Genomic DNA, 72,089 nt, shown 5'->3' with positions numbered 1-72,089 from the left:
GCAAGCTTCACTGCTACAGCAAGCACTAGTCATCTATTTGAATGTTGATCAGTGAGCTCATTGGCTAACAATACAGAAGAGAACCAATCAGCTGTGCCGTGTGATGATGTCAGACCTATCAGACTGAATTTCATGCCAGAGCTCTGTATTTGTCCAAAACATCCAGATTGTAAAATGTTCAAAGAAACTATTACTTTATTAAAACTCACTGAAAGAAATGATACGATATTTTTTTTTTTAAATAAAGGACATTTAAACACAAAGACTGACCATGCATTAAGAGCATGAACACTTACGAAAAGCCTTGGATTTTGAGAAATGAGAACAGTGTTTCATCAGAATTTCCTGTTGGTTTCATCTAATGTAAGCACCAGTTCGCACTTTCATTTTCACACCCGTTCCTACCCTAATATTTTGCTCAAAATGTTGTAAATATCTGAAGTGTAACATTAAATATATTTTGAGTGTTATACCTTACACAAGGCTGTGTCCAACTTTGATAGCAAACTTGCCTTGCTTTTTCAATAACACTGTTTAAGACCAAAAACTACTCAACTGTTCAAAGGTTTGGGGTATATGTAATAATTAACATTGTTACACGATACGAGTGTGCATGTGTGTGAATAGATATATTTACAGGTGATATCACAGTTACATAACTCCATGTTGCATGGGCATAGTAGTGGCACAAAAATACTGGTAACAAGTGGAAGGAAATGGGTAAAATTCATGAAATAAGAGTTTTCGATGTAATTTGAAGCTAAACGCAGATGTGCTTTCTTATACACATCTAAGTCGCTAAAGTCTAATCTGATTGTAATCAGCACAAACTGGGCTATAATAATATGTGAGCAGCATGTATGTACATGATTGTGTTTTTGAGAAAGACAAAAAATATGCGTGGTTAGTGAAAAACGAAAATTTTTAAAACACTTGAATAAGGCAATAAAACACATACAGAACATTGATTTCAGGGATTTTTGAAACTGGAGCTTGTAGCCTAGAATTTTTCTTTGTAAATTATGTGAAAATCATCTTGTTTATTCACTTACAGAAAACAATATATTGATTTACATTTTCTAAGACATTTTTTGTTGGTAAAAGTCATATGCGAGTAGGCGTCAACTATCATGAATATCATTGTGATTTACACCTGAGAAGACAAAGACCTGCATAATGAGCTGCATAATGAGCTGCATAATGAGCCTCTCAGTCAGCTGTGTCACTGAGAGGGAGGAGTTACAAGAAAGAATGTGAAGACAAAATAAATGTATATAATTTTATGTTTGTAGTTTATTTAGAATATATTTAATTATCCCACAAAATAATTTAATATCCACTTGCAGTTAAACAGTTTATTAGGAACAATCAAAGCTGACATTCAAACTAATTTTTTTGCATTATTACTCCATTCACACAATCCTTCAGAAATCCTTTTAACAATCTTATTTTATACAAAAAAAAAACATGTATTGTTATTATTATCATTATTATTATTATTAATGTTGAAAAGAGCTGAGAATATTTTTCAGGTTTTTTAGGGGGGATAAATTGAAAGAACAGCATTGTTTGTTACATTTGTCACAGTTACATTTATTTGTTACATTTATATTATTTACATCAAGCTTTTGAATGGTATAGTATTGTATACTGTTATTGAAACTTCATAATGTTTTACTTGATTATACATTTAGTCAGGAATTATAGTTTGGAAAAAGTCTTTGGAAAAAGTCTAACTAGTAAAATGTTTACACGTTATGTGAAAACTAGTACAAGTATATAAATAAATAAAAAGAGACCTACTCATGTTTATGATCTCTGCTGAATAAAGTGCTTCATTCTTTTTTTCGGAGGAAATCCATTTCTCAAATCCTCAACCACATCACATCTTTTGGGGGGTGAATTATGTCTTATTCCTCTCATCGCGAAGCAAACAGTAAAATAAAAGAACTTGAAGAACAGTCTCGCTGCGTTGTCTTCTGTTGTGAGAGCGTATTCAAGCCGCGTTTCAGTGAAACATTAGAATCTGAAGAGAGCGTTCAGCGCGGGGGCGTTGTCACATTAGAAGTGTCGGGTCTCGGGGCTAATCACCTGTCTTTCTGGTGTGCCTTTCTCCTGACAAGAAGATAATGAAGAGAGACATGAAAAAAAGACATCGCGTTGTTTTCATATGGATTACTTTATCACAGAATATTTGTTTTCGGCAGCACTTGTTTAGTTTAAAAGTAGACATGTCAGGCTTTCTATAGATATCTCTCTCATGTCTCTTCGTTGAGTATTCACGGAGTTACAGTTCATATTAATGACGTGTTTGTAAATGAAGATCAGCGCAGACAAAGGCTGCAGACAGCACACCTTGTTTGTTATCTTTATTTTATAAGTGCACAAAGTTTTGTTGTTATTATGTCTGTATCCACAAAAGTAGACCCTTTACAGATTCGATTGATGTATTGCTCTTATCTGTACGATCAAAACTGAAAGTGTAATTTAAGTTCTTTTCGGGGTTATCAGGAGAAAATGATTCATAACGCGTATACGCGTCAATCGACTCCAGAGGGTTAAATGAGCCCAGTCTCATGAAAAATAATTAAAGTCTACTGTGTATCACAGTCACCATATATAGTTTTTCACTAGGTTTAAAGCAAGGCAGAAGAGCTGACTGTTTCTCTCAGTTGTAAGTTTTAATTAACTACTTTCTAGCATAAGAAAAGCAGACTATATGTCTTAAATGTTTAAATGTTTTTCCGCTTACTTAAACAAGTTTATATTATATTATATTATATTATATTATATTATATTATATTATATTATATTATATTATATTATATTATATTATATTATATTATATTATATTATATTATATTATATTATTATAGAAAACCTAGAAGTAAAACGCATTGAATAATATGTTGCTGTTTTTACAGGATCTATGCAATGGTATTATTACGTCCCCTTGGACCTAGTCAACATTCATAAATCTTCTGCTTTCAAGCCAGTGTTCTTTGGTCATATCATCTCAATAGTCTTGTTAAACCTAATGTTTTCATCATCAGCATCTACTGGCATTGAAACCTCCACCCACACCCTTCACCTTATTCCCGACAACATTGATCAACCCCATGATGGGAAACATGATCTAACTGGATGGTCTTTGCTCGCTTAACCTAAACACATCTGCGAGTTCATGAGCGGTGCTTTTATTGATTGACTTAAATCCAATTCCTAGTTCTTCTTGGCTCATTCTGTAGGATACCTTCATACCCTTGAAGTGCACTTGAAGTGAGACATAACTTGGTTACAGAAGCTTCAGCGCATCAATATCATCCATCATTCATCATTCTGTCAGGTTAGTACACACAATATTGCAAAACATAGTGCAATCTAATTGACATTAGAATTATTTTTTATCAAACTGCTCCAGAATTATCCAAATAGCCTTGTTACAAAGAAATGGCTACACTGAATTAAGCATTACATTTTGAAGTAGAGAGACCAAAATTGTCTTACGGTTATTTCAAGGTATTTTTTTTTTTTTTAAATACTTCAATCCTCTTTTTTTTGCAGTGCACAAATAATATTATCAAAAAAGCAATGCTATCTGACCCAAATATCTCATAAGCAATCAAAACAGATGTCTGATACAAACCGTACACAAGTACCATCAGATAAGCACAGCTATAAATGGTAGTAAAAGCACCAGATGCTCTCTTTCTGTTTCTGTTCTTAGCCAAAATAAGCTTTCATATAATTATTAATACAATGTATGTATAGTTTAAAAAGGAACTGTTTGTGAGGGAGCGAGAGACAGAGACAGAGTGCGAGAGAGAGAGAGAGAGAGAGAGAGAGAGAGAGAGAGAGAGAGAGAGAGAGAGAGAGAGAGAGAGAGAGAGAGAGAGAGAGTGAGTTACTGTTAGTGTAATGTTTCACATTTAAAAGCGTTTTAGTTTTGTTGGTGTGTTTTTTCATTGCACCATTACACTTAGTTGAAGTGTAACTCTACATATAAACTAACTTATTATGGAAGAGTCTGGTCAGGAGTAATGGTTTGAGTAAAATAGCAGACTGAATTACATCAATATGCTCTTCTTTTACCTGAAAACTTTCAATCCTTTAGACATATATGATGCTGCTGACATTTACTCTCACGTACACATAAAAGAGGTCATACGATGCAATTTAAATTGTTCCTTTCTCTTTGGAGTGTTACAAGCACTTGGTGCATAAAGAAGATCTGTAAAGTTGCAATGACTAAAGTCTCAAACCCAAAGACATATTCTTTAATTACACCCTGCTATAATGCCTTGTTTAAACACACCCCCACATCTACGTCACGTTGTGGGAAGATCTTAAGAGTTAAGTTGTATTTCACCACTGTTCCAGAACAGTTCAACTGAAATATTCAGATGTGTGCAATGCATTTTATGGAGGATGAAGACTGTTTTCTCAAAGAGTGGCCTACAATGCCGTTGTCTGTTTTTATAAAGTGGGGCAGTTCCAACTTTGCAAGGACAGTCTGGTGCTTCTGACTCACAGCCTGTAAGTAAGTTTTCATATTTAAAGAATTTGCCACGGATGATGGAAACGTGAGTTTTGAGCAGTGTAGACTAGCACTTGTTGTTTGTCGTTTCACCAAACACAACTGCAGTCATGGTTTTATGTTTATGCAGCACGATACGCAACACAATGTGTAAAAAGACAGAATAATTAATTATAATCAGTAATTATGTCCCTAATGGATGCAACACATGCCTAGTTCACGCTGGGACAAACAGCACCAAAGTATGGGAAGGGCATAACATTTCCAACACACACACTTGAGGTATTCGGCCAATCACAACGCACTGGATAGCTGGCCAATCAGAGCACACCTCACTTTTCAGAATGATGAGATTTGTAAAAATCAATGTGTTTCAGAAAGGCGGGGCATAGAGGAGAAACAATCATTTTTATTATGTGGAAAATAATGTTTTTTGAACCTTAAACTGCATAAATGCATTGCATTACACCAAATACACAAAATAATTTTATTTTTAGCAACGTCATGTGATCCCTTTAATGCCATAAAAAAGCTTCCTTAAAATAAACAAATTAAAAATGCACTAAAAAAAAAAAAAAATTTTTTTTATTTCCTTTCAGTTTTAGTTTCAGTTTTATGTATGAGAAACAAAAACAACTAAAAATGGCAAAACACAACAAAATTACTAAAACTTAAAAATGTTCATATTAATTTCATTTTAAAATTCAACAAAGACACAAAAACTATAATAGTATGTAATTGATGCTACAAAAACACATTTTTACTGAAATAAATCAAATGAATTGCTTCCAGGGCCACAAATAAATTAGTTGGAAGTTTCCTTTTCTTCTTTGAATAATCAGCTTAAAAATTGGTGTTTTTGGTACAAATTATTACGTTCCTCTAACTCAATAGTTTGTTGGTTGAACATAATTTCATTTGTGGTTGTCTTAAATCAAAAAGATTGATGCAAACTGTAATTTTTTTCTTTGAGCCATGACATTTTTTAGACTGCATTAAAAAACACTGAACATTTGAATGAACACGAATAGCAAAAATTACCCATTGACTAACTTCCCTTTTGTTTTTCAGTTTCGCCCTTAAAATATTGTGTTCTTTTCTTAATATAGACATGAATCTTCCATGACAGGTGTAATAAAAAAGTCTAATTTTCATTCAGTGTCTGACAACAAAACAATATTACATTGTTTCCATAAACAACACAATCAAATATAATTTATTTTCACATTTTTTAATAACGGTAAATACAATAAATAACACACATGTGCATATGGGAAAATAATATGATGTAGTGACTTAAACCAGAAACAAAAATCTTTCCATATTTATCATTTTCATTTCATTTCAACTTATTGTTTTTTAATTTTAGATTAATATTTATTTCCATTTTAGTTTTAATTACTTTAGTACATCAAGTTAAACTATACATAAGAAATGTTGCTTTGGCATAGATAAAACAAAAATGATTTTGTTACATTGTATTTCAAGTAACATCTTTTTTATAATAATGTTTAAGTTTTAGTAAACTGTAATAATCAAGGTGACAACTTTGTTCTACCCCAAATATGTGTCCATTAAAGTCTAGTGTGAGAAATTGTTCAAAAACAAAGATGCAAAAATGAAAGAGAGGAGGAAGATAATCCAAATTTGACTGTTTGGCCAAAGTTTTGCAAGTGTGGTGGTGTTACTGTACATGTTTATCAAATGGGGAAATTATGACATGGTGAAAAGCTTAAGAAAAGTGGGGTGGAATATACAAATTATTTAGCAAATTTAACTAAAGTAGCCAAGCAGACACGGAATCCGTTCAACCTTTGATATCAGTGCCCATTTGTAACAAGGAGTCGGAGGCGTTCGGATCCATATGCAGCATTTATTAAACAGAATGGTCATACAGGCAGAGATCAGGAATGGCGTCAGGTGTGTCAGGGATAACCAGAATCGTAACCAGAAACAAGCAGAGATCGGGACAGGCAGCGGAGAATCAGAGTCGGAATAAACAGTCCAAAGGTCAAAACGCTCGGAAATGTCAGACTGGCTAAACAAGACATCGCAGTGAGTGAGAGTGAGTGTGCTGCTTTTATGTGTGTGTGTAAATGAGGTGCAGGTGTGGCAAGGAAATTGGCTGATGAATGAGGTGCAGGTGTGGCAGGGTGATTGTGATGCAGTGACTCATGGGTAATGTAGTTCGGGTGTGGTGCAACAGTTTGAGAGGTGCTAGTGTCCAAGTGACAACTGGTGGTGAATGGGTGGAATGGTCCTGACTGGAGTGCCCTCTACTGAAGCTCATGGGCACTCCATCTAATGATCGTGACACCATTTCAGCAACTTTGTATATCATAACGGGGAAAAACCAGTGGTCTAATAACGTTAATATCTTCAGTAGATTTAAAAAGCATCATGAAAGGACCAATACAACTTGTGAAGTCATTCAATATGAATTCCTTCATGACCAGTTGTTGCTTTGTATAAAAGTATGAATAAAATAAATGTAAAGGCTTCGTTTACATTATTTGTTTAAAGCTGTCAACAGATCCACTGTTTCTCAGAAGCACAGCGTGCAGTGCAGGCCTAAAATAAACGACAGTTTCCAGAGAAACCGCTCTACACAAACACTAACTTACATGTCTTTCATGTTTAACAAAGATAACAGAGTCTTATATGTAATCCTTCAAACAAAACTCACCATTAGTCAAATTTCGATTAAATATATCAACAGCGAACAACTAATTACTCTCCTGCAAAATCGGTGCGTTTCACGACCGTGCGCAAACGAACACAAACGGTCGCACTGAGAAAAGTGCCCAAAACTATTACCATTGTAAAACAGCAAACAACTCAATTTCATGCCACCATGAACATAAGTTAACATAAAGCATGCACCTACATGTGGATTAAATGTCTTAAATGTAGATTTGGCAAAGACTTCACAAATTGATTCACTTTCGAAGCACTAGAACGAAAATGTTGTAGTGATGCCTGCAGGTCAAAACTTTGTGAATGCAACAAAGCAGGCCAAGCGTGTGTAAAAAACAGCTTTTACAAGCCAACTGCAAACGTTTTATTGAAAGTATAATATAGTATTAAAACGTATAAAGCTCTGTGTGTTCTTTTGGTCACTGCTGGTTATATATAATTGTGTATTTGACGAATATAATTCTTGAATATTATTCATTTGGGCTGTTTTGTTGATTCTACGAATGTCTTGTCTAAAAAACTCAATAAGAGAGTTATTAACTACTACTCTTTCTCTTAATTATGCAAATTTCTTGTTAAAAATGTGTGGAAATGTATTAAACTGATCTGAAATCAGGTAAAAATCATTGACTGGTTCCTTTATTGAACTCTTTTCACAAGACTGTGATGAGGTGTTTGAACGGACATCAGCATCGTAAATGCTCGAAAGTAGTTTTATACAGTACAGACCAAAAGTTTGGAAACATTACTATTTTTAATGTTTTTGAAAGAAGTTTCTTCTGCTCATCAAGTCTGCATTTATTTGATCAAAAGTACAGACAAAAAAATGTAATATTGTGATATATTATTACAATTTAAAATAATTGATTTTAAATTTATTATACTTTAAATGATCATTTATTTCTGTGATGCAAAGCTGAATTTTTAGGATCATTATCACATGATCCTTTAGAAATCATTCTAATATGATGATTCATTATCAAAGTTGGAAACAGTTCTGCTGCTTAATATTTTTTCAGAACATGTGATACTTTTTAGGATACTTTGATGAATAAAAAAAAAAATAAAAAAGAAGCTATGTTTTTAAAATATAAATATTTTGTAATAACAATATACACTACTGGTCAGTAATTTGGGGTCAGTAATTTTTTTTTCTTTCTTTTTTTTAATAAAATCAATACTTTTATTCAGCAAGGATGTGTTAAATTGATAAAAAGTGATAGTAAAGAAAATATATTATTAGAATTTTTTTTTTTATTGTGAATAAATGCAGTTCTTTCTAACCTTTTATTTATCAAATATATTAGCCAGCAGAACTGTTTCCAACACTCATAATAAATCAGAATATTAGAATGATTTCTAAAGGATCATGTGATCGACTGATGTTACATGTGACACTGAAGGCTGGAGGAATGATGCTGAAAATTCAGCTTTGCATCACAGGAAAAAAATATTTTTTTTAAGTATATTCAAATAGAAAACTATTATTTTAAGTTGTAATAATATTTCACCACATTACTGTTTTTTCTGTGTTTTTGATCAAATAAATGCAGGCTTGATGAGCAGAAGAAACTTCTTTCAAAAACATTAAAAATAGTAATGTTTCCAAACTTTTGGTCTGTACTATATATATATAATATATTGATTATATATAAATTATATCGACTTTTTTAATGTATGTACATTTACTTCCTGTTTGATTCTCACAAACTGTTGTTCGGCCATGATAGAAAACTGTAAAAGACAGTTTTCATACTGATGTCTGTTGTAGGCAATGCTGAAAATGCAATGCATATTTGCATGAAATATGTGTTTTTGATTTAAAAAAAAAATATTTAATGCGAAGAGTTGTAAAATTGAGTTTGTGTAGCTGGAAACATTAGCATTCATGTTCTTGCACAGAATACATCAGGATTTCGTGTCAGTTTGATCTACCAACGATATCCAGCAAATGATGAAGATAAAAAGCGACTTGGTCTACCTTCTTTATGTACAATTTGACCTCTCAATGCTCCAAACGTGAGCATTATTATATATTACCACCAAATGAGCCCAAAGCTGTACTGTATATGACACCACATTAAAGGTGATGCGGTGACAGAGAGACACTAGTGAACCATCCATCACTACATAAGGCCACTCCACTCCTAGATAAGTGGAGATTACTTCTAACCTGGGACACATTTACCTTCTGCTTTCATTACACAGTTGATGACTGTTACCTGATATTGCTGACATGATTCATGTTTCCAGTAAAGCATAAGAAAACCGCACATGCATGACCTCAAGTAAGCAAGACTTTACTAAAATGCAGAGAAGCAAACATCATATATCACCATCTCTGTTGGTGCAGAAATGCATCTCACCTGATGATCACAGATGATTAGTGCTCCCTAAAAAGACTCATTTCCTGCCTCTCTCACCTTTTTTCTCACTTGAGGCTGGTTTCACAGTTTTGAGGCTTCATGTTTGCCACACTGCATTAATTTGATCGATAAGTGCTGTGAAAATGTTCCAGCAGTGCAGGTTGTTAGTGGAACAAACTTAATATTCTTTGAAATTTTCCATCTTTAGCTTCTCTGACAATAATCTCAGTGCTAATGTTAATGTGGTTGCATGAGTGTTGCTGATTAGCTGCAAAGTTGCTCTGAGAGCTTATTACTATGCAGTTGCATTGTGGACCAAATTAAGAACCGCACTAATAATACATCCATGTCATGTTTAGATCTACATTTAAGGTGTAGGATTTTTAATTGCACAAATTAAACAGAAATTAATAAGCTACTCTTATAATGTCAAAAGCGCTATACAAATAAACGTGAATTGAATTGTATTGAACTCAATGTGATGCTTATTTGTCATTCATGCATAAATGAAACAGATTTCAGTAACAGTGCTAATAAACTGAATATGTTTTAAATACACAATAACCTGGTTTGTATCTATTTATCAACAAATCCAATTAGTTTCAGTCTCATAAACCTGAACTAACTCAATATTGCTGTTCCACAGCTAGTCATTTTAAGCATGTTTCATCATTTTAAACTCTTTCACAATAAACAGATTCATACCAACTCTAAGCAACTGGGGAAAAAAATCATTTTTTAAATGTATTCATTTACATCAAATGAAATAGATGCAAACAGGTAATAAACTATTAAATCTTTTGACAAATATGCATTTTATTAAGTTAATAAGTTCATGTTAAAACAGTGTAATCCAAATAGATGAAGGTTTTATATGCAATTCGAATACATTTAAAATTTATTATGCATACTTTTTTTTTTTAATTATTATTCTAGAGTACTATTTATGTTATTGAACCTTACTTCACCAGTTCTCTCATATTTGCATGAACCCTATGTGATAATTTTAATGAACCCTTGGTTAGGAAACTCAACTACAAGCTGTGAAAACTTTCTAAAATAAAAAGATTTTGTGCTCTCGGAGTGTGACGGAGCACATGCTGTCAGGTGTAGATCCAATGTGCTGCTGGAAACAATGACTAATGTGGCAATCTGAGCAAATCAGACCTCTTATGAGAGGTTAAAGCCTGGAAACATACTCTACATAAGCACATAAATACAACGTATGTTATGTAATGTAGGGACTGTGATTCACTGATGTGTTTTAATTGCATTTTTGGACACCTTTCCAGGTTTTCTGCCTGACTTTCCAACTTTAAAAGTAAGTGCAAGAAAGCCAAAGCCACATTTCATGATTTATTTTCCCAAAGGCACTCATTACATTCGATGTAATGCTTGCACAACTGTTAATGTGATCACCATGACAACACAGAGCATGACTACGATATTTTGGAGTTACAGTGGATGACTTTGTTCTGTGGGCATAAAAATGGTTCGAATATGAACCGAAATCAAGTGAAACTTAACAAATCAGACTGTTTTATGGCAATAATGAAATAACTGTGGATATACAGCAACCCCAAAAAGTATTTTAAAATATCTGTCTCTAAAAAAAAGTAAAAACAGCATTTGCATCTAATTTTAAAGCCAATGTAACTAATTTTAATCAAATAATGCTAGAATAAAAAAATAAAAAAACATTTAAAGTCAACGTAAAACATGATTTGCATCTATTTTTACCACTTAAAGACAAATTAAAAATTATTATGCCACTAATTTTACCAGTTAAAGTCAATGTAAAACAATAATTTGTATTTATACTCAAAGTAAGCCACAACTGCTACACATTTGACCATTTTATTAGCTATTTTTCATGTGATGTGTTTCACGTCGTTTTTAATTCAAAAATGTCACTTTGATTAATTAATTTAAATAAATATTTGTATAAATCAGTACTGACTGTTTTCATTTTCAACACTAGATGCACTGTTTAATCACTTAAAATGGTACAAAGTTTTTGGGATATGTTTTGTAAAGGTTGCATCTTCCTTTATAGAAAATATATCTTGCTGCAAAATTATATATTTCTTAATGCAATGACATTTGCACATTCTTATGTGTAATGTAAGAGACCTGATACTTTTTTGGGTTCACTGTATACCACATAAAGATGCCATTTCTTCATCATTCGAATACGTCTAGTCACTCTTCTTGAATATCATCGCTATTGAGTTAATTCCTGTCATTTTCAGGGGTTGAAATGCTTATAGAGTTCACTGTGAATGCAGCATTTCACCAACAGCTATAAACTCATTGTTGTTTAAACTCAAGCATCAAAAGGTTATTGAGAATGTGTCAATTTTTCAACAAAACTTAAGAAATTAGTGTTTCATAGACGTTTGTGATTTGCCATCATAGATGACGGAGTCACCTGAGCAGCAGTTGATATTCATGCAGGTTTGCTTTCCAAAAGACACCACGATTTACAGCAAAAAAGGTTTCCTGCGATCCACAGCACACCTTTGAACGAAGCAAAAGTCCTTCAGAAAGTCTCTGTTCACTGTTCTATGGTGAATAATCATCAGTCTTGAGGTTGTTAAGAACATAAATAATACATTTTAAATGTATAGTTCATCTAAAAAGAACAAAATTGTACGTGATCTCATGTCACTTCAAACCCGTTGCTTTTTGTGTGAAACTGACTAAAGCAGATATATTGCAGAAGGTCTTTCACATTATAATAATAATAATTATGATGAATTCAATGAAATCTTCACATCCATTAAAGCTGTCAATCTCATCCACACGAAAAACAGCATATAGCTCCAGCAGTGATTGTTCAATGATTGAGTGTTTTTTAAATTTGATACGTTTTTAGTAAATAACTTCAATTTTAGCTCCTCAAACAATGCATCATGAGTCATACAGTCTATTACTTTTATTTTGGATATTTTTGAGAGATTTCCACTGAGGAAAGAAATTCATTCAGGTTTGGAGCAATATGAGGGTTTGTAAGCAATGACAGAATTTCCGGGTTTTTGGTGAACTGTCTCTTTAAGCTGATGTCAGTCTGTATTCCTTGAGTTCTCAATGTCTTTTCTCATTTTTGGCAACGTATCATTTGTCACAGTGAAAATCAACTGCGGTTGATCGTATTGAGTCAAGCAGCAGCTTACGAAACACAAAGGCACATGTTCACCCTGTCATCGTCTGCCTACGGTTGATGTTCTTTCTGCTCCAGTCTTTTATTTCGCTCTTGTTCTTTGGCCTGAGCCGGAGCGAAACTGTTCTTCTGTTTGGGTTCCTCAGGGAAGTTAGGCAGACACGTGAAGCCAGTGTTGGCCTCCATTGCTGTTTTCTCTTCCTCCATCTCCTCCTCGTCCTCGCTTCTCTCTTCTCCCAGAGTGACGTTGCTGCTGTTGCTGCTGAGGACATCGCCCAGCCTGCTGGCGTCTTCTGGGATGTTCCTGTGGAGATCTTTGCTCCTGTTGCGCTTGGCCAGTTTGGTGAGCGAGCCGAAGCGGTTGAAGATGTTCTCCTCGGAGGACGCCTGCTGTTCACTGTGCTCAGCCTTCAGGCGCAGGTTGTTCAGTTTAGTGTCGATGCTCTCCTGTGAGGAGGTCTTAAATCTCCTGGAGTCCAACCTAGCAAAGACTGCACGCTTTTCAGGTGACAGCATGTCCAGTGAATGCGCCCTCTGCTCCAGACCGAGACGTCTGCGCTCCATGCTGCGGATGGTGGCCGCACGCTGAAGTTTGTCGTGAATCTCTCCACTGAAGCGTCTCCGTGTCTCACGTAACTCTGCCCGAACATTTGCCTTCCATTCTGCCGCATGGGCCTTAAACCCTCCAACCTGTTTTAGATGGTACAATTATTGCTTTATGTTGACTTTGGGAAAATCAGTTGCAAATTATATTTTACTTTATTTATTTAACATCTGCATTTGCATCTAATTTCAGTATTTTAAGCTAAAGTAAAAATGAGTTTGCAACTAATTTCACTATTTATTTAAAGTCAATGTAAAACTGCATTTGTAACAATTTTAACCATTTAAAATCTAAGTAAACAGAGCTGCTACAAATGTTTCAATTTAAAGCCAGCACAAAACTGCATTTGCAACTAATTTTACCACTTAAAGCCAGTGTAAAAAATAATTTGCAACTAATTGAATCATTTAAAATCAAAGTAAAACAGCAATTGAAGCTAATTAAGCCATATAAAAACAAGGTAAAAAAAAAAATATTCTTTGCAACTGATTTTACCATTAAAAAAAGAACTGGGTTTGGAACAGATTTTACCATTTAAAGCCAAGGTAAAAAATCTTTTTCAACTAATTTAATCATTTAAAATCAATGTAAAAAAAAAAAAAACCCCATTGCAGCTAATTTTGCAATTTAAAATCAAGGTAAAAAAAAGATTTAGCAATTCATTTTACCATTTAAAATCAACATAATACTGAGTTTGCATTGGATTTAACCATTCAATATCCACTTAAAAAATAATTTGCAACTAATTTAATAATTAAAAAAAATAAATGTAAAACAGCAACAGTAGCTAATTTTGCCATTTAAAATACATGTACAAAATATATTGCAACTGATTTTACCATTTAAAATCAACTTAGCTGAGTTTGCAATGGATTCTACCGTTTAAAGTCAACATGAAACTGCATTTGCAACAGATTTTACTATTTAAAGTCAAGAATAAAATGGCACATGCAACTAATTGTACCATTTACAGTCAACATACTGTCTATCTATGTATTAACTATTTTTCATAATATGATGTATTTCACAGTGAAATTGTTTTTCTTTTTAACAGCAACTGGGCTTGATATTATCATGATAAAGATTGTTTCATATCAGAATGGAGCCAAATCTGAATGGAAGTTGAAGGACAAGTTCTCCCTCCACAGAATCTTTAAGTATCCCAGTGGTGACACTTCTTTAGCAGATATAGTGTAATTTGATATTATTTTGTGACCAGCAGCTATTATATTAACTTTACCTATCATAAAATGACTTTGTAACTTTTGGCAAAAAAGGCTACATTACCAACTGCAGCCAAATCAATGACTACTTGCCTACTGATTAGCATTAATCAATAGTCTACACACCCTGATTATCATCAGCTGAAAAGGAAGAGCCAGGAATGACTATGCAAAGAAAATAGGGCTCTGATGCAGTAAAATAACGCTGTGTTGTATATTGGAGATCATGTTTGACATATCATACCTCTTCTTTTGTTTTCTTGGACAGAACCCTGAACCAGTCTCCAATCATGCTCAGGACCGCGGCGAAATATGCCAGACCCACCAAAATCCAGAACCAGACCAGAGGCTTGTACCATTTCATGTATTCTATTTTTTGATCTCCACCTTTAATAATAATAATAATTAATACACTATATAAACAGAATAAGGCGGCCAAAAAATGTGGTCCAAAACAAATATTCCAGTGGAATGGAATGATCTTAACTATACTTTTAAACTAAACTAAAATGTACCGTTTAATATCAACGCAAAACAGCATTTCCAGCAAAACTGACTACTTCAAGCCAACATAAAACAGCACTTGCAATACAATATGCCATTTGAAATCAATATAAATATAAATATAAAACAGCATTTCCAGCAAATTTCACTATTTTAAGCCAACGTAAAACAGCATTAGTAACTAATTTTACCATTTAAAGTAAATATAAAACAATATATTTAACACTTTAAATTCATCAAAGCATCATTTAACACTTTAAATTCAACAAAAAATAGCAGTTACCACTTTAAAGTTAAACATAAAACAGTATTTTCCATTTACAGTCAACAGTAAACAGCATTTGCAGCAAATTTCACCATTTAAGGTCAATGTAAAACAGCATTTGCTGCAAATTTGACCATTTGAAGTCAACAGAAATAGTATTTACATCAAAGTGCACCATTTAAAGACTAAAAAACTGCATTTGCTATAAAAATTAAGCACTGTACTAGGCAAAATTATGTATAAATGCCTTCGCCAGACCACCCACCTGCTACATAATCTCCAATGCCGACGGTTGTGAGAGTAATGACAACGAAGTAAATGGCTTCTAAAGTACTCCATCCCTCGATGTGTTTGAAAATCACTGCTGGGATGGTGACAAAAATTATGCAGCCAGCAATGATGAAGAGTATAGTGGAGGTGACGCGGATTTTGGTCTGGCTTATTTGCTTGTGTTTTTGCTGTAGAGGGCAGCAGATATATGTTAAATAATGTATTTACATAACCAATTATGAATTAATTATCCTCAGTAGAATATCCATTAAGTAAGTCCACTTACCCTGAAAACTTTCTCCACCTTCAGGATGCTCTTCATAAACACAGTTCCTAGCTGATCACCGATCCCGGCCAAGAGGAAGCCAAACAGAGGGATGCCAAATATGGCGTAAAGGATGCAGAAAATCTTGCCACCCTCAGTCCTGGGGGCGATGTTTCCATAGCCTGTAGATGTGGGTGGAGAAGACAAGAGCTTATTTAATCGTTAAAAAAACAAACCGCTCTAGTTGACCCCTTCTATTAAAACCACATTCATAGATCCAGAGGGAGACAATTGGTGGCTTCCACCGAGAGAACATGGCAGTAATTACAGACTTCTGAACAAAAGGGAAGTTAAGACAAGGACAGACTAAACAGTTTCAGTCAGAGAGGAGATCTGAGATCAAAGTTCTGCAGTAATACTCTTGAAGGTTAGTGCAAATATTGTGCAAAAGTAAAACATGCAATGTGTAAACTACAATGAAAAAAATGTGGAGTAGGATTTACTTGAAAAAAGCATGGAAACAAATTAATTCTCACCCAGAAAAGGCTAGTTCATTTACAAAAATTAGACAAGTAAAAGTCTAATCATAAATATTAGTATCTTTAAATAGAAACGTTTAAGGAATCACTCTTTTTTTGTGTGTGTAAATTTGACTTAAACGTTGTTCGTCACTGTAAAAAAAAGTGTTCTCTTCATTTCTCTTTCTTTTGCAAGGTTTGCACATATATATATATATATATATTTTAAGCAATACTTAAGTACTGAGTTAAGTAAAGTCTGTAAGCAAATAGACAGATTGCTATCCTTTTAAGATAATACGTCCGCTCAATATAATTCTTACCCAGATATAGAGAGAGTCCTCAATACCTGGTACACCATACACAATGACGGTAACAATCAGTGGATAGGGTTTGACTATAAATCAAAGTCATTTTGAGTAGAAAATAAACTCCAGATGTCACAAAACAGTAAGTTACTAAACCTAACATCAAAAGTAACCATAAAACAGTGTAAATACAACTCAAAAACAGTGAAAAATTTAACATTTTTAATTATTCATGCCCCAGTGCATGATGGGAAATATGGGATCATAACTTTGATATTTACTTAAAGAATCCTCGTAAATATAACAAACGGTTCTTAGTCAAATGTGAGTTCTAATTTATATTTATACAAGCTTAAATAGAGTATTAACACAGAAGTTACTTTAACTTTTTTCATTCTTGCCTTAACTTAAATTATTTTATGTAGAAATTACATTTGTTTTTATATAGTATTTTCTACACCACACAATAATTTTTATCAGTGTAGAAAACGAAGTTTTGTCAGGAGTTTGTTATTTTTCTGAGAACAGCAAAAAAAAAGTGATAAATTACCATTAAAAGTCAATAGAAAACAGCATTTGGTGCAAATTTTACAATTTAAAGTCTGTAAAATGGCATTTGCAGCACATATTACCATTTAAGTCCATGTAAAAAGGCTTTTGCAACAAATTGTACTATTTGATGTCAGTATATAAAACAGCATTTATCATTTAAAGTTAACATAAACAATTTGAAGTCAATTTTATAACTTAAAGTCAATGTAAAACCTATTGTATCATCTAAAGTCAACATAAAACAGCATTTACCATTTAAGGTCAACAAGAAAGCATTTACAAAATGTTTTTACTATTTCTCATAAGGCTAACATGATGTAAAATTTGAACTATTTCTTATGTTGTGATGTATTTGAGAAGTGTTATTGAGATGTTTGGTTTATTTTACCTATTGTAGTGATGACGGTTCCAGCGAAGAAGAACGCGCTGCTGAGGTCCCAGTGGCTGGAGTTATTAGACGTGTTTCCAATGGGACTCACTCCAGCACTGACCGCATCTACTGCATGCTGGGAAAAGATGCACATAAGAAAGAAACACTCAAAAAGCCATTTTGGAAGTGCTTCAGTGACAGTAAGTGACCAAAGTAAAACAATATTAGCAAATCATTTTAAAAAGCCATTTCCCCTGAGTCACCCCGCACAATGACAGACACTCCAAGAACATCACAAGTAATTCACAAGAATGCTAATTAGACTTTGTTGTAATCGCTAAGTGCCTAAAATATGATGTCAAGCCTCCCTTTTTGTGGTTCAGTGTCTAAAAATCCTGGACTGAAAATCAATCCGCTCCATCTGTCAGTAATTGAATTTAATTTGTGGCTCTTCTCAAACTATTAAAAATAAAAATATTAATTTTTAGAGCTTACCCGCTTACCCTCCTCCATCCCCAGCTCCTCCTTTCTCCACATTCAGGACTTGGCTTTCTGATATTCATTGTTGAATCCTTTATTATGAGCAATGTTTTACACTTAAATATCATTAAGTACATTAATGATATCTGCTTATTCTGTTCTGCAGGCTAAGTGTCTATCATTTTGAGGATAGTGGCCCTGACAGAAATAAGTTAGGTGATATCAAAGAGAAAACGCACGATAAAATAACATGCTGTCAGCAAGAAACGGTTTCTCTCTTGGTAACGTTTCTTCTGCTCCAGCAGAACTCGCCAAGAATCCTGCAGGTGGGAAATTTTTTGACTCAGTCCTGCTCACATCCAAGAACAATAACACCGACAACAGCCATCTGGTCTCGCATGACAGGGCATGTGTCCACATGACAGACTGAGTTTAAAGGCATTTTTGAGCTGAATCTTTAGTATAATGTTGCTTTATGTTCCCTCTCAATCAGCATTGGCTTGCATTGCATTATATGTTTAGATCATTTCAATCTCATCTTACTAAGATGTATTATTGGAGATATACCGTAGAGTGGCGACTCATGTATATATATATCATTTTTTTTATTTTATATCAGTATCTGCTGTGCTGTTATTGATTGACAAGCATCAGAATGTCATCATAAAAAATATCAGCATCTGCACCAAATTACATATTTTTTGCTCAGTTCGAGTCTCTTAATAAAACTGAGCTGTTACATAAAGGTTAAATAAACAAAATAAGTCTTTACAAGTCTGATTTGTGATTTTTCTGTGTGCAGTTACAGCACATGGCTGGACCATGAAGACGTCTGAAAGCTCCAGCAGGGCTTTGCTCTCAAGAGACTCTGCCTTCACCGGGCAAAACGATTAATAATTGATTCCCTCAGAGTCTATTCCTTATCGAGGGCTCCATTACAACTATCTCAGTTGGAAATAGAGAATTTTATTTTTTTTTGGCATGAGTTTAATTAACATTTGTAATGTAGGGCACATTTTGAGTCACAAAGGATGTTTACATGACATATATAGGTGAGAAATGAAAAAGGATGTAGGCGTGTATCTGATCACTCACATATGCAGTTATTGTCAGGTTTGACTGAACTCTCAGTAAACTGGGTCACATGGTCACTTGATGATTTAAACCAGTGGTTCCCAAACTTTTCCATTCTACGACCCACCTAGACAAGTGTAATCTATTTCACGACCCACCAAAATATATATATATAAAAAAAATAAGAAAACGATTGACATTACTTTAAGCCTAATCTTAAAAGTTTGATGACAGAAATTAAGTATTTAATAAAAATAACAAATTTTCACTACTAATATTTCAGTTTTAATTTTTGTTTACAGACGTTAAAATATGTAGTGTTCATAAAAACGTGAAGCAGGCTCACTCTAGTGAACTGTAATCTGCGCTGCTGTGTTTTGTTGCAGAAAATACATTCATGATCTTCCGTTTGTGTCGGCGAGAACGGAGCACAATCCAACACTTATTTAGAAAAGCATGAGAAGCAAAGCAGAGCTATCTAACACAGTTTTGAGATTAAAATAATTGTGAAATTGGTAAAAAATTATAATAAACAGATGTGTCTCATTTTAAATAATAATAAAAAAAATATATTTATTTTTGTGATGGTTAAATAAATGTTCAGCAATATCTTCAAAAGACTTCTGAACTTTGGCAAATTTTTCTCTAAACAGAGATGATACATCAAGGAAATATTGCAAACTTTTGTACATTTTGTTATGTGGAAATGTTTAAATCTTGTAGTGTTACAATTAATCCTGCATTTGTGCCCTGCTTATGGAATTACATTTGTTTCAATAATAATGAACGAAACTTTATAAAACTGAACGTAACTTTTTCAGAAACTATCAAAAATATGCCATTACAAAAGAAGAAAAACACTATGAAAATGAAAAAAAATTAACTCAGTCGCACAAATTTAACAGGCTCTTCAAATATGCTTCATTCTTTGTTAATGTTTTTCAAAGATTCGTTTTCGCTAATCGTGGATTCTGAATTCATTGCTACAGATTTCGCTTACGTTTCGCAGTTTTTCGTTTGGTGTTTTGACACAAACATCTCATGGGGGTGGTGTTAACAGTGATCTACTCTGATTGGATAGTGAGCTTTTGATGGACAGGTGCTCTCTGACCGGGAAGTACAGACGCCACCCAGTGGCCTCTCTCGTCCTTCACTGTCGTCGCTCCTCTTTTGTATACTTCCTATCTCCTCCGGGGTTCTCGAGACCGGTGAGTGTTGCAGGTGTCGCTCATTTCCCAATCACTCCACGGCTCTCGGCCCCGCCCCACTCGTCACATTCGTGCAGCCCTAGACTGAACTGTGTGAGTGTGTGTGTGTGTTTTTATTGAAACGCAAATTTAGCTGCAGCCAAGTGACTTTGTGTGACCCACCTTGTTCCATTCTGTGACCCACAAGTGGGTCGCGACCCACAGTTTGAAAACCCCTGATTTAAACATTTCATGCAGTGCGGCCATGTTTGTACTATTTTATTATTTATTAATAATATTTTGAGTTCATTTTTATGAAATGAGCCTGTGTAGCTTACTGTTAATTTTATTATTATTTTTCAGTTTTAGTAATTTTATTACTTCAAAATTAACCTAAACAATTAATGGTCGACCGATATATCGGTTGATATTTTTTTTTTAAATATCGGCATGAGCCAATAAGTTTTTCTGCTTGGCCGATGTGTTCGAGGTGCACTCAAACTTCCCAGAATACTGAGTGCCCTATTGGTTACAGTGGTTACTTCCTTTTTAATTATATTTTTATTAAATATTTATTTATTTGTGAATATATATATATATATATATATATATATATATATATATATATATATATATATATATATATATATATATATATATATCGGCTATCTGCCCCCCCTGCTTTCCAAGATATCGGCATCGGCTGTAAAAAAAAAAAAAAAAAACCTAATATCAATTGACCACTATAAACAATTATGAGAAATGTTTCCTTGACAACTACCTTCAATAAAATATTTATTTCAGTATTTTTTTTTCATGTAATTTTTTTTTAATATTATTTTCCAAGTAACAAAAACTTAATATTTGATTTGAAAATATAATATTTTATAATATATATTTTTATAATTATTAGTTTTTCTTTTCTTTTATTTTTCATTGCAAATAGCTGAAATAAAATAGTTTTAAGGTTTTTCCTATTTTTGATTTTATTATATTTATTTTATTTAAAACAATGAAAAAGTTTTTAATGATTTTATTTTGTTGTTGTTGTTTTCTTGGCTGAAATAAAAGTCATTTTTATTTCCCTGTATATTTTAAATGTATTTTATGTAAAGTAACGAAAATATTATACAAAGAGAGAGAGAGAAATCCCTTGGCAACTAGCTGATATATATATATTTTTTCTTTTTTTTAGTAAATGATAATAACCCTGTGTGGCATACACTACTAGTAAACAATATATGCAGTTAAATACGCAGTATGCTAGCTTTCTGTCTCAAACATCATCACCAAACTGTGATCAGTTTATTAGTGACCATCTGCTTCCTTGTTATTATAGATCCCTGGACACTCATTTGCATTGAAACGCTTGAATCAGTGAGCCCCAGTTAACCTTGAGATGAAAGTCCTATTTGAGATGAGGTTTTAATTCATGATTATGAAGAATTAACCATGAACAATAACCGTTACATCTTGTATTGTTATTAAACATGAAATTAGTACAAAAAAAGCCTGTTATATGATGGAAATGTTTCCCAACCATCTCATCCACCCTTCCAGTATTCCCAGGCTGACTCTGTAGGATGTGCTTCTGTGAGAAATCAATGCAAAGCTTTAATTGATGGCAGCACATTTGCTTTCCCTATATGTGAGGTATATGTGCTCTCTGTTATGTAACACATAAAGCATGTGCTTTATCACAGCATCCAAAATTCAGCCTGAAGTGAGTGTTTGCTGGAAGAAAGTGAGAGCTGATATACATGATGATGGTCAGATGGATTCATGTGTGTCTTGGAGTGACATTTACTGATCAATTAGAGCTCAGCGTCAGCCGGAGGAAACAGCAGAGGAGACGTGTGGTTGAAATGCACATGAAGGTTGTTGCTGACCCCCAGCATAGCTGGGAAAAACTCATTTGGGTTATTTAGACATCCTAAGATGAGAGTGTCACCCAAGAAAAGTGTGAACGGTGGTTTAAATTTCTATTTTATGATACTGAATGCATAGGTAAAAGTAGTATTTTAAAGCCTCAGCTTTCAGAACTAAATTACTAAGGATAAAAAATAATAATAATAATATTTTGCCCCAAAATTAATTGGGAAAAAAAAAAAGATATATATATATATATATATATATATATATATATATATATATATATATATATATATATATATATATATATATATATATATATATATATATATATATTGTACATTATTAGCCATTAACACTTTGTTTATTATGAAATTGATTTTATGAGAATTAATTTTTTTCTCCCCAAAAAAAGCCCATTAGAGTAATGTAAAATAAATTAAATAAAATGAAACTGTAAAAGCTATTACTAAAATTATAAATTGTAAAATGTTTTAATAAATAATGTTACTATCTATTATACAGCCTTCTTTAATTTAGGCTGATTTAAATGTTGAAAATGGCCATTGTAGTACAATATATATATATATATATATATATATATATATATATATATATATATATATATTAAACCATTGAGATTATTGAGAATTAATGAATGTACATATTAAATATATAATAAAAGGAGTATTTACAAGAATAAAAAAAATGTGTTTTACTTATATACAGTACATATATATGTTATATGTTTTATATAAACTTACATACATTACAAAAAAGAAAAACACTATATTTTAAATATTTTAAATATATCAGAGTTATTAACTAATACTTAAACCATAAAAATTCCTAGAAATAAAATAAATCCTAACTAAAATAAAATAAAGCACAAAAACCTTACTACCTTTATTTCAGCTAGTTTCCAAGGCAACCATTTTTTTATTTTCATTCACTTTAACTTGATAAAAAAAGAAAACTAAAGTAACTACAACTAAAGCTGAAATAAACATACAGATGTGTTTCTAATAAACAAAAACTAATTAAAAAAACAAAACAATGAAATTAGTCAAATAAAAATAAAATAGACACTTAAATATATGATTCTTCATAGGCATTTTTCCATGATCTTCATTTATATATATATTTATTTATTTGATTATTTTAGTCTCTCATGAGATGAATATCTCTTCACTTCTCTAATTGATCTCCATGAATTTTTTTATTTTTTTTATCAGTGAGCCTCAAATATGATATGATCAGGATCTTTTGAGGAGCGTTTGTTTCCAGAAGCTTTACTTTCACTGTTCCTCAGCGGAGGAATGATCTTCACAAGCCTCCAGAACATCTTCATCAGAATCAGATTGCATTGCTTTATATATTTGGATCATTTAATCTCATCTTACTAAGACGTATTATTGGAGATATAGAGTCAGTCACACTTAATATTTATTACTTAGTCTCTCATGAGCTGATATCTCTCTGAGTCTCCTCTCACCTTGATGAGAGCCTCGAGCTCGGCTGGAGAGACGCAGGGGTTCCTCTGCAGGAACTGGGCCTTCTCCTGCGTGATGCTGTCCTTCTGGTTGCTCTCGAAGGGTTGCTCCAGCGCGCAGAAGGCCAGACCGCCGCACACCAGGTACATCACCACCACCACAAACACAGTCACCACCGTCTTCCACTTCATGACCGAGTGGAGAGCAGACCCATCCGCACCAGTGTCCATCCCCGTCACCACACTGGCCGAGCGGGACGAGATGGAGAGGCGAGGGAGAACACAGTGACCGTTGGCTTTCACCTCACAACCCATCGGGTTCTGCATGGCCACTACGCTGGCCTGAACCAGACTGGACTGGACCGCACCGGACTGGACCTTCTTCGACGGGATGATGTTTGTCTGAACAGCCACTAAAAACAGACAAAGATGAATCAAGTCATTGGAAATATTACCAGTGTTAGGGGTAACGCATTACAAGTAACGGGAGTTACGCAATCAGATTACTTTTTTTCAAGTAACTAGTAACGCATTACTTTTTAACTTTTTACGTTATAACGATATAACGCATTACTTTTTTCAAATAAGTAAGACCAGTTGCTTTGTTTTCTCATGTATTGACTGACAGCTCTGGTGTTGCCATGTTGAGAGAAATCGGGAGTAAGTGCAGAGGCGATGTAATCTTTTTTTTTTAATTCACCAATGTCTTTGCTGCTGACCTTGATGATTCAGTTCAACCATACTAATTAGCAAAAATTACCTCAGATAAACTAACAACTAAACTAACATTCTGAGGTTGATGCATGAAGACGGTGTTAAAATTCAGTCCGTTAGTAACATAATGTAGATCCTGATCTTCTGTGAGTCTCCTGAGAAGCTTTAATCTTATCGTCTGGTTAAGCAGTAGCGAGTTCTCGGAGACGCACTCCAGGTCATGACTTTACCACTACACAAAGATGCTCTCAGAAGAGAATATATTTCTTTTTTAAGGTGTTGTGGCATGGCGTTATCACTCATGAATGGGGTGAAGGTGAGATCCGGTGTTTCTAATAGACAGGTGATATATTGAAGAGGACAAAGCCATGCAGGGCCCCTACTGAGAGCCATTCATGTGTTGAAATGAGCGCAGCTGCGTTCGGTCACCCCGTTTAAACATTCAGCTCTGCCTTTGTGGAGGACAGTGGGCGGAGCCTGTGAGTCACAATGATGTAATGCTCAAACCACCCCACAATTTATGCAGGCTCCGCCCCTCAGCATTCTTCAGTACTGTCCATTTGTAAAACCGAAACAGAAAATATTGCAAGTTTGGGATTTATGAAAGACCACATGGATTAAATGTATCGATTCAATAAACTGAACTTGCATGCATGTGTTGTTTTGCCTAATAATCAATAAATGCACTTGTCTTTTTTCATTTTTGACTTTGAATGACCAAAGGATTCCTATATATCAGTACATCTGAGACATAAAAGCTGTCAGTCCAGCCCTCACCAATCAATATCCAATCAAGTAGATATATTAACAATGATGAACGTCCGTACAAATGTAACAATGACAATTCAATGAACCTATATAAAATAGCCCTTAGTGATATATAAAACACACTGATAATGGCCATGATATTATTTAGACATTTGTAAAGCCATTGTGAAATGGAATATATTTCCAGATTATAATTAGAAAATGCTTCATTCATTCATTCATTCATTCAAATATACATATATATAGCGTGTGTGTGTGTGTGTGTGTGTGTGTGTGTGTGTGTGTGTGTGTGTGTGTGTGTGTGTGTGTGTGTGTGTGTGTGAATAAAGAAAGAAAAAAATGAATCTGATGATTTCAAAAAAAAAAAACTAACCAGCAATTATCAGACCAAACTTAAATGAAATATGAAATATTTTCTCATCATTATAAAGTGCAACAAAACCTCAAATGACGTAAATAAATAATGCACTTGAGGAAAATAACCAAGTGACACGACTAACCTTGTTCAGGGTCCCAGTTCACCTGTTTCATCGGATTCTCTAACGGGAATTTCATGATTAGGCCTATCACGCCTTTCCTTATCAGAGCGAAATCAAGGTTTTCTAACAGCATGCACACAGTTCAGAGAGAGAGATCCTTTATAACACGTCACAATCACATTCTCGCTTCTGTCTCAGAACAAGTGCACGCTTCAGACCCGAGCGCATGATGAGGAGGAGAGATGCACGCCTTTAACTCTCTCTCAGTATCTCTACGCTGTCCGTCAGTGTGAGACCACCCAACATCTCTCTCAGCAGCTTGGCATCACTTTGAGGAAAGCAAATAAAGCGCTAAACATTGTGAGCATCTGGGAGCGTCTCTGCGCTCGCCTTTGTTTCAGCGTCTCATCCTTTGTGCCGTGATTCCCACAGGCTTTAAATCATTAAAACAACTCTTTAGTCATTTGTGTTCGTTATAATAACTTAGAAATGATCGTGTCGTGTTGAGCCTGACAGATTAAAGTGATACTCACTGGTCATCGCGGTATTCCGGCGTGAATGCGGCGCAGAAGCGGCTCAGAGCCGGTGCACATGGAGAGAGCAGGTGCAGAGGGCTGGACTCACTCACCAGCAGCAAATCAACCACTGCACACCAATATGAATTATTCATTTCGACTGTGGGCATGATGATAATAATAATAATATTTATTTACCCATTACTGCTATATAATACCATATGTTTATGAAGTCAATATGCCAATAATAATATTATATAATATTTAACATATGAATTAATAAAAATATATTTTATATATTTTGTAATTATTTAAATATGACAACAATTTTATTATCGAATATCTAACATTGCATTATATTTATTAATTATTTTATAATAATAATAATAGCTATAGTTATTTATTTAATAATAATACATTTTATTTATATTATATAATATTCAACATTGCATATTGGTAAATATTATGTTAATATTTATTAAATAATCATATAAATTGTATTTAATCATTTTAAAAAACTATTTAAATATGACAATATTATATGATTCTTAACATTACATGTTAACATTAACATATCATAATATGAATATTTATTTAATAATAATATTAATTGTATTTATTTATTGTTTAAATATGACAATATATTATATTAATATAATATAAATTAACCCATGACTGTTACTGTACCTTATATACCTTATATATATATACACACACGCACACACGCACATATTCTGTGTAATAATAATATCACTCTTTCATATTAAAACGTGATTTGAAAGATATATATATTTTTTTTTTTTTACCAGTATTTAAATGTAAAATGTGTTAGAGATGCTAATTATGTTGTCTCATGCTCAGCTCTGAGCTACAACAAGGATATAGTTCTTCATCATTATTTGCTGATGTCTTCTGTATGCATTAAGCAGAAACCCCCCGGAGATTCCTCTTGAAATATGGATGAGACTGCTGCACCTCCTTAAGACTCCACATCTATTAGTAATGGCATGACATCATAACCACATGTGCATTTCTGTAGATTAAATATTCAGTCTCCAATTAACACATATCTTGGTAAATCGGTTTACGACAATATTTATTTATTAGACATTTTTACACTTTGACTGTTTCATATTTGGTGTTGTGTCGTATTTTAAAAGCAGATTCATGTGCTTAAAATTGTCTCTGTAGCTAAATATGTTTGCATCCAGTGATTTTGCAATTACGTTCATTCACATATTACAAAATATTACTCAAAATTCAAATTGAATCTTATTTCGCCTCATTCCAAGTATACTTAGTATAGATTCTGTCAGAATCATCATTGGTCCAATTTATTTTTAATATACATATATAAAAAAAATGATATACAGCCAAGCACACATAATGCTCTGATGCTAACATTAAAAAAAAATCTTTATTAATTATGAGTATGTTGGTTATAAATGCAATATCTTTAGATTTAATGAAACTGTGGTCAAAAGTCTATCATTAATGCAGAAATGTTGGGGTAGTTGGATGGGAAGGGGGTGATGTCTGCTCTTATGACTATTACTTTTTAATAGACTAATGCAATCAGAATATACATTCAACATTCACTTCAGTGGTATGACAGGACTGGATTCTTTCAACTGATTTCCTGTTCCTAAATGATTCCCTATTTCCTATAACTCTGTTCACTATTAAACCAAAATGAAAAGTTAGAAGCTGACTGGTTAGAAGCACTCCAATCAAAATTAAAAAAAAAGAAAAGAAAAGGAAAGAAAAAAAAAAAAAAAAAAATAGAAACACTCCTATTGGTTTGTGAATTGCAAATCATTTGATTCAGACCGGGACTTGCTTTGGAGTGATTTTGTGAATCTTTTGATTCATATCGAAACTTCATAGCGGGTGAGAGTTTCAAGCACAAATGCCCAATCCCAAGAGGGCAGAGTGGAAATGCGAAGAGGGTTCAGCCTTCTTGCTCTTTTAAAAAAATCATTATGATCAGGGCATTTCTGCCAATTGGGGCGATTATGGGCATGTGCATGAAATGCTGCTCCAGCGGCCACATACACTTTTAATGTGTATGATGTAGGACCACTATCAGATCGCTCTTGAAGGAAAGTGAGAATTATTGGTATTGGGCAGTTGAATGGGTCTTCATCCCCGCAACCTGCACCAGTTTGTGAAAACTCTCCATTTATGTGCATAAAGCCTAGCCTCAGAGATAGTGTTCAATACCCACGCTGAGAAAGTGCATATGTTACAGGCAAGCAGACATGAAGACTCCATGACTCTGGATTTGGGTGTCATATCGTTAACTGTGCTTGAGAGAGGAGGTCTCTCTTCAATGGGGTAGTCCACAGGGGGGCTATCAGCATCTCCACCACTTCTGGGAACCACGGCTGATTGGGCCATTTCGGTGCCACCAGCAGAACAGATTGTATGTCCTCTCTGATTTTGCAAAACACATGAGGCAGAAGTTTCGCTGGGGGAAAGGAATACTTGCATACTTTCAGTGGGCATTGAGTGTTATCTGTTGATGCTAAGAGATCCACCTCCGTCCAGCCGAATACACAGCAAAACATATTGACTGTCATATTGATTGGGTGTTATCTCCACTCTCTGTGGATCACTGCGGCTGTGGAAGTGTGCCCTAACTGAAGACTTTGAGAGAGCTGATCAGTTGTTGTGAGTGCTTTTACGACAGACGCACTTGCATATTGATTGAATTCAGCTCCACTCCTAAAAAGGAGATGTTCTGGCACAGTAACAGCATACTCTTTTGCATAATAACAGTTAGCCCTAACCTCTGAAGATGAGCGAGGAGTCTGAGCTTGTCACTGAGCAGCATGCCCTCTAAGGCAGATTGGGCTAAGACTACCCAGTCATTGAGATCGTTCAGGATGCACATTCCACTCTGTTTCAAAAGAGAGAGAGCAACATCCTTTCCTTTCGTGAATGTACGTGGAGCCAGGGATAAGCCGAAGGGTTGGACTGTGAATTGGTATGCTATCCCCTCAAATTCAAATATCAGGAAACGCCAGTGATGAGGGGCCACCTGAATGTGAAAATAAACATCCTTTAAAACCACAGAGAAAAACCTATCTCTCGGTCTGACATGTGAGAGGATTTGTCCCCACATAATCATTTTGATTCAATGGTCTCAGGTCCAAGGTTGGGCGAAGTGATGGTGGACTGTCTCTGTCAGTGAGGGGTCTCCGGCACCTTCGAGCCCTGATGGCACTTCGGCCACAGCTGTCGTTGTCTCACTGCCAGCTCATGTTTGCACAAAACAACAGCAGAAGAGGCATCTGGTCTGAAAGGCTGCGCTGTGGAGGAGTCAAGTCAAGTCAATTCACCTTTATTTATATAGACAGCATTAAATAGGAAAATAGTGTGTCAATAAAGCAAAATGGCAGTTCACCATCTGGTCTGGATACGTACTGGATCCGGGTGACTGCAGTGACCCTCTGATCTGGATACAGACTGGATCTGGTGGCTACAGTGACCTCGGAATAAGAGAGAAACAGACTAATATTAGCGTAGATGCCATTCTACTAACGATGTAGCAAGTATATTGTGTGTTATGGGAAATGTTCCCAGTTCCAGATTTTCTTAATTAATGCAGCCTAAAAATTCTTTAACGGATTTGAATATTAGAAATGTGTTAGTGTGTTATGTGTAAGCCAGGTTAAAGAGATGGGTCTTTAATCTATATTTAAACTGACAGAGTCTGTCTGCCTCAAGAACAATGTTAAGTAGGTTATTCCAGAGTTTTGGGAGCTAAGTGAAAAAAAAGGATCTGCCATCCGCAGTTGATTTTGGTATTATCAAATTGCCAAAGTTTTGAGAATGCAGCGGACGTGGAGGACTATAACGTAAAAGGCGAAATACCATCATTCACCTTTTCAGCGCCTGACCCTGACAGATCTGCATCAGAAACTTCTTTACTCCTTGGCTCGAGAGAGGCTGCAGAGGAAGATCGTGGAAGGGCTAGTTGGGCGAGTTCATCACCTTGGACGATGGCAAAAAAAAGCCTGTGACTTCGAAGGTGTATATTTCCGCAGTGGAGCAGTCCGACACCCCAAGCTCCACCTCTGTGTGAGAGTGACCCAGGGAGAAGATGCACGATTCGTGGCCATCCGAAGATTTGATTGGCTCTTTGCAGGGTCATTCTTCTTCTCCGAGTCTGAAACTCATCAGAAAACAGCAGGGGAAGAGAAGGCATGTCCGCTGAAGTATGTAGATCACTGCTAATAGTCTTCTTGATAGACTTATTGCTTCTCGTAGAAGGTTGGCTGAAGGAAAATATTCTGAATGGATGACAACCAAGCACTGCTTTATAAAGAATGGGAGCCCCTCATATTTCACATGCTTAAATGCCATTGGCCAGTTTCACTGGCGTGATTCAATAAGGCTTCAGTAGGATTTGGAAGAAACAGTAATTCCCAAAGCAATGTAGATGTGACAGAATCGGGAAAGGAACATCAAACTATTAAGGCAGTACAGTTATAAAAACAAAACAAAGAAAAAGAAAGAAATTAAGGTATAAAGATATAAATACTTTAAGAAAATTAACCATGGTTTTTATTCAACTATGGTTAATGTAGCAGGTTTAACTATAGTAACCATGGTGTGTATATATATATATATATATATATATATATATATATATATATATATATATATATAAAATTATTATTATATTTTTTTTTAAGTAATCAACTACCCCTTAAGAGGACACAGGATAAATGCAGAGATGCAGTTTTGACGGCTTTAAGATCCCTCTGCTTCTAGGGCTCAGAAATCGAATTTGAATAAAGAAAAGAAAGGTTTAGAGACAGATTTTTGTTCATGTATGCCAATATTTTTCTATTCTCTTTTGAGTGGTCAAACAATCCAAAGAAAACATCTTTAAAACTGCTGCTGTAATGTTGTTGGTTTTACATAATCAAAATTGTGTAATTATTATCTGATGAATATTCTAACATAAAAAATGCTATCTTTATGAATTATGATTAAATTAGCAACCATAGCTATAAATGAAGTCTTTAATTGCCTGAGGTCAAAAGCCTATCTTATAAATGCATAAATATCATAAAATTTTAGGCCAGCATATAATGAAATGAAATGAAATGAAATGAAATGAAATGAAATTAAATTAAATTAAATTAAATTAAATGAAATGAAATGAAATGAAATGAAATGTAATGTAATGTAATGTAATGTGATGTAATATGTCTTTGTCCACAAATATCAAAATCAAACCTATGCCCTAGTTTCGTTCCTTTTTAGAAAAAAGAACCAGATTTGTGCTATAAGACTACAAAAGGTTTTCACATATAAGCTTTTTAAATATTATTTTATTTAAAAAAAAATCGCAAGACTGCCGAGTCGAAGTTGGGGACATGTGCGTGATTACGTTACCGACTGCATGACGTCAGACGCACGCATAGTAACCAACATGGCGACGGCGAAGCTTTACGGTAGCGAGAACAGATAGCAGCTTGCAAAACATCTGTGAAAGATGATAACTGTGAATATACAATAACATATATTTATTTATCAAGTGTTATTCATTTGACTGCATTACCTCAAACGTTTGTGTGAACGTTAAGCACGATGATTTCCGGTGAAAGAGGAGTATTTTGTGCATGAGTTTCTCATCATGGACACTAAACCAGGTAACGTTGAATAATATAATTAAATATAATATAATATAATAATATAATCCAAATTAAATATAATAATCTGAGCAAATGCAGACGGTTATAAACTATTTATAACCATGCATGGCATGTGCATTTTATAGAGATGCGCTAAATCATGTTCATTTACAACAATAAACAAAAGTAGCATGGTATTACTGTGGTTGTAAGGCATGGTAACGTTACTTCTAACTAATGCCTCTAATATTCTTATTTCAGGTTACAGTCTTGGCTCATCTGGCAAACTGATGAATCAGTACATGGTTAAAGACCACATGTTGTCACATTACAGAAAGCTGTATTCAGCCAGAGGTGATTCAGATACGTGCCACTGTTACAGGGATGCCAAACTTAATTTTAAAGCCACTGGCTTTTTATTGCATTTCATTTATGCCTTATTTCTTTGTCTTTTTACATGCTTAACCCATTCATTTGTTTTCTTTTAGCTGTTGTGGATTGTTCAGTGCCTAAAAGCATGCATAGCAATGTCAAATGTAAGTAAACATGCCGTATTACAAGTCCACTTTATGCAAAAATAATTTAGCAATTTAAATTATATTAAATTGCATGTATGAATTTATATAATAAATACAATTAAATATTGTATATAATATATAATATAGATATATTTAACCATATGTATTTATATTGTATAAATATATACATTATATTTTAAAATATCTAAAATATAATGTATGTATTCATGTGTGTAAATGTCAAATCTTTACATTTATATAAATGCAATATATCAAATAAAATATATTTTAAAATCTATTTAGCCAGATATGCTGTACTAATGCTACTTAAAAAAAAAAAAAAATTTAAAAAAAAAAAATATATATATATATATATATATATATATATCTATGAATGGGAAGGTGTGTCCAAACTTTTGGTCTGTACTGTATATATATATATATATATATATATATATATATATATATTTTTTTTTTTTTTTTTTTTTTTTTAATTTTGTAGATGTTGATCAAAAGCGGCGTGAGCAATTAAGGAAAGACACTCTGAGTCAATCAGGAAGATCCACTTCCCAGAGGAGCACTAGGATAAGCTCAAGAACTTCCTGTACTTCTAAGAATGTAAGATAAATAATTCATTATGTCAGATTGTTGTGCAGAAAGTGTACTTGGGCCTGAAGTTCACGCTTTGTTTCCAGAGCAGACCCTCTGTTCAGGGTGAGGACAGTGCTTATCATTACCTGGACCAATCTCTGATATCTTCACCCAGGATCAGCACCTCATTCCACTCCAAACAAATCGTATATCCGTCCCCTGCGAGTCATTTCCCATCTGCCTCGGAGCTGACTTACCGAAGCCCAAACCCTCACTGGCACCCCGCGGATCCATCCTGTGCCACGTCTCCCGGTCAGAGAGAACACCGAAGCTTTCAGGATCCCACACAGAAGACCTACAGTGGAGATGTTCTGCTGAAACACGCTCATCGCTTTACTCAGGAGAAACCCTTCACCCCGAGAACGCTCAAAACAGACCACAAGTCCACGCTCTTACAATACCGCTATTACACTCCTCCGTGGAGGAAAGCTGAGGAGGAGAAGTCCTCCTGTAAAGTCAAGCGACAGGAGACGTACCACGGGAGGTGTAACCGATTATACTGATTATATTATGTCTCAGATGCTATTGTGGAGACCTGATAGTCTAACGGGTTTTTTTTCTGTTGTCTGCAGTACACGGTCCAAACGAGGTTATTCTCCACAGCTCGAGTCACGCCAGGCAAGTCTGAAGGACCTTTGAGAGACATTCTGTAAAATATCATGTCTGTCTATGCATCTGTCTGTCTGCGTCTGTCTGTCTGTCTGTGTGTCTGTCTGTCTCTCTGTCTGTCTGTGTGTGTGTGTGTGTCTGTCTGTCTGTGCATCTGTCTGTCTGTCTGTGCATCTGTCTGTCTGTGTCTGTGCGTCTGTCTGTCAGTCAGTCAGTCTGTCTGTCTGTCTGTGCGTCTGTCTGTCTTTGTCTGTCTGTGCATCTGTCTGTCTGTGTGTGTGTGTCTGTCTGTCTGTGCATCTGTCTGTCTGTCTGTGCATCTGTCTGTCTGTGTCTGTCCGTCTGTCTGTCTGTGTCTGTCTGTGCGTCTGTCTGTGCGTCTGTCTGTGTGTGTGTGTGTGTGTGTGTCTGTCTGTCTGTCTGTCAGTCTGTCTGTGCATCTGTCTGTCTGTCTGTCTGTCTGTGTCTGTCTGTCTGTCTGTGCATCTGTCTGTGCGTCTGTCTGTCTGTCTGTCTGTGTCTGTCTGTGCGTCTGTCTGTCAGTCTGTCTGTCTGTCTGTCTGTGTCTGTCTGTCTGTCTGTCAGTGTGTGCCTGTCAGTCTGTCTGTCTTTGCGTCTGTCTGTCTGTCTGTCTTTACGTCTGTGCATCTGTCTTTGCGTCTGTCTGTCTGTCTGTCTGTCTGTCTTTACGTCTGTGCATCTGTCTTTGCGTCTGTCTGTCTGTCTGTCTGTCTGTCTGTCTTTGCATCTGTCTTTGCGTCTGTCTGTCTGTCTTTGCGTCTGTGCATCTGTCTTTGCATCTGTCTGTTCTCATCTGTGCGTCTGTCTGTCTGTCTGTCTTTGCATCTGTCTTTGCGTCTGTCTGTCTGTCTGTCTTTGCGTCTGTGCATCTGTCTTTGCATCTGTCTGTTCTCGTCTGTGCGTCTGTCTGTCTGTCTGTCTTTGCATCTGTCTGTGCGTCTGTTCGTGAATTTATGGCTCGAGTTATACATAATTAATTAATGCATTTACTTATTTGTGGTTTGAATTATGATTAATTTATTTATGCATTGTTGATGCATTACTTATGTATGCCTTATTTTTGCATTGGTTTATGCATCTTTTATTTATTTATGCATTCGTTGATTTAAAAAAAAAATGCATGATTGGCTCCTTTGGTTGATAGTGGTTGAAGTTGGTTGATGAATGTTCATATTGAATCTAGACAGAGGAGAAGCTCAAATATAAATGCACTGACATCTTGTTTTAATCTTTTTTGCAGCCATTTACTCTTGATCATGAGTGGTCGGATGAAGAAACGGATTCATTTAGACATCACGGCAAGACCAGCAGGTTTAAGGACAGTGATTTTCTTCTCTCATCCTCCAGGTAAATGATGTCTGCCAGATTTTTTTATATCACACAAATGCCTTGTGGTTTTCTAATAAAGCATGCAGATCGTTAGTAGTTCTATAAATGCACATCCTATTAAATTAATTTTATAGTGGCATATATAAAAGAAAAGGCTCTTTTCTTTTGTTTCAGGATTTCACCAGAAGGCATGAGGTCTCCCATAATGAGAAAAGTTTCAGCAGAGTGAGTGTCTTGCACCAGACCCTTGAAATATATCAAGAATTACACTTATGTGACATTTAAACCACTGATATTCACTTCAAATTCTTAACAAAGCAGATACTTTTAGAAATAAAGATGTAATTTACATGATATATGTATATAAGCATGCATACAGTAATAACAGTAATTTGTGTCTTCATTCATGTGTCATTTTCTGGACCTTGTGAACTACTTCTTTTCATCAGGGAGGAGGAATTAATGTACCTGGAGTTCATTACAGACGTGACGAATGAGATCTTAACACAAGGCCTTTACTCTGACAGGTGTGTGAGGACTTTTATTTTGTAGGAAGAGAAATTGCATGACACTTTTTGTTTGCTTGACTTATCTAATGAAGTATCGGTCTGTTCAGGGTACTGAAGAGAGTTTTTGAACGTCACATTGATATGAACAGACATCGATTAGATGAGGTGAGCATTTTGGATTTTACATTTCATTAATCTGATGCTTTTATACAAAGTGATTTAATTAAGGAAAAGTACAAACAGTTCTTCATTATCTTATCTTATTATTGCAACAACATGGGATATTCGTGCTCACATTTCCTTTTGAAGGAAATCTTTTTTTTATTAATTACACTGATCAAAAGTGCCAGTAAAGACATGTACAACCTTACAAAATATTTCTTTTTTAAATAGGTGCTGTTCTTTTGAACTTTCTATTCATCTGTGAATCCTGAAAAAATTTAATGCATCACAGTTTCCACAAAAATATTGCGCAGCACAACTGTTTTCAACATTGATACTAATCAGAAATGTTTCTTAAGCATATTATTATGATTTCTGAAGATCATTTGACACTGAAGACTGGAGGAATGATGCTGAAAATACAGCTGTGCATCACAGAAATAAATTACAGTTTACCAGATACTCATATAGAAAACAGCTATTTGAAATTGTGTATTTTTACTCTATTAATAAATAAATATTTTTGCAAGCAACAGACAAATCATAACATTTCATTATATGGCACTCAGTTCCAAGCATCCTTCAAAGCATGTGACGTATCCCTCTGTATTAAAACTCCTCAGCATCAATTCCTTTCTAGTTCACTCTCAGACTCTAATATTCCCATCAGAACAAAATGCGACAACTTCTAGACAATCTGCAGGAGGATCTGTGTAGTCCCCCTGCTGCCCCCATCACATCGTACAGTCCTGTCATCTGTCAGACGCTGCAGTCAGATGATGGTGATGATCTGCTTCATAAAGAGTTTAGCGAGGACGTCTCTCCTGCAAACCACAGTCGAGCCGGTCTAGAGGACTGTAATGAAGGCAGCGAGATCTCCCTGAATGATAACGGATATCTCAATCCCAGAAACAACGCTGAAGACCATGATGAGGTATCCGAGCAGGTTGATGAACTTGGGAAAATCATGGCGGAGTCTTTAAGTGTGTCTGAACCTCATCAGCAAGTGTTTGAACAAGAGCAGACGAGAGGAGACATCAGTGATGATGAGTTTTAACTAAAAAGCACACTTATATTTGCTTCGTGACACTGTATTTGTTTGCAGTTCCTTTAGAATTTCAGATTTCTGTTTTGTTCACTTTTTTTAAAATCTTATTTTACTTTTATGCAAAGAAGCCTCGTGCGTTACCATGAAGTGATACTCATACAGTATTTCAGCATGTTATGTGTAGTATTCATTTTTTTTTCTGATTTTTTTAGCTCACAATTTGGGCATTTATTGGTTATGTAGTCTGGTTAGGATTCAGAAGACATGCTGTGTTGTATTTTTGAAAAAACAAAATGGTTTGCGACTTAGTTTTACTACTTTTAATTGGTTTACTTGTACATGTGCAGGATTCATATTCAGTGGTGCAATAATTTAAACCAGAAGAAAGTTTGAAAGACTCATAATTCATCAAAACCATGTGTGTGTCTCAAATACAGTCATTTTTATTTTATTTTTTTATTAAATATTGCAGTATTCAGATAGATTGGTTTAGTGATCAGAAGGAAGCCGTCTGTAAAGGTAACCACATGTGGCTTAAACACTTATTTGTACTTAACACTGAAATATACAATTTAGTTTTGTTTTAGCAGCTGTTGATTTAATTGTCCGCTGAGTGTTTTGCCTTTCAACTACTGAGAAATGAAACACTGCTATGATATGGATTTTTATATTTTCAAATGACTTGACTACTTATTTTGGTTTTATTATTTGTAATACTGGATAAAGATAATTAAATGCTGTTTCAAATTACATTTGGTTTATGTTTATTGTACACTTTAATTAGTCCTTGAGAATGAATCATATCAGCAATAAATGTTACCATGCAATAAACATTAAACTTAACCTGTTAACTGTGCATGATCCAAACCTACATTTTTATAATTCATGACTGAAAACATTTTGAAACATTTAAAATGGGTTTCAAAGGATGAATTTTGAGAATTCACGTTTTCAAGTGATAATTTCTGTATGATAGTGTGATAGAGAAAAAGACAACAAAGAAGACTTTTTTTTTTTTTTTTTTACAAAGGTCAGAACTCCTGAAATGGGGAGTTTCCAACGATATATAGTTTGTCATGATTAGATTAGGATTTAATTGTAATATAGTGAAGTAAACGTAGGGGGCCCACCAAGGGGCCAGGTGGCAGTTAACAGGTTAAATACTCACTAAAAGGTTTAACAGGTAACCAGGTTGACAAATATGACAACACTGTTTTATTATACACCCGAAAATCTTCAAGAGCTGATAAAGTCATGCTCAACATGACAGAAAGCAGAGTTTTATTGTGGTAAATTATGTGCAGTTCTTCAAATGGCTTTACTGCAGCTGCTCTCATTCCACGCATTTCACGCGTCTGACGTCATGCGCGACTTGTATTTATTAATCTGATCTCATTTTTAAATCAGATATAACTGTGTTATTTCACTCCAAAAAAATGTAAAAAAAAAAATTCTACGCGGTCAAAATGAACTCATGTGACTGTTATGAAACCGAAAAAAGCGTAAAGATGTATGGGTATGAGAGAAAATAGTGCCGTGGATTAATATGTTCCCGATCACCTTTCCTCTGGTATTCCGAGCGGATGTGACGTAGCAGCAGGAGCGTGACCCGAGGAACCTCAAACATGCGTCAATCCCGAAAAAACAAAATCCACCAAATATCGGATTATCACCACAAACCGTAATTCCTACTTCGAAACCTACTCATGATATAAATCAAGGATATAATAAATCAGACAATCCATCAGGTGAGCTTTTGAAATCATTATTTTCCACAGTTTTACTGAAAAGTGTTAGCAAGCGTTAGCCATCGCGCGCTATTAAACTCGAAATAAAGCTAAAACTCAGTCATCTTAATAAACCTCACCTATTTAGGTGTTTAAATATGTTTTTGAAGACGTTAACGTTTTGTTTCATGAAGTGAATGAGTCCCATCTGGATGCGGGCGGTTTTGCGGTCACTTGTTGCTCTAAAAGTTAGTCGGACATTTTTGGTGTTTGTTTATATTTCGCAAAAGCAGAAAAACTCAATGATTTCTAACAACGACAGCGGAATTAAGTGCTTCGATTTACTTTTATGTAATAAAATGCTTTTTTGTAATTATTTTTTTACATATTTGAGGGCCTTAAGCATAAATTAGGGTTCCTCTGTTATTGTTTTGATTTTATTGTTTAGTCTTATTTGTTTGATGTCAAGAATAGTCATATTGGATAATTATTATATTCGAAATAAATATGTAACGTACATTTTTAAATCTTCGAGAAATTGCATATTTAGTGATGACCTAAATTGTTTATCGCGCAAAAGTTGCAACAATATTGCTGAAATCACACATTTATTAATATTAAATAAGCCATCCATTATATATACAAACCAAGTTCATGCTCCTTTAAACTGCGCAAATGTAAAGTATTATTTTAAATATACTTTTTTTTTGTTCCCTCCGTATATTATTGTTATATTTTTTATGTGTCTCATTATTTTAATCTTAATTGTTATTATCTTAATAAAATTTATTTAAATATATTTTTGCACTTTTAATATATATATATATATATATATATATATATATATATATATATATATATATATATATATAATTTTTTTTTTTTTTTTTTTTTTTTTCTATTTTACATTTTTTTTTTAATGTTTTACTTTTTTTTGAGTTTGAAAACCCTCTTGTGTGCTTTATGTAATTGCAATTTATTAAATATTCTTTGTAGAATTTATGGAACAAACATTCAGTTTCTATTGTATTAGTCATACTAAGTGACAGAAATATTTGAGTTTAGTCCTTGACGTCATCCTCTTCAACAAATATGGAAAGTGTTTTTTTTTCCTCCCTTGCAAAATTTGATAACCATCTTTATTTTGCGGTCCAAATTTATGCATGATTACATGGTTAATTTAAATAGTTTTTTGCTTGTTATCTGTGACCCACCAATTGTGATGTTATCAGAAAGAGTAGATAAATACTGATATGACTCTGAGCGTTTAGGCTGCTTGTATCTGTGTATGTCATGGTTGCTAATCTGTTTGGCTGTGGTCTGTTTTTATCCAGGGACTCATGTGTTTGGCTTGTGGAGCCCTGTATAATCCAGCACCCCTCCATGGATTAACCGCAGAGAAAAGCTGAATCCAGTCATTCTCGCCGCACTGGTGCAACATGCCCCTTCCGTTCGGATTAAAGCTCAAGAGAACCAGAAGATACACCGTGTCCAGCAAGAGCTGCCTGGTGACCCGCATACAGCTGCTCAACGGCGAATATGTGGAGTTCACTCTTTCGGTGGAAAGCACGGGACAGGAATGTCTGGAGGCAGTCGCGCAGAGACTCGAGTTACGAGAGGTAGGATTTCCGTCATTTTTGGTTTAATCTGGTCGAAAGCACCTTAACGCAGCTTGGGCGTGTGTTTATTTTAGCTCGCTGGTGCCGTCTGGAGTCTTGGCTATCATAGGACCGCTACCAAAATGCTGTCAAACACCCTAAATGCATGTGTGCCAAGAATTTGGCCTGGACTCTGAGTGCTGTGTTTGCATGCAGTCAGCTGCTCTTGAGAGTCTGAATCAGATTATGGTGTTAGTATGCCATCCATATCTAGTTATAGATGACCGACCGTGTCTTTTCAGACATGTTGTGTGAGTCTTATTTTCTTGACCAGTAAACTGTGGCTTTTAGTATATTAAGTATCCTAAAGTTGAGAAGTACTGTGATTTAAATCCGCTGTATTAATTGTGCATGCTTACAAAATCCTGATGATGATGATGTTGTTCAAGCAAAATTACAGTATTGGTAATTTAAAAAAAGTTTTATAGTAGGGATATTTAAAAAGAAAAAAAAAGCCAAATGAAGAATTTGGGGAAAAAAATAAACATTTTGTACTTTTTAAAGTTAAATTATTCTATCTAATGCACTTTTAGAGTGAAAAATTAAGAAAACTCAAGTCAGAAAAAATCAGTGAATTGACTTGTACCTGAACTTTAAAGAGGACTCAACACATTTTTTTATTTGCGATATATTACCTCAGTCTAAATTACATTCACACTTGTGTCTTAGGAAGCCAAACACCATAATCTGCATTATTATATGGATGTGATGCTGTAGGTTATTAATCTTTTTGTTCATTTTTTGTTTAACACTTGTTTTAATCACCATTTAGCTATTTTTGGAGATCAATAACCATCCTGCTGTGTGACATAAAATGAAATGTCTAAATATTGAATGCATGTACTATCACAATTAGTCCGAGCTCATAAAAACAGCAGGTGTTATCATATAAAGAAATTATACTCTCAATTTCTTTGGTTTTTAGCTGCACATCTTTTGCCAAAGAGTCGTCTTGGTTAAAACGTTTTGAATCTACCCAGTTTTCACCTCCAGAAAAACTGATTTGAAGTTAAATGAATGTCCGGTCTCCAGGCCTGTCGTTTCTCATGAGTGAAAGAGTAATCAGTGAAATTCTGTTCATTCCCCAGATAACGTATTTCAGCCTCTGGTACTACAACAAACAAAACCAGCCGAGATGGATTGATCTGGAGAAGCCGCTGAAGAAACAGCTGGACAAGTACGGACTGGAGCCGACCGTTTACTTTGGAGTGGTGTTCTACGTGTCTTCTGTTACACAGTTACAACAAGAGATAACCAGGTAAAGGATGAGAATACGTTTAAAATGATCACAGCAGTGCTATTAGAGCAACTTTACTCACTTCCTGTTTTCCACACAGATATCAGTATTATCTCCAGCTGAAGAAAGATGTTCTGGAGGGGAAGATCCCGTGCTCCATTGAGCAAGCCATTCATTTGGCCAGCTTGGCTGTGCAAGGTATTTTTTGGGGATATTATGTTGGGGATTTCAGGTATATGAACATACTGAGATATTAGGACCGATGCAGGTCTAATACTGCGCTGCACTTGTTTTCGGATGATTTAGTGCTCGTTAATCTTTTGTCTTTGTAATATTAATACTCTCTTCAGTTGTTTCCATTCCATTGGACATTTAAAGGGATAGTTCACCAAATTTTATTTTTATTTTTTAAATTATTTTATTACTTTTATTAACTCAGTGAAAATATGCAGTTAAAGTGGTCATAGGATGCCCATTTTCCACAAGTTGATGTGATTCGTTAAGGTTTTTAGTGAAAAGTCTGTAGCATAGTTTGGTTAGGGAATTTCTCAGTGGTAGTGTAAAACAACACAGATTTTCTCCTGTCAATATCAGCTCTGTTTACAGCAACCCGTTTCCTTGCATGTCGCTTTAAATGCAAATGAGCTCTGTTGACCACGCCCACTTCCTTCAGAAACAATCTGTGAACTGCTTGATATAAGAAAGGGTTTTGAATTTGAGACAAAAAAAAAATTATTTTTATTTTTAACCAACCTACAACTAAAATTAACCTGTTCTTTAATATCTATGTATATTTGTTTGAATGAATCTGCCATATTTTTTTTTTTGACAGTCACTGTTTAAATGTCTATAAAAACTGCCTGTACAATATAAATAAATTATTTTGTATGTAATATAAATTAAGTATTGTGTATAAATCATTTGTACATTTTTTGCATGTTCAATATTTTGTTTGTATACGTTTGTCAGCCACTTTAAATTTTTTTTTACAAATTTAAACATTTGCACATAAATCACTTTAATATTATATTGCTAATCAAATGAATCTATTTATTATGAATCAATACCGACTGAATCATTATTGAATTACTGAATTACAAGCTTGTGATTCGAAATTGAATCAAATCACAAATGTGTTCCAAAACGAATATTCAAGTCATCTTTCAATTTTTTTTTCCCTCCACTCTCAAATCTCTAACATTATGTGGAAGGTGTTTTGAAACACAGTTATAAGTTGATTTTGCAAGAGAACATTTGCCTTAACATTCTTAAGATAACGTTGAGCCAGTGTCTGGTTCACGGGTTCAGATACTCCATCATGAAGGTACGGTTTAGTATTTCTACAGGCTGCAAGTCTAGAAAATCAGATCATCATTTATCAAGCTGTGCTGCCAGGCTCCAGAATCTCATACACTGCTGGCAAAGATATATCAGGCAGCACCATGCAGTTACTGTTTAGCAGAGGAACTGACGTCACTCACTGTCGCAACCACATTAAAAAATATCTCCCATATTTGCACTGTCAAAATGCCTTTGTTGCTGCATGGTTTGTGTTGTTTTGATGAGGCTGGATGTACAGCGGGAGTTATTTTTGTGCACCAGCATTGCTGTGTAAGGAAGCTTCATGCGATGGTAATGTTTCGGATTGTCGGCATAGCAGTGAACATTTCTAACAGGCTGATTAGACATGCTTTTAATTTTGCGCTACTACAGTTACAAAGGCTAAATCGATTCCTTGCATTACAAAACGTCTCTCAGCTTTTCTAAATTTAGATGTGCGATTTCTATAAATGCTGTAGATGGTTTTTCAGGAGTGTCATCTCACATTTTACATTTTAAACCCAACATCAAACTCATAAAATCTATGTAAAAAAAAAAAAAGAAGTTAAATAAAAACAACTAAAATGATTTTTTAATAAAAATAAAAATACATTTTAATAAAATATTTTCTAAAATAAAAAAAAATGCATTAAATTAATTGCAAAACTAAAATAAATAACAATAAAAAATATATAAATTAGTAAAATTAAAATAATAAATGATTAAAAAAACAATAATAATGTAATTTGTTAAATAATCAAAAAAAAAAAAATAATAATAATAATAATATGCAATAAAATATGGATTAGAGATTTGAATGTGCATCATGTGCATCTTCGGATAATGTATATACAGTCGTGGCCAAAAGTTTTGAGAATTACATAAATATTAGTTTAATAAATAAAAGTTTGCTGCTAAACTGCTTTTAGATCTTTGTTTCAGTTGTTTCTGTGATGTACTGAAATATAATTACAAGCACTTCATACGTTTCAAAGGCTTTTATCGACAATTACATGACATTTATGCAAAGAGTCAGTATTTGCAGAGTTGGCTCTTCTTTTTCAGGACCTCTGCAATTCGACTGGGCATGCTCTCAATCAACTTCTGGGCCAAATCCTGACTGATAGCAACCCATTCTTTAATAATCACTTCTTGGAGTTTGTCAGAATTAGTGGGTTTTTGTTTGTCCACCCGCCTCTTGAGGATTGACCACAAGTTCTCAATGGGATTAAGATCTGGGGAGTTTCCAGGCCATGGATCCAAAATTTCAACATTCTGGTCCCCGAGCCACTTAGTTATCACTTTTGCCTTATGACACGGTGCTTCATCGTGCTGGAAAATGCATTGTTCTTCACCAAACTGTTGTTGGATTGTTGGAAGAAGTTGCTGTTGGAGGGTGTTTTGGTACCATTCTTTATTCATGGCTGTGTTTTTGGGCAGAATTGTGAGTGAGCCCACTCCCTTGGATGAGAAGCAATCCCACACATGAATGGTGTCAGGATGCTTTACTGTTGGCATGACACAGGACTGATGGTAGCGCTCAACTTTTCTTATCCGGACAAGCCTTTTTCCAGATGCCCCAAACAATCGGAAAGGGGCTTCATCTGAGAATATGACTTTGCCCCGGTCCTCAGCAGTCCATTCACTATACTTTCTGCAGAAGATCAATCTGTCCCTGATGTTTTTTTGGAGAGAAGTGGCTTCTTTGCTGCCCTTCTTGACACCAGGCCATCTTCCAAAAGTCTTGTCCTCACTGTGCGTGCAGATGCGCTCACACCTGCCTGCTGCCATTCCTGAGCAAGCTCTGCACTGGTGGCACTCCGATCCCGCAGCTCAATCCTCTTTAGGAGACCATCCTGGCGCTTGCTGGACTTTCTTGGACGCCCTGAAGCCTTCTTTACAAGAATTGAACCTCTTTCCTTGAAGTTCTTGATGATCCTATAAATTGTTGATTTAGGTGCAATCTTAGTAGCCACAATATCCTTGCCTGTGAAGCCATTTTTATGCAACGCAATGATGGCTGCACGCGTTTCTTTGCAGGTCACCATGGTTAACAATGGAAGAACAATGATTTCAAGCATCACCCTCCTTTTAACATGTCAAGTCTGCCATTCTAACCCAATCAGCCTGACATAATGATCTCCAGCCTTGTGCTCATCAACATTCTCACCTGAGTTAACAAGACGATTACTGAAATGATCTCAGCAGGTCCTTTAATGACAGCAATGAAATGCAGTGGAAAGGTTTTTTAGGATTAAGTTAATTTTCATGGCAAAGAAGGACTATGCAATTCATCTGATCACTCTTCATAACATTCTGGAGTATATGCAAATTGCTATTATAAAAACTTAAGCAGCAACTTTTCCAATTTCCAATATTTATGTAATTCTCAAAACTTTTGGCCACGACTGTATATAGAGAGCTTCTAGTAAAAAAAAAACTAAAATATCACCCCATGAGTCATCCTTTGAGAAATCAATGTCATTGTTTTATTTAGAGGCTTTTTTAACCTCACACTAAACATAATTTATCTGTTGGTTTTTAGCTGACCTTGGAGACTTCAATCGATATGACTCCCAGGAATTCCTTCAAAAAATTGTGCTTTTTCCAATGGTAAGTGATTATTGAACATATTATTGTCTTCTTTCGGTTTAAAGGCTGCAGGATATTTCATAAGTCTGTTATTTTAACACTCTTTCTCCACTTTTCTCAGCCGTGGATACAGGACGAGAGGGTTGTGGAAGAGGCCACGCAGAAAGTCACCGTGCTTTATCAGAACTACCGGTGAGAGGCTGTAGTTATTCTGAAATGTGCTAGTTTTCCCATTTGGAAAAGCCTGAAAGACTGTGAGGTTCAGTGAGGAGGCTTTGTGATGATCAGATGTGTTCAGATGGTTCCTGTTAGAGGATTTCAAAGGCAGCTGTGAACTCTGACCAGACTTTTAGCTTTAGGTGCAAGGCAACAATAAATGCTCTTGGCTTTCCTGCAAGAGTTCTGTTTTAGAAAGTCTTTCAGATGAGGTTTACATGTGTTTGGCACACGTTAAGGCTGGGATTTGTATTTTGAAATATTTTCCACAATTTGTTGCAGATATAAAATCAAAATGATCTAAATTGAAAAGTATTATTTGTCCTTTTTATTTCTAAAGAAGCATTTTTTTATATAGGCCTAATGCATTATGAAAGAAGGGCTAATTTCAGCTCTATTTTAAACCATAGGAACAAAATGAATTTAAAAGTCTTATTTCACTCCTACCACATATAAAGGTCTTAAATCTGAGTAAAAAGTATTACCGTTTTAGTTAGTCATGGCATTAAATGTTGCATGCACTGCAAAAATGAATATTTACTCAGTATTTTTGTCTTTGTTTTTCAATACAGATATCTAAACAGCCTTAAATCAGTGTCTTGTTTTCTGAAAAAACTGAACAAAATTAAATGAGATTGTGCATAAAAAAAAACGTCTGTCGATGTTGTATGAAAACATGTTTTTCCTTTGAATTAAGTTTATTTTTCTTCACATTGGCAGATATTTGTTCGCGTTTTAATCATAAACTCATCTAATTTTGATCAATTTCTCAGAAACCAAGACTTGATATCTCGTCACTTTTTTCTCAGTGCCTCAGTTTTCTTTATGAAACTAGATATTTGTACTGGAAATATACATAATAATACTTTTTTTGCAATGTGAACAGAAGGTACATTAAAAGTTATTAAGCTTTTCTTGTAATGAATTAAACTAATCTATTCTTTACGTAATATAGTTCTTCGTTCTTTATGGCATGTCATGCAGATGAAACAGTTTTTAGTGTCTTGGAAGAAACATTTTTTGTTTGAGTAATGCACGATAAGCATGAGGAAGAATCAGCACAGATGAGTCTGATAATGACATCAGATGACAAGTGCATGGTTGAATGTGACCTTTGTGCTGTAGTGTCTCATGTCGGAGCTGTGTGTGTGTGTGTGTGTGTGTTGTCTGCTCCCCAGAGGTCTGTCCGCACCGGAGGCGGAGTTACTCTACATGCAGGAGGTGGAGAAGATGGAGGGCTACGGGGAGGAGAGTGTCCAAGCGAAGGTAAAGCAGCAAGAAAAGCTGTTCGTTGTGTAATTCAAGTTCCTTTTCATGGGTGGAACATCATCATGCAAGAGTGCACGCGACTCATTCGACGATGTGAAAGTGTGAAATGCATGCACCTAAACTATCTATTCACGGGAATTTATTTATGAGTGTTAAGTTTAAATTATAATAGATTCCCGTGATGCATTTTGCATAAGTCATCTTCAGCAGATTTGAATGAAATGTAGCATTGCATCAGTGTCTCATCAATGGATGCTCGGCAGTGAATGGGTGCCGTCGGAATGAGAGTCCAAACAGCTGATAAAAACATCACAATAATCCATTGGTTAACAGCTGGAGGAGACAAAAGCTGCGTGTTTGTAGCAACAAATCCAGTCCTCTAATCATAATAGTGCTTTTTCTATTGAAAATAATATGCACTATTTACCGCCCAAATGCACTTTTGATGTTGGAGACAACAGGGGATGGACTTTTTCTATTGAGGAAGTGTTGTTATGGATTATCGACTATTTTGGCCAGACACAGTGGTTTGAAGTTGTTAAGTTTCTCATTCTGGCGGCACCCATTCACTGCAGAGGATCCATTACTGATTGATTAATTATTTTAAGAGACTGAGAGTTTTTTTTAAATTAATAATAATTTCACCGTACTATATTTTAAGGTTTTCTTCCTTGCGTCTAAACAGGATGCTCAGAGCACAGATGTGATCATCGGCTCTTGTCTGGACGGGATTTTTGTCAAGCCCAAAAATGGGAAAGCACCTCTCATTTTTAGGTATGTGTGCATTCATCTTTTTGTGTGTTTTTTGCATTCATTCATTAGGGCTGGTGAGCTATATAAAATAAATTGTGACACATTTATGATCTTTAGCGATCCTAAAAAAAAATGTTGTTTGTTTTTTGCAGTGATATTCATTTGGCTATTACATTTCCTAATTGCATCAGTCAGCAATATTTTAGGGAGTCTCTGCATGGCACATCACAGTGTTTTAATAAAATACTAATCACAATTGCAGCATTTACATTTGTTAAGTTTGTTCTTGTGTTAATATAGTGAATCAAAGTGTGCAAAGCATGCATTGAAATTGTGTTTCCTCCCATTGGGCAAAAAAATCACCCTTTCTCAGAGCAATAATAATCAATATAGATATTGTCAAAATACAAAAATGTTCATCGTCCAGTGTATCGTGTTCTTAGGTTGTGTTTTGCCGTCATGTGTCTGAATCGAGCTTTTAATTGTCTCTGCAGGTGGAATGATATAAATAATATGACTCATAATAAGTCTTTCTTTGCCCTGGAGCTTGCCAACAAAGAAGATACAATCCAGTTCCAGACCGTAAGTCAGATGCTTCAGATGCTTTCCTCTTGCTAAAATAGCCAAAAGACTGAAGTTACCCTAGAGTTATGCTATCATTTATGCCTCTGTGTATGTCCATTCTTATAAGTGAAGAGATTTGTAGCCGGCCTCTAAAGAACGCCGCTCATTTAGGCCCTGAAACACACGAGTCAATGTTCTGGCCTGATTTGATTCAGTAAAAATGTTCTGGCTTTGTTTCAGGAGGACATGGAGACGTCCAAATACGTATGCAGAATGTGGCTGGCGCGGCACAAGTTTTACAAAATTAACAACAGCAGCCTGTAAGTGTGTGTGTGTGTGGTTTTGTACTCATTTCGGCCAATACAATATGAACAACTCTATAGCCTCTTACAGATGCTGGTCATTTGTCTTTTATTTTCCCGTTAAAACTAAAAAATGTGACAAAAAAAAGACATTTGTGGATTGGATCTTGTGGTTACATGTGTAAAAACACATTATATGCAACAATAAAAATATAGCTTTTCACAGTTAAGATTATTTGGTGTTTATCTCTTCTCACCAAGGCTGGATTTATTTGATCAAAAATACAGTAAAAACAATTAAATATTATTACAATTTCAAATAACTATTTTCTATATGAATATATTTTAATGTGTAATTTATTTCTGTGATCAAAGCTGTATTTTCAGTGTCTCGGGATCCTTTAGGAATCATTCTGAGCATTTCATATTATTGTTAAAAACGGTTATTTTACTTCATACTTAAGTGTAAACGTCTGAATAGAAAGCTCAAAAGATGATTTTTTAATGCAATATCATATCTGTTACCTTTGATCAATTTAATGTTTCCTTACTGGAAAAACAAAGCAAAATAGCTGATTGTTTAATCATAAATAGGCTGGCTAAAATCATTGGCTGCTTCATCAGTGCGTCTGTAGTTTTGTGTCTTCTCCTTCACTGCTATCCATTTACTGTCTCCAGAGAGCTGTCTGACGGCCCAAACTCTGAGGGCTCCCAGAGGTCCATACTTTCTCTTTCTTTTCCTCGTTTTCCAAACCTCTCTCGTCCCTCTGTTCCTGTTGACAAGGGGTGAGCCTGACTGCGCAAGCTTCTCGTGGGCTACAGAGTGACAGAAAACTCCTGATAACTCCTGATTACAACATGCTTGGGTCATATTTCACAAATTTAATAAAAATATAAAATAAAATGCAGCCCTTTTTGGATCATTGCAAATGTATTTTTTTTATTTTATACCTAATCAAATGCTACTTTTTAAAAAATAAATATTTAACTTAACAATAATTCCCAATTACAGCATCATAGACTAGTTAAATATTAAGTTAAATATTGATAATGTGGGTAAATGTCAATGAAACAATCCAAATATTTTTGAAAGAAGTCTCTTCTGCTCACCAAGGCTGCATTTATTTGACCAAAATTGGAGTCAAAATAGTTATATTATGACATATTATAATATTATCTCTGTTTATTTTAGGATCAAGTATTTTATTTTATTTTTAACTAACTGTAGTCAGCTGCAAATCCAATGCTATAATCTTTTATTCATATTATGTTTTATATATATATATATATATGGAATGTATATGTGAGTTGTCATGAAAATTTGAATGCAGTGCAAAATGCAAACTGCTGATTTTGTACTGTAGTCTCACAGTGCATGTGATGAATAAAACATTGACCTTTATTACTCTCTGTTTTACTTCACAGTTGTGTTTTATTGTTTTGTTTTATTACAGACAAACTCAGCCCGCTCCAGTAAACACAGTGAGGCGACGGTCCTCGACAAGAATGTCTCTGGTCAGCATTAAACCAGTTATTCGATGACTATACAACAGTTTTGCTATGGAGCTCGTTCTGTAGGACGTTTCTGGAGTTTGTCGGCTCTGCATGATCTCATTTGTTTTTGATGTGATTTACTGTAGCTCTGTTCCAAAACCTTGCTCTCTGCACACTAGGCAGCTCCCTTTTAAGGAAGCATCCTTACTAAAATGCAACCTTAAAAACATAAACATTGGTTCAAAGACAGAAAGCATTAAAAGTCCAATTAAAGCTTTTTTGATTTATGTTGTGTGTGTACTTGAATTGCTTCAAATACAAAGTTTAGAGGGATAGCTCTCCAGGTTTTGGACAGAGTTAATATGTGCAGGTGAATAATGCTGCTTTTGTTTTGTCCTATGATGCAGCCAAAACCTCAACCCTACATGATGCCACCTCAGATGCATTTTAACGGCCATTACACTGAACCCTACACCTCTTCACAAGGTAGGACATCTCCCATCAGCAACGGGCCAAAACCGTTTTGTCCATTCTCACTGCAAAAATGTTTTTTGCATCTAAACATTCTCAAATCAACATAAAACAAAAAGACAGAATTTAGTGCGAAAAAGAAAAAAAAATCAGTGTGGTTAGAAAAATTTACTTTAACATTTTTAGAACTTTAGAAATATAATATCTAAACATTCTTACAACATTCTACAACATACATTTATTTAAAAAGCAAAATAACTTAAGATATGAAGTATTCTCAAAGTAATGTATCTAGATTTAAGAGGTATTATTTGTACTTGAAATACAAATACTTGAAAAGTCAAATACTACGCAAATTAATTTATCTTGACTTAAAAAATGTTTAATAAAAATGTTACTGGAAAAGAAGACATATGAGAATTTTTGTATTTTATTTATTATTTTGTAATTGAATAATAATAATAATAAAGATTAATTATAATTTTAAAGTAACTCAAATACTACAGTCTTTTATAAATTTAAGTTAAGATATAGACAATTTGGTTGAAAAATAAATCAGTTTTTGTGAAAATAACCTATGGAGTTTTCTTAAGTTAATTCATCCAGATTTTAAGTTTGTACTTTACAAAATACTAAGCATTCTTGTATTTTATTTGTTTTTATTTTATTTATATTCTTATTTAAATAATAAAAAAAAAACTAGTCCGAAAATCAAAAAACTAAAAATATTACACTTGAATGATTAGCGGTCGACCAATATTGCTTTTTTTTTTTTTTTTTTACAGCCGATGCGATATCTTTGAAAGCAGGGTGGCCGATATAAAACCAATATAATTGTATTTATTTTAATTAATATTTAAGAAATTTTAAATCATTTGAAAATTGATAAAAAAATTATTTGTAAAATAAACCTACCTCAGATGACGAAGTATTTTCCATAAATAAATATTTAATAAAAATATAATTAAAAAGGAAGTAAACTGTAACCAGCAGAGCACTCAATATCCTGGGACGTTTGTGTGCATTGGGAATCATATTTTTTCAAATAAATCCAAGGTAACACTCATTTTACATATGGCACACAGTGAAAATCACATGAATATAATGGTGGGCAAATGCATAAAGCGATGCATAATTTGAAATCATGAATTTAATTTTTAAAGCATTCAATTTGCACGGACCGAAAGTCACGCAGACAACACACAGACATGCTGGTCACATGCACACTTCACAAGATCTCACTACTGGATTGGACTAAATTTGCAAGGTGTTGAGTTAAATTTTCATTTATTAATCAAAGATTTGTTTAAATTATGTAAATGCGTATTTTCTGAATGCTGATGACAAACGAGAAAGTATTATAATGTTTGCCTATCTATTAATAATATAAAAACAAGCGTTATAATACTGTTTACATTTTAATTCCTAACAGTTCTATCAGATTATTAGACTTCTATCCATATTAAACAGAACTGTTAATGGTGATGGCGAACAAAATAAAAGTCCCACCTCGAACGCATCGGCCAAACAGAAAAACTTATCGGCCGTTGATGATATATGAAAAATAGCAAATATCGGCCGATATATCGGTCGACCACTAATAATGATGCTGACTTGCAATGACTGTGATTTAGTTTTTCAAGTTAACCTATCTTGATTTAAAGAATGTGTAGATATTTGTAAAACGAGACGAAAATAATAGACAAGAACTGACACACCTCTCTTGTACATCCCACAGATAATCTGTACATCAACAACCAGAACGGTTTCTACTACCATTCCCAGACCAGTCTGGACCGCTCTCCGCACGAGTACAACGGCCGGATCCGTAACGGCAGCGTTTACAGCGCACAGAGCACCAGCTCCCTCAACAACCCGCAGCACTACCTGCAGCCCTCGCCCATGTCCTCCAACCCCAGCATCACAGGAAGTGACCTCATGCGGCCCGACTACGTGCCTTCCCACCGGCACAGTGCCCTGATCCCGCCGTCCTACCGCGCCACGCCTGATTACGAGAGCGTCATGAGGCAGAAGAACCACGGGATGATCCCGCCAGCCGAGCGCCAGAGCCACTCCATGAGGAACCTCAACATTGGGAACTCGTACGCCTACAGCCGCCCCGACCCGCTCGTGTACAGCCAGCCGGAGATCCGGGAGCACGGCACGGGCCAGTACCCCTTCCACCTCAACTACAGCTTCCACAGCCCCTCCCCGTACCCCTATCCCACCAAGAGACGGCCTGTCGTAGGAGCCGTCAGCGTCCCCGAGCTCACCAACGTCCAGCAGGCGCAGGAATATCCTCCGCCCAACATCATCAGGAATCAGGTCTATTGGCCGCCGCCGCCGTATCCCTACCCTCACCCTCGACCCGCCAACAGCACCCCGGATCTGTCCCGCCATCTCTACGTCAGCAGCAGTAACCCGGATCTGATCACACGCCGCGTCCATCACTCGGTGCAGACCTTCCAGGAGGACAGCCTGCCCGTGGCTCACTCGCTGCAGGAAGTGAGCGAGCCGCTCGTCACGACCCGACGGCCTCACATGCACAAACGCAACTCCATCGAGATCGCCGGGCTGGCATACGGCCTCGAGAACATGAGGCTGAAGGAGAGGAAGGTGAGTCCTTTCCGGATGTTAAGTTCATGTTAGCTTGTTAAATAAAACTTTAGTTGAAACTTTAGATTTTAACATGTTTATTAAATATTGGAATACCTAAAATGAATGTTCAGAAGAATTTTTCTTTAACTAATGTAGCCCGAATGTAAAGTGTGAATTAACAATAAAGAATCAAAACACTTGCAAACAATATCTATGGCATGCTGTAGTCCAGATTAAAAAAAAAAAGTTTGAAAATAAATAGACTATTAAGTCTAAATACTTAAGTATTTGGCCCTGTTATGAACATCATCGTGAATACACAAACCTGAATGGCTATTTAAAATTATTTAAATATGATTAGAAAATAGTGCAGCTGCTTTATTTATGGGGTTTCTGCAGTTTAGAATCCTAATAAGTATTAATATTTATATATGATACTAGATTTAACTATTTTCAATAATTTTAATTTAGGTTTCATTTGTGACATTTTACACACTTAAAATTATTGTCAGCAGCATTTTCATAATTCTAATATAATTATTTTAATATATAGTAATCATAATAGTTATATAATTCATTATTGTATATCAGTATTAATCTGATTTAAAATTGAACAAGAGAATACATTTAATTCATGTTTAATGCATGTATGTGACGTTATACACTTTGAAAACTTTTCAGCTGTATTTTGCTTAAAAATGTCTATAATTAAACAAAAGTCTAATTATTCTATAAATAGATTTAATATAATTACCAGCAGTGATCTTAGGTTCTAAATGCATCTGTTCTTGAGATAATCTATTTTGTTTTGTCATGTCATTTTCCTCATTTTAAAATAATAGCTAAAAAAAATATATATATAATAGTGTTGTCAAAAGACCCGGTACTTCTGTACCAAGTCGGTACTAAAAAAATGTAAATGTGACTGTACCATGTTTCTTTAAGTACCGGTAGTACCGAGGTCCCGTTCAAACCCGGTTCAGCGCTATGATTTCCGCGAAGCCGAAAACGAGGGCGGAATCTCAAAATCCTGTCATGAAAATGAAACTTACATTTTAATATGGACAGTCATGGAATTTGTCAAAGTTAGCATAAATTAATCAAATCAAATCTCCATATGGACCAGTATCTGTAAATGTTAAGCCGCAAATGTTGCCTGAAATATGAATCCGTGTCCTGCGCGTCTCTGTGTGAATTAATGAATGGCAGAGACGTGCGGGTTTGTTTACTACATAGACCGAAGCGCATGACGCTTGCATTAATTTCTCTCCATCAAGTGATCTGAACTTTTCAGTTCATCTCAATGGACGCACAGCGCACCTGTAATTGATGCTCTGTAAACTCTTTGTGAAGGCGCACGACTCACCGTCGCTTTACTGATAGCGCTGTTTCTCACACATGCAAAGAGAGCGAGCGAGAGTCTTACCACGCTGAATCGACACGCTATATGTAAACTATTCTTTGTTGTCTTCTCCTGTAAAAATAATTGAGTTCATTTAGAATTATTGATATTCATTTTTGAACAAGCAGACGACATACCGGTTTCTCCGGTAGTGGGCGGAGCTAATGCGCAAATGGCAATTTCATTGGCTGGCGCTGATCTAGTACCGCCCCTGTTTTGATTTCAGCAAATCAGTTTGACCGATTGCAGACAACGTGATTAATATTCATGAACCCAGCAGCTCATCAATTCATAGTGCATTGTATATACATTAGTATGATAGTAGAATTAGTAGTAGTATTATCTTTTAATAATAATTAATATGATCTATTACTATTTTTTTTACAGAAACCCTCAATAACCAAAAATATCTTAAGCATCACCACCAGTCTTAAGTTCAGTTAAAATGACAAATATGCATTCATTAGGCCTAAAAGTTAATTTTTACATAAAGGCATTGTGCTAGAAATATTACTATTATTTAGTAAAATGTATGTGATACTGCTACTACTGTTGAAAAAAATTATAAAACTTTATTTTTTTAAAGAAATAAATCACAATATTTCTTCCATGTTTTAATTTGAATAGCAAATCCCCTTTATTTACCAGAAATAAAATGTTTAAATTTCATAAATTAAAAGAAAAATTAATTTTGGGTGAAACTTGTTTACTGTTTTTCATAATTATATAACTTGTAGAAAAACTTTAAACACAATTGTAAATAAGTATAAAGAATGGCATTGGTTTTATTTTTAGTGCTAAAAAAAGTTATTTTTTTTAATTAGCATATTTTGTGTTTTGCTTTGGTACCGAAATTGGTACCGAGAACCGTGGATTTTCACTGGTATCGGTACCGAATACTGGAATTTTGGTACCGTGACAACACTAATATATAATTAAGAATGCTTATAATTAATTAATTCCTATATAATAATCTAAGATTATAAATTAACTATTTTAAGAAAGTTTGATTTATTTTTTATTTATTGACATTTCTGCATCAACTCCCCAGGCATCTGCATCTTCGGCTGAGACCCCGCCCCCTGTTGCCCAGGTGATGCCGCCTGCAGCATCCGGCTCCGACATCAACGTTGTCCTGGAGGTAACGAAGCCAGAGGATGCTGTCATCAAGGAGGATGTCATCTACGGCCACAAAAAATCCCTGTCCGATGCCACGATGCTGGTGCACAGCAGCGGTGAGGAGGAAGAGTTTGAAGACGATGGCGGCCGACACACACCCCAGTCTCAGGATGCTGTGGGCGGCCCCGAGCATCACATGACCCCGATTGGACAGCCTCTCGTAGATCCACCCGCTTATCCCTTCAGCCACAGTATGGAGACAGTCCTGACAGCCCCTCTGGGGTACCAGCCCCATCCCATCATCCGCAAACCAGATGACATGGTGCAGCTGCCGCCTCTGCGAGAGCCCGGACACATGGTGCCTTCAGTATCAGAGGGAGATCTGAGCGGACAGGGACGCTTCAGACAGAAGAAAGACGTCTTTAAGAGACCCGTCTCTGACGTGCCACCTGCCAGAAGGAACATCGATGGTCTTCCACCGGCCGTAAGTTTACTTAAAAATCAGAGCTGAATCAGAATCAGTTAGATGTGCATTTGGGAATGCAACATACAATAGGTTTAAGTGTATTTGCACATTCACTTAATGTTAAAAGCTTGTACATTTAAAAAAATATATAAAGACATGAGAGTATTATTTTAAGTGTATTGGAAGTGTAAAATGATTATACTGTTTTGTAAGTGTAAAATAACATGATTATACATACTGTTTATTAAATAAAAATATAATTAGAAAATAATTTTATATTAAACAAAGTAGTTTGCAGAAGTAATACAGCATGTTTTTTTTTTTTTTTTTTTTTTATTAATATTTAAAATAATAATAATTATTATTGTTTTAAAACTTTTGAGTCCACTTTTAAGTCCAGCTATAAAAACGTTCAAATAAAGCTCTTTAATTTAAAAGTTTAATAAGTTCTCTAGAGTTGAATCAGAATCAAAAATACAAAGAAACTGAACAAATATAAGACAAAATATTAGACCTAGATATTGTGATCTGTAGTGTAAAATAAAATTATTCTAAAAAGTATTTATTAAATAAATTATAAAATTTATTTAACAGCAGAATTGTAACAAGAGTATATATATATATATATATATATATATTTGTTTTCAGCATTCTTATAATAAAAAGTGTTTAAATGTTTAACTAGATACATGTATGCCATGTGACCATTAACTAGATGCAAATCTGATTCAAAATATGCTGATAACTGTATATAGCTTTTTCAATTTAATTATGCCCTGTAGCCTACATAGTGGGAAAAAATTTGAAGAAACATACTTCGTGTCAAACATGTTGTTTTTGAAAGTTGGTGCTTGAAATCAATTTCATTCGATTTTTATTGATGACTGCAGTGTTAATATTTTAATTATAGGCCTTTAATTCATTGTGCAATAGACCTGTTTTAAAATGCATTAAAGTTATTAAAAAAATGAATTAAGGAGTAAAGAGAATGTGTATCAGTACTTTGCATCCATTGCAGCTGTGCATTCAGTTTTAAAGGGACAGCAGCCTAATTTAGTTGCTATTGTCTGAGTCATTGATGTTAATCAAGCAACAAAAGAAAGACAGAAAACCATGCTTTGCTCTTGACTGAAAAAGTAGCCCTGAAGATGAGTCAATTTATTACTAATTTATTCATAGTAATATGTATGCTTGAAAGAATGAAGAATGTGGTAAACAAGTTAGTATAAAGAATGCATAATTAGCCTCTATAGCCATTGGTAGTTAATTAAAAAGAAGACCATGTTCTTGTTCTTTATGAGAAGTGGTTTTATTTAATTTTAATATCAACGCAGCATAAAAAAAGATGGTTAGCAGAATGTACATGCTGCTCTTGTCTTAATAAATTACAGAGAACTTTATGGATATAGAAATGAACAGTTCGGCCCAGTTGTTAAAGTGGTCATATATATTTATAGATCATTATTTTGTGTGTTAGGTGTAACAGAATATGTTGACATGCTTCAATGTTAAAAAAACATATCCACATACTGTACATTATTGTAGGTCCTCTAAGCCCCGCCTCAAAGTCCCTCCTTCTGACAAGTGCAGTCTGCTCTGATTGGCTAACTGACCCAAGCCATTTTGATTGGTAGATCACCTTGAGCACTTGTCAGAAATGTAACGCCCCTTTCCATAATCGCGAGCTTCATCTTGCAAAATAAATGTAAAGACAATTAATAATGTCCTTAGTTTTAAATCCGGTTCACAAAACAGTTGTTCTTAAAATGCTATGCTGTTCTGTTGTGATCTTAAAGATTCCTAAATGCATCTACTCTTGAAAGGCCAAATAAAGTGCTTTTGCTTTCTCCTGGATACACACACATCTCCCTGACATGACTGCTTCAACACTAACTGTGTTACTGAAACCACGACTTCTTTGCGTCAGCATTTGGCTGGCATTATGCAAATATTTCCCACATAGTGATGTAGACATGTGGGGCGTGTTTAAACGATCCGTTTCGGTGGGAGTCTTAACTTTGGTTTTGAGATTTTATTCTTTGCAACTTATGTATGCACTCATCAGCTTGTAACTGATTCTTGATGGCACATCATCTAGCTAGTGTGGCTTTTATTTTCGTTTTGTCTGCACGTCGTCGAATAGGTGTTTGTACGCTGGGGTGAGGATGAACACTTGACTTGATACGTGCGATGTGAAGAATGCCGCTCAACAGGCCGTCCGACTCGAACTGCTGCATTCTGCTGCTCTTCTCCACTGAGTCTCTCAGACGCCGATTCTCAGACTCTGTTTCTCTCTCTGTCTCTCGCTCTCGCTCGCTCCGGGGATGAAGGGGATGAAGAAAGGACGCTCCGAGGTCAAGAAGGTGGGTCCCCTGAAGATGGCGGCTCTCAATGGCCTGACCCTGTCCAGAATGCCTCTGCCCGATGAAGGGAAGGACGACCCGGAGAACACGTCTAATGATGAGCGGGTGAGTACTGCTTTCTCTTTGACTGTGGACACACGACCGGTCAAAAGTCGGCTTAAAACTTTAAAGATGTCTCTTCTGCTCATCAAGGCTGCATTTGTTTGATCAAAAATACAGAAAAAAACGTAATCTTGCAAAATGTTATTAGAATATAAAATAATTACTTCTATTTTAATATCCTTTAAAATATAATTTATTTTTGTGATGCAATTCTGAATTTCCATCAGACATTACTCCAGTATAAAGTGTCACATGATTCTTCAGAAATCAGTCTAATATGCTGATTTATTATTAGAATTATCAATATTGGCTACACTTGTGCTGCCAAATTATTTTTTTTATACTTTTTTTTTTTTTTTAAGGATTCTTTAATGAATAATAAATTAAAAAGAGCCACATTTATTAAAATTACAAATATTTTCTAACAAAATAAATCTTTGCTATCACTTCTTAACAATGTAACACATCCTTGCTGAATAAAAGTTTTAATTTCTTTTAAAAAAAATTAAACAATATACATTTTTTTCCTGTATTTTTGAACAAATAAATGCAGTCTTGATGAGCATAGTCGAATTACAAAATAATGTATATTTATGCACACACTTTCGAAATATATTAAGTATATTACTGTATTTATTAAAACATTATTCTGATTATTATTGTTAGTTCACTTGAGAAATCTAGAGAAGAGCATTTTGTGAAATAGTACACTGTATATTCATTATATTTTACTTTACCTATTAGTCTTAATGTATGTTTAAATTAATTTATGAAACATGTTATGACAGCCACTGTGTAATTGAATATTTTAACAAATAAAAAATGTTATACGGCTCCATATAGTTAAAAGCATAAGCTGAGGTAGATTTTTATTAGGGATGCACCGATACCACTTTTTCCAGTATTCGCCCGATACTTTTATTTTTGGTACTTGACGATACAGAGTACCAATATTTTTATTGCATTTGTCAATTTATTAAATATTGGGTACAGAAACCAAAAGAGTATGTATAATGTTAGCTGGTTAACTTAATTTATTAAATAGATAGTCAAATCAAAATGTATGCAGACACCTTCAGCATTATCACAGTTTATTCTCTTTAGTTTAGAAGATGGTAATAAAATATGACAAGAACTCAAGAGTTAAACTGTGTCAAAACAAATTCATCTTGATAATGTTAGAAAACTTTGCTAGAAAGGTATGTTATGGATAACAATCAACCAAACATTTTCAGACAGCTGTTAGTATGACAGTTTTTACACATCTATCAATACTTAGTCGGGCAGGCCTTAGTCTTAATGATTGTCTGTAGTCTCCTGGGCATGTAGATGGAGAAGAGAAGTAGTCCAAGTACTGAGCCTTGAGGAACCCCAGTAGCAAGGTGTTGTGATTTTGAAACATCACCCCTCCAAGACACACTGAAGGATATGTCAGAGAGGTAAGACTTAACCAGAGATGCCCATCTTTCTGAGGGTGGACAGGAGAATCTGGTGATTAACAGTGTCAAAAGCAGCAGACAGGTCCAGTAAGATGAGTACTGAGGATTTTGAAGCTGCTCTTGCTAGTCGCAGGGCTTCAGTAACCGAGAGCAGAGCAGTCTCAGTTGAGTGGCCACTTTTGAAGCCAGATTGGTTGCTGTCCAGGAGGTTGTTCTGTACAAGGAACATAGAAAGCTGGTTGAACACAGCTCGCTCAAGTGTCTTTGCAATGAATGAAAGAAGGGATACTGGTCTGTAGTTTTCAAGAAGCGCTGGATTTAGAGATGGTTTCTTGAGCAGTGGGCTTACCCGAGCCTGCTTGAATGCTGAGGGAAATGTTCCAGAGTGAAGAGAGGAGATGATAATGTGAGTAAGCGAAGGTATGACTGAAGAAGAGATCGCTTGAAGGAGGTGAGTGGGGATCGGATCAAGTGGAGTAGGATAGGATAGGATGATTGGACAGGAGAAGTTTGGAAACGTCCATCTCTGAGATTGGGGAGAAGGAGGAGAAACAGTGTGCGTCGGTCATTGTGAAGTTTTCCTCAGTCTGCGGTGTGGAGAATTGGTCACTGATGGATCTTGTCTTATTTGTGAAGAAAACTGCCGAAAAAAAGAAAAGAAAAAAAAGTCGTCCGCTGTAAGAGTCGATGGAGGAGGTGGTGGCTGCGGATTAAGAAGAGAAGAGAAAGTCTTGAAGAGTGTCCAAGCGTCACAACAGCTGTTAATTTTGTTGTGGTAGTAGGATGTTTTAGCTGTGAAGACTTTTGCAGAGAAGGAAGAGAGGAGAGACTAATACACACTGAGGTCGGTAGAGTTTCTTGATTTCTGCCATTTCCTCTCTGCAGCCCTGAGTTTAGAGCGATGTTCACGGAGAACCTCAGACAGCCAGGGGGCAGATGGGGCAGTGCGTGCTGGTCTAGACAACAGTGGGCAAAAGCTGTCCAAGCAAGATGTTAAAGTGAAGCAAAGAGTTTCCGTAGCACTGCTCGTGTCCAGAGCTGAAAACTGAGAGAGTGCAGGAAGCGAGGATGAAACCACAGAAGATAGGCGCGATGGAGAGAGTGAGCGTAGGTTCTGTCGAAAGGTGACCTGCGTTGGAGTGTGAGGAACTTCAGGAGTAAGTGCTAGGTTAGCAGTAATGAGGAAGTGGTCTGAGGTGTGCAGTGGAGCAACTGAAGAGTTGTCCACAGAGCAACAGCGCGTGTAGATGAGGTCCAGTTGGTTGCCTGATTTGTGAGTCGCTGTAGTAGACACTAGCTTGAGATCAAATGAGGTGAGCAGAGTTTTGAAGTCAGCAGCCTGGGGTTTATCTAGGTGGATGTTGAAGTCACCAAGCAGTACCAGAGGAGTACCATCTTCAGGAAAGTTTGATAGCAGCACATCCAACTCCTCCAAGAAGTTTCCCAATTGACCTGGGGGACGATAAATGACCACAAAGTGGATTTTAACAGGGTGGGTTACAGTAATGGCATGTGATTCAAATGAACCATTACCTGTAGGTGATCGCTGAAGATCAAATTTCCATTCTTATGATATAAGGAAACCCGTCCCTCCACCCCTCCCAGTGGTACGAGGAGTGTGGGAACAAGTGAAATTAGTGGAGAGGGCTGCAGGGGTGGCAGTATCTTCAGGTTTGATCCAAGTCTCTGTCAGTGCCATGAGGTTGAGACCAGAATGAGTAGCAAGAGAAGAAATGAAGTCTGCTTTGTTAACTGCAGACTGGCAGTTCCAGAGACCAACTGGAATAGAGAGCGTAGTAGTAGAGGTCAGAGGTACAGGCCGTAGGTTTGTCAGACAGGCCTTCCTGCGATGTACATAGCGCGCTCTCCGAGTGTTAGTAGTGATAGTAGAGATCTGAAAGCACATAGTGACTACAAGTGTAAGAAATATTTGAGGAAAAGCTATACAAAAAGTAAAGAGGGGCAAAAAGCAATTCTCAAGTGCCCTGTTGGTGTCCTTGCTCGGTGGAGTCGCGCAGGTAGAGTCGATGGTCTTCACCTTAGTTGGTCTTCACACGAGGAGGGCTCACACGAGGGCTGCCGTGACCGCTGCCGCGGTGAAACCTACCGCTTTTGTATTTGCCTGATTACCTGTGATTGAAGTCAGCTGGCCACGCCTCACTATTAAGCAGATCGAAACTGGGCAGTCCCGCTGAACCAAGCGCCACTTTCAGCACGTATTTACCAGGGTAAGACACACACAGTTTAAACCAAAACCTTCCTAGCAATGACGATCACACAGTAGTCTAATGAGAAAACGAGACAAAACACTCACAAGCTGCTGTCCTTCTCTGTAGCTCGACTGTTTCTTTATAGTTCATCATCTGTAATTTAATCGCATTAGAGCTGCTCCTTTGCAGCGACTTATTACTGTAATGACACGCTTTGCTGTAATAATACAGGGAGCCACTCATTATAAATCTCCTGTGATATTTTTCACGTGTATGTGTTATGTCTTAAATCAACGAACGTATTTACTTGTGACAAAAACTGATTTGGCTTTATTAAAGTGTGTGCATGACCGCATTAAATAGTCTAAATAAATAGTTCAGATTAACAAAGCACAAGGTTTTATCGGGGATTAAACGTGGAGTTATGTTCTGTATTGCAAATATGAAAACAAGCGTATGTGCACCTATAACTGCGCTTTGTATCTGCTGATTGCTGATCGAGATTTACATGCTTGGCCGACTTACCCTGTATACTCTGATACGAGATGTATCAGTTCATTCAACTCTTTCACCTACGAGAAGATCGTATTCGTTCACTACATTCAACAAGTCATGCTCCGTCAGGCATAAAAAAAAAAGTGTAATACTGCTTTAAACTGTTGTAGTTTCCCACCCCAAAAAATGCAAAAAAGTTTTCTGTTTTATTTAATTGCAATTTTGTTTTTGTTTTTCTGAGCAAAAAATAAATATCATACATTTCCCCCTGATTTACAGAAGACACCCAGTAAAATGTAATTCAGTGTAACAAGCTTGTCAGGCATATTTACAACAAAAATCTATTTATGACACATTAAAAGACTAATTACTTTCACCCCAAATACTGAGTTGTAATTTAAAATTTTTAACATTTGCCACTATCCTAGGTTTTGCCCATTTGCCCATACAATTTAGTATGCTCCATTATTCTTTTAGATATTTTAATATGTACACTTCAGAATAAGCATGTTGTTTGAATTTTTGCATAAATATTGTGTTACTCTGAATGACAATGTAACATTATTTCAACCAAATTTTGACATTTTATTCTCCCAAAAACTTATTTGAAACCTTAAAAGTAGACATTTTACTTACATTTAATGCGCTTTCCATGGACACAAAATCACTTTTGTACATTTCTTTTGATGCAGACATCTTAACGTCTTTGACCCTTATACTGTTGCAGAACGAGAAGACAGCGCATTACACACAGGCTGCTAGATTCACTTTCGCCAGAAAGTCATGTATGCCTAAGTTTTAAAATGAATCATGTTTATAGTGAATGCCACTATAAATGATTTTTACGATTTAGTTTTAATCCAAATGCATGTGCCAAGTAAGTGAACATCAAGGTTCACACAACAGAAGTGTTCTCTCGCTCTCTCTCTTTCTTTCTCTCTTTCTTTCTCTCTCTCTCTCTCTCTCTCTCTCTCACTCTCTCGCTCTCTCTCTCCCTCCCTCTCTCCCTCCCTCCCTCTCGCTCTCTCTCACTCGCTCTCTCTCTCTCGCTCCCTCTCTCTCGCTCCCACGCTCTTTCTCTCTCGCTCCCTCGCTCTTGCTCTCTCTCCCTCCCTCTCTCGCTCTCTCTTTCTCTCGCTCTTTCGCTCTTGCTCTCTCTCCCTCCCTCTCTCACTCTCTCTTTCTCTTGCTCTCTTTCGCTCTCTCTTGCTCGCTCTCTCTCTCTCTCTCTCTCTCTCTCCCTCGCTCTCTTTCTCTCCCTCCCTCGCTCTCTCTCTCCCTTGCTCTTGCTCTCTCTCGCTCCCTCGCTCTTTCCCTCGCTCTTGCTCTCTCTCGCTCTCTCTTGCTCTCTCTCCCTCTCTCTCTCTCTCTCTCTTGCTCGCTCTCGCTCTCTCTCTCTCTCTCTCTCTCTCTCTCCCTCGCTCACTCGCTCTCTCCCTCGCTCTTGCTCTCTCTCGCTCCCTCGCTCTTTCCCTCGCTCTTGCTCTCTCTCCCTCTCTCTCGCTCTCTCTCTCTCTCCCTCCCTCTCTCGCTCTCTCTTGCTCTCTCTTGCTCTCTCTCGCTCTCTCACTCTCTCTCACTCTCTCTCGCTCTCTCACTCTCTCTCACTCTCTCTCTCTCTCTCTCTCTCTCTCTCTTTCGCTCTCCATACCGTTAAGTAACTTGTGCATTGTTTTACTTGTTTTTTGGACACCGAACTACAAACTTTCCGGTGATGAAATGTATATTCACTCGACAAGCTCACATATCTCTTGTTCTGTTGTCGGTGTTTCTTTGTCTGAATATGGCACTTATCAGCGTTTGGTATCGGGGCATTTTAACGAGTACGAGTACAGAAGCTAAGTATCGGCCGTATCGGTATCATTGCACCACAGATTTTTATCAATAAGAACATTTTAATTATAACAATAGATTTAAAGAAAGAGCAACTTGTTCAGTAAACCACTGTTTATTTAAAAAAAAATTTTTTTTAAGTATTTAAAAAGGTTAAGTTTTTCTTCCTGCTGTACTAAAACCATAACGTTAAATCCGTTGTAAATACCAAACCGTCATTTTTGTGTACCATTACACCCCTAATGTTATAAGTATTATTAATCAATCAAATCTATCAAAACTATGAAGCGTTAACATCTAGTTTTAATTAATCATCATCAAGCAGCAGCTCTGTTGAGGGAAGATTCATTAATGATGTGCAGCAACTAAAATACTTATTGATATTTTAAGTTAATTTTCTCAAACATGTCAGCATGTCAATGTTAGCGTGCTGCAGGTGGTTCTGGATGAAATGCATCCTGTGTGTTTCCTGCAGTGTAAGATACTGGAGCAGCGCATGGAGCAGGGGATGGTGTTCACCGAATACGAGCAAGTGCCCAAAAAGCGTCCCAACTGTGGGTGCACCATCGCTCTGATGCCCGAGAACAGCGACAGGAACCGCTTTCAGGACGTCCTGCCCTACGACGACACACGTGTGGAGCTGGTGCCCACCAAAGAGAACAACACGGGCTACATCAACGCCTCGCACATCAGGGTGAGCTCGAGATACGCTACAATATGACCATGACCATGTATCCGAATCGAGAAATGATTCGGCCTCGATTCTAAGATTTTCCAAATGCATCGTGATTCTTTCTGAAATCGATTCTGAGCTTAGTTTTGAACAGCAGATGGCGCTGCATGCTTTAGAAACACCCGTACTCTGCTCGCTTCCAAAACCTTACACACACTTGAACCTAAAATAACCATTCATAAAATTCACAAGGGTGTTCGCAGTTGGCTGTTTACATTAATCTTGCGTCATAAAAGCATTATAAGATGAAGTGAAATTACATGACTCAAACTCGCTTTAGCACTCTTCTTCATGAGCATTTGAGTGTGCAGATAAAAACTAGATTAGAGCGCCATCTGCTGTTAAAATCTGAGCATTGTGAGGAATCACAATGCATTCTGAAAATCTAAGAATCGATCCACGAAACGATTCTGCATCGATTTATCGTCCCAGCCCTAATGTATAGACGCTTTGCATCGATGCTTCTGATCACTATATTAATATTTAGGATTAAGGCTCAAAATGTTGAGACCCTGCTGTTTTTATAAGACTTTAAATAATCACGATAATATTTATGTATGTATTTATTTATCTATTATTATTATTATTAATAACAGTATTATTAATATTTTGCCACAAAGGTCACCGTGCAGATAAAGAAACAAATAATCTTGTAAGTTTTGTAATAATTGTTGTTATTATTATTAATAACGGTTATATAATAAAAATAATAATGATGCCCTAAAACACAGTATAATGTAGTTATGATAATGATATTTTTTTAACCATGTTAAACTTGAGTATACTAATATAATATAATATAAATAATAGATTGTTTAATTTATTTGGGAGAAGAAAAGCAATTATAAGTTTAAATTTTTTTATTATAATTATGCATGATCATGCAGCATCAAACCACAATCATAGAGATCTGAAATAAATGTACATAACTTTTAAAAGACTTCTATTTGAAACTGTTGAACTTCACAAAATTAGGTAAGCACACGTGTCTTACGATCCTTAAGAAGCATGCTAAATGTTATGGAAATCAGGCATGTAATAGCCATAGAAGTAATTTTATGTATTTCTGTTTTATTTTAATTTTTTTCTGATTTAGGTTAATTTAGGCTTGCACATAATTGATCTTTTTTTATTCATCAACTTAAAGGTCTTAAATTGCTTGAACACCAAAAATGGCTGATTGCATTTATATTTGTGCTGTTTTGAGTCCGATGAATCCTCGCTCATGTTGTGTTTTCTGCTGCTGTGTTGCTCAGGTTACTGTCCGAGGGAAAGAGTGGAGTTATATCGCGTCTCAAGGTCCGCTCTCCAGCACCTGTCAAGACTTCTGGCAGATGGTTTGGGAACAAGGAGTCTCCATCATCGCAATGGTTACAGCAGAGGAGGTGACGGTGAAAAGATCTCTGCGTGCACATTAACTGGTGTCACTCTTGAATCTGATGTGTAAGTCATTGTTTTGTGTCCCGTCCTGCAGGAAGGGGGTCGAGAGAAGAGTTTCCGCTACTGGCCTCGTCTGGGCTCTCGTCACAACACGGTTACATACGGGCGATTTAAGATCACCACACGCTTCCGCACAGACTCTGGGTGCTACGCCACAACGGGGCTGAAGATCAAACACCTCCTGACGGGACAGGAGCGAACCGTCTGGCACCTGCAGTACACCGACTGGCCCGACCACGGCTGCCCCGAGGACTTCAAAGGCTTTCTCTGTAAGTACAACACCGATACCGGCCTTTCTTTATACCAAACCATGCTGCTTATGGCACTCAACACATTACAGATGGCTAGAGGATCTGCATGTGAACAAATAAAGACATCAGTGTCTGGACAAACTACTGCTTTTGTTAACCAGAAAGAAATGTGAAAGTATTCTGAAAGAAATGCTGCTGTGGGTCATTTTGCATTTAATATATGCCAATTTTATTTAATTAGCATATTATACATATTTTTCATTCTAATAAATATATATATATATATATATATATATATATATATATATATATATATATATATATATATATATATATATATATACATGCAAGTATTGCATAATACATGTTTTCCTTAATTCAAATTGTATATAGTTGTTTATATATTATACATATTCACAATGTTGTTGTATGTACCTTATATAAACGTTAGCATTTTATATATATATATATATATATATATATATAAAATGTACTTTATATATGAAGTATATAATTACAGCTAAATATGTGTATACACAAAATAAATGCATAATACGTAACATTTTTAATAACAAAATTGTGTGTGTGTGTGTGTGTGTGTGTATATATATATATATATATATATATATATATATATATATATATATATATATATGCACGACTCAAAATTATGTATATTTTTCTTAATTCATATATATATGCAGAAATTCTTTAAACATGCATTATGTAGTTACAGCTAAATGTTTATACAAAAAATAAATGCATAACACATAACATTTTAAAATCTGCAGTATGTTGTTACATTTCTTTGTATAGTGCCTACAAGTTATTTCAAAATCTTAGTGTGTTATTTCAGTTTTTGTACATTATCATAGTTTTACAATTATGAATATAACAATATTAAACCTGTAATTATTAATTAATATTAATTTTTTGTCCTTTTGATTTTGGTGTAAAGCATGACTTGTTAAGTTTGCTTCAGATAATCCCAAAGTGTTATTCAGCACCATTATAATGATTCAAGATACCATGTTTTGATGATGTTCGTATCATGCATGACTTTAATCTCCGAGAAGAGTGTTCTTGTGGCGTGTCCCTCAGCTGGCCTCTTTCTGTTGTGCAGCTTTGTGTTTTCTCTCCTGGCGTGGCTCTCTAAAGCGCTCTATTTCTGTGTCTCAGCGTACTTGGAGGAGATCCAGTCGGTGAGGCGACACACCAACAGCTCCAGCGACCCAAAGAACACAAACCTCCCCGTCCTGGTGCACTGCAGCGCAGGGGTGGGACGCACTGGTGTGGTCATCCTGTCTGAGATCATGATAGCTTGTCTGGAACATAATGAGGTACATGTGTCCTGTGCTTACAGAGGCATGAACGCAAGAGAGATTTAGTGCATTTCACCAGCTTTTCTCAGAGCAGAATGGTGACAGTTACCAGGGTAAACAACATGCACTTCTTAACACTGGCAGAAAGAAATGTTACACTTTGTTACACTTCTGCTAAGCGCACAAACACATGGTTGCTAGGAATAGAGGTGATGATGTCTCTGAAAATAATTCAAAATTAAGTATGATGCATAGCATTGCGTCATAATCGTCACAGTATGAGAATTTTAATGTCATAATGACAGTATATATTACAAATGAATTACTTTCACTGCAAAAACAATAGACCGTTTTAATGTCTATATTTAGTAAACTATTGAATGAACTGAAAATCACAGAACAAATAAAACTAAAATGTAAAAATGATTTTCTATTAAATATTACAATTATTTAATTTATTAAAATGTATGTATTTATTAAAATTATTATTTAAAAATAATTAAAATAAAACTTATTTTTAAACTTTACGGACAAAGCAAAAAATTAAAAGACTTGAAACTTGAAAAGCAAGTAATATTATAATGATTTTATTTATAAAAAATTATTAAAATAAAATATTTCTAGCAAATAAATTAATCTGTCTGATATCAGTGCGGAAACAAAATTGAGGCTCGAGTTCAAAATTAAAAATTATATATCTAATCATGTTTTAATTATTATACTATAATGTTTTAAATATCATTATATATTTAGTTTCTATTAATTGTTTGACTTGTTTATATTCAATTATTGAAATAGTTTTATGTGAAGCACTTAGAATTGTAATTGTATTTGAAATTTGCTTTACAAATAAACTTGCATTGCATTGTTTATTTAATATTATAAAACACATAACTCAGACTCTTAATTCTGACTGGCCTTATTCAAAACTGCTGTGAAATGCTCCTGTTTTAATACTGACGTGTGGATGTTTCCTGACAGATGCTGGACGTCCCGACTGTTCTGAACTTGCTGCGGCAGCAACGCATGATGATGGTACAGACGCTTTCACAGTACTCCTTCATTTACAAAGTCCTCATTCAGTTCCTGAGAAACTCCAGACTGATCTGAGACCAGCGCTGGCACAGAGGAGGAGACGAGTCTCTCACAACCCCTCGGTCCCCGTCGGAGCTTCCTCACAGTGTTAGTGACGGGGCAGTAATGAAGGACGCTGCGGTGCGCTCTGCTTTACCAGTATTATTCACAGATTTCACTGTGGGCTTGTACACGGATGTCAGTCCCAGCACTTTGATTTAGCTGTACATAGACACGAAGGACGCAGCTCTCTTATTTAATATGATACGCTGAACTGCAGTGGTTCTTTTATACCGGGTGGGATTTTATTCGTTTACGCAGTGTTTAAAAGACGTGTGACATGGTGAAATCCAGTAATGGATTAATTTGACGAAAAGCCCAAATTTGTGCTTTGCAGTTATGCTGAAATGCAAAAAAGGCTTGCTTTTCTATATGCAAAATATCTAAATGCTAATTTATTTTCTTGAGATTTACATATTTGCGTCATGGGACGTCCAGTGTTACACGGCGTGTTATAGTGAAGCTGTTTTTTCTTGAGATTTTGATTTTATCAAAAGTTTGCGTCTCAAGTTTGAATGCAGCCAAAGACGGGAGGGTTTATTTTCTGATCGCAGACGCAACCTATAAATAATTTACACTATGTATTAAAACTGCATATGAAAACTGTATTCTACATATATGCTTTCTCATTGCATTAGGGATGATTTTTGTATTTTTCCAGCTCTTGCCACATTTCCACCAGCATTCAATAACCCGGCACACCAAAGAGTGTCACAAACTCGACTTCTGCATTGGAGTGAACAATAGTGTGAGTTTATTGTGAACGGTTTGTGACCTCATTATCTTAAACACAATGGCTATGATGGTTTACCAAAGAGTTTTCACCATATCGAGTCTTAAAACACTGTAAAACTGCATTAGCCATTCTGTTTTGGGAGGATCTGAAGGAGCAGAATGTGCCATAGCAAATCATTAGCCCCTTTGTGTTTTAATTTGCAGTTTTGAATTGCAGAAACATTCCACCATAATGGTGCTGTTGCATGCTCTTAAAGGAATAGTCTACCCAAAAATTTATATTTACCTAAAGTGTACTGATTTTGAAGAAGTCCATCAGTTGCTCACCAATTGGTTCTCTGCAGTGAATGGGATAAAAACATCACAATAATATACCACAAGTAATCCACTCCATCAGTTAACATCTGGAGAAGATAAAAGCTATGTGTTTGTAAACAGTGCTTGATCTGTGCAGATTTCTTTCCTGATTCAGATGAGGAGTAATGTGGATTATTGTGATGTTTTTATCAGCTGTTTGGACTCTCATTCTGATGGCACCCATTCACTGCAGAGCATCCATTGCATTTACCTTTCTCCAAATCTGTTCTGACGAAGAATTAAACCCATTCTAACCTTGGGGTGTACATTTTCAGCAAATCTTAGTGAACTATTGCTTTCAACCCCAACGTACCTGCAGCATCCCGTTCAAACAAAAACTTGGTGTGGTTATTGTAGATTTGTATGAATTACTGTCATTTGCAATTTATTGAAAGTGTCCCATTTTTGTGGAGCCAAATTTTGCCATGGGTGAATTTCACAGAACTTTCCAGAAACTTCCAGGTCATATTTCACTACAAAAATCTAAAGAAAAAAGCAATGCAATTTAAGTAACACGATACATTGCAAAGTGTCATTAAAAATATTTGTTGTACTGAATTTAATTTATTGCTTACAGAAAGGTCGATGTATTACTGAATTTCAGTAATGAGGATGAGCTTTCTTTCACATTACAGTAATTAGAATTTGAGGGCAAATAGTTACTTAATTGTTATGGGGAAAAAGCTGAAAGAATGGGTTACAATATAAAATGAATTATATTATTTTGTTAAAATATTTTGATTTTGGGTTGAAATATGATCAGAAATGTTTTTGATAGGAGTCACTCTCTTTATTCAGTTCTGATTGGTGACTAAAACAATAGCAGTGTGTCCTTGTTGTGCTTTGGTTAAACTGTTATATATATATATATATATATATATATATATATATAGTGAAGGACAATCACTTTTTCACATTATCCTGTGCATCGGAATATCATGGAACATTAATTTAAAAACTGAACATATCCACAGTTTGAGTTCCTTCACCATAGCATTTATCCATCAATACTATGAATGAGGTAAAAGTCTTTTTTTTAAGTGTTTTGGAGTACACGCAATGTTTGTCTCAAACCTTTTCATAGTTCATGTTGAGTTTGTTGGTTTAGATTCAGACAAACTGCTGCGGTGTTTGAGGTTTGCTCATGTGAATTGACAATGATCCGTGTTCATCTGAACTTCAAGACAATAATGTACAAAGCTGAAAACTGGACTGGAAAAGCCCTTCCCAGAGCTGCTTTTTGGAATACATGTATATTAATAGCAGAAATTGTTTATATTGCTGATTTTAAGTGTTATTTACTTTTAACCACAAACTAGTAAAACTGATGTTTACCCCGGATGGATTCTCATGAATGCATGTTCTGATGATGTACAGCGATCAGAAGAGCTAAATTATATCCCATTGTAAACAACTATATTTTTCTTTCAGAAAATAAATATTTTAAATTGGTAAATTAATGCTTTGTGTGTCTGACTTTTGCATGGTTTAAATGCATGAATTACATTTTTACAACATTGATGTAAGGGTATTGACAAATTCGTCGCGATGGTATACAAAAACGGTTTTGTGTATCGATACAAAATCCATAACATTTTGTCAGAACAGTCTGAAAATCATCTGATTCAATTTTGGTGAAAATCGGACTAACGGTTGATGAGGAGTTTTCGAAAAAGTAGGTTTACAACATAAATCAAAATGGCGGTATCTATGTTATCGGTATAAGCAAGGGAATATTTTGAGACCAGTTTCATTGCAATAGGCTA

At 35.4% G+C, this 72,089-nt stretch overlaps 3 protein-coding genes across 5 annotated transcripts; 2 read left to right on the top strand and 1 right to left on the bottom strand.

Moving 5' to 3' along the window:
- Positions 1-12,695: 12,695 nt before the first annotated feature.
- Positions 12,696-26,330, bottom strand: kcnk10b (potassium channel, subfamily K, member 10b). 2 transcript variants are annotated; one of them, XM_059520960.1, is made up of 7 exons: positions 26,242-26,330; positions 23,751-24,160; positions 17,661-17,778; positions 15,916-16,076; positions 15,625-15,817; positions 14,835-14,977; positions 12,696-13,453 (listed from the first exon to the last, which is right to left on the bottom strand). In XM_059520960.1, exons 1-7 carry the CDS (start codon positions 26,246-26,248, stop codon positions 12,815-12,817), a joined length of 1,671 nt encoding a protein of 556 aa, XP_059376943.1. In that variant the 5' UTR covers positions 26,249-26,330; the 3' UTR covers positions 12,696-12,814. The 2 variants fall into 2 exon arrangements, with proteins under 2 accessions (XP_059376943.1, XP_059376942.1); XM_059520959.1 differs by lacking the exon at positions 26,242-26,330 and adding an exon at positions 25,730-26,140.
- A 5,286-nt stretch (positions 26,331-31,616) lies between these two features.
- On the top strand, positions 31,617-37,471 carry spata7 (spermatogenesis associated 7). The gene is made up of 11 exons (XM_059519798.1): positions 31,617-31,892; positions 32,136-32,228; positions 32,363-32,410; positions 32,895-33,010; positions 33,088-33,527; positions 33,616-33,661; positions 34,914-35,020; positions 35,177-35,227; positions 35,452-35,529; positions 35,619-35,676; positions 36,344-37,471. Exons 1-11 carry the CDS (start codon positions 31,877-31,879, stop codon positions 36,728-36,730), a joined length of 1,440 nt encoding a protein of 479 aa, XP_059375781.1. The 5' UTR covers positions 31,617-31,876; the 3' UTR covers positions 36,731-37,471.
- Positions 37,472-38,298: 827 nt separating this feature from the next.
- LOC132112355 (tyrosine-protein phosphatase non-receptor type 21-like) lies at positions 38,299-69,491 on the top strand. 2 transcript variants are annotated; one of them, XM_059519796.1, is made up of 21 exons: positions 38,299-38,469; positions 39,783-40,067; positions 41,195-41,364; positions 41,444-41,541; positions 45,209-45,276; positions 45,377-45,447; positions 46,650-46,737; positions 47,426-47,514; positions 47,988-48,075; positions 48,298-48,377; positions 49,038-49,145; positions 49,814-49,874; positions 50,261-50,339; positions 52,063-52,940; positions 55,376-55,927; positions 58,240-58,377; positions 64,827-65,045; positions 66,341-66,469; positions 66,559-66,793; positions 67,955-68,115; positions 69,079-69,491. In XM_059519796.1, exons 2-21 carry the CDS (start codon positions 39,888-39,890, stop codon positions 69,205-69,207), a joined length of 3,621 nt encoding a protein of 1,206 aa, XP_059375779.1. In that variant the 5' UTR covers positions 38,299-38,469; positions 39,783-39,887; the 3' UTR covers positions 69,208-69,491. The 2 variants fall into 2 exon arrangements, with proteins under 2 accessions (XP_059375779.1, XP_059375780.1); XM_059519797.1 differs by lacking the exon at positions 49,038-49,145.
- The last annotated feature ends 2,598 nt before the right edge of the window (positions 69,492-72,089 follow it).

Source organism: Carassius carassius, chromosome 32 (genome assembly GCF_963082965.1).
Source record: "Carassius carassius chromosome 32, fCarCar2.1, whole genome shotgun sequence".
Classification (NCBI taxonomy): Eukaryota; Metazoa; Chordata; class Actinopteri; order Cypriniformes; family Cyprinidae; genus Carassius; species Carassius carassius.
Note: the sequence above shows the minus strand (reverse complement) of the source record. Positions and strands in the feature narration are given on the sequence as shown.

Bases quoted from the DNA above. Each gene is read 5' to 3' on its own strand.
- kcnk10b (XM_059520959.1), bottom strand. From the start codon at position 25,841: ATGCTGTTAGAAAACCTTGATTTCGCTCTGATAAGGAAAGGCGTGATA. The intron at 24,161-25,729 runs GTTAGTCGTGTC...GTCTGTTTTTAG, and splicing joins GAACTGGGACCCTGAACAAG to TGGCTGTTCAGACAAACATC. The intron at 16,077-17,660 runs GTAAAATAAACC...CCACATCTACAG, and splicing joins AACCGTCATCACTACAATAG to GCTATGGAAACATCGCCCCC.
- spata7 (XM_059519798.1), top strand. The intron at 35,228-35,451 runs GTGAGTGTCTTG...TCTTTTCATCAG, and splicing joins ATGAGAAAAGTTTCAGCAGA to GGAGGAGGAATTAATGTACC. The intron at 35,530-35,618 runs GTGTGTGAGGAC...CGGTCTGTTCAG, and splicing joins CAAGGCCTTTACTCTGACAG to GGTACTGAAGAGAGTTTTTG.
- LOC132112355 (XM_059519796.1), top strand. From the start codon at position 39,888: ATGCCCCTTCCGTTCGGATTAAAGCTCAAGAGAACCAGAAGATACACC. The intron at 48,378-49,037 runs GTAAGTGTGTGT...TACTGTCTCCAG, and splicing joins AAAATTAACAACAGCAGCCT to AGAGCTGTCTGACGGCCCAA. The intron at 66,794-67,954 runs GTAAGTACAACA...TCTGTGTCTCAG, and splicing joins GGACTTCAAAGGCTTTCTCT to CGTACTTGGAGGAGATCCAG.